Source organism: Eutrigla gurnardus (assembly GCF_963514095.1).
Source record: "Eutrigla gurnardus genome assembly, chromosome: 1".
In the NCBI taxonomy this organism is placed as follows: Eukaryota; Metazoa; Chordata; class Actinopteri; order Perciformes; family Triglidae; genus Eutrigla; species Eutrigla gurnardus.
In genome coordinates this window covers 1,518,622-1,589,380 of record NC_139915.1, presented here as the reverse complement: position 1 = coordinate 1,589,380, position 70,759 = coordinate 1,518,622, and the positions used below count along the sequence as shown (strand labels likewise).

Genomic DNA, 70,759 nt, shown 5'->3' with positions numbered 1-70,759 from the left:
GTCAGGAACAACACATAGAGATGCCAACATTTACAAATATACCAAATGTATGAGGCTGTATTTTGGGGACATTTGTATGAAATGATGTACAGAACATCCAGATGTTTCCATATAGGCAGTCCTGGGTTTGAACATTTCACTCGGTGTATGTCAACGTGTTAATATTGACCCCACCATGTATGACATCAGTCTCCTCTCTGTCTCATTCAGTGATGATGAGGAGGCAGACGGTCTACAGATCCTTATGGAAGCCCCAGAAGGCTTCAGGAACTCGGATGAAGATCGTTTCTCTGAGTCACAGGTAATAAAAAGATCATCTGACGAATGCTTTTTAAAGCAGTTGTGTGAGAATGTTTATTTCCATGTTCTCCACATGAAACTGTTCTCTTTGAAAAGGAGTCGAGCGTGGAGGACGTGCAGGATTTGTGTCAGATGGAGATGCCTGAGGAGAGTGAGGAGCGCCGCGAGGAAAAGCGAGATGAACAACATGGTGAGAGGAGTTTCCCCACAAACAAAGGCTGCGGTTGTTCATGTCATCACAGAACTGTAGGCGTGAGGAGTTAATTTTCCCTGTTTTTAATCTTTCAGGAGACGACACGTCACATGGTCAGGAGGAGCGCCCCCCCACGCCCACCCACTTAGCCACTACTGTCTTCTGATGACACAGTGGAACCATAGCGAAACTCCCATTCTGACCTATTCATGCCAACGACATCTCCTTAAGGGTGTTCCACGTACTACTCAGACAAGCAAGCTCTTGCATTACGGCCGAGTTTGTGCACATATTTGCCTAAATAAACCTCTGCGCCTCAGTAATGCTTGAACCCCCCCCAACCTAAAAAGGTCCCTTTAAGTCTTTCATTCTTTCGACTCCACCGTTTTGTTTACACTTCCATAAAATGTTCCTGTCGTGTGAAAATTCAGTGTCCGAAACATTTCAGGAGCAGCAAAAAGCAGCTTTGTTTCTGGTTTTATTACAGAGGAAATCTTCTCATTTTGTAATGGTTTTATTAGTTGAAACGGATTGATTTGTTCAATCAGAGCAACATACAATCACTGGCAGAGTTCCATTTAAAAGTATCAGTATTTGTCTTTAGGAAAAATAAATACAATATCAGTGTTATATCGGAGCTTTTGCCCAGAGCTCTTTCCACTATTAGTGAGAGGAAAAGACTTCATGAGCATGTGATGTTTGTCTGAAGATTTTCATCAACGTGCTGTAGACATGAAGTCATGTCTAAACCTGGAAAGAACCCTGAACACCAACAGGATCTCCTCACGTTCAGTGTGGGAGAGCATTAATTATTCAGAAATACACATTCAGCCTTTACAGCTACACCAGGAACGTACGTAACACGAGGACAGAATGTAAACACTTTAAAGTCTTGAGCTTCTTCTCAAACTCTCTTTGGTCCAAAATGAAAACAGTCTGCAGTGTAAAACTATATTTAAACCTGCATGTGTAGCTGCATCACACTGCCAGCCAGCATGTCTGTATAAAACGCTCAACGGATCAGTTAAAGTGTGTAAGCTAGGCTTCAGTGCAAGGAAGCCATCAGGTCTGTAACTGTGTACAAAAGCCGCCTCAAGGGGGCGCTATAGTCTTTCAGCATCCTGCTTTATGTTCTACAAAAGCCTCGACATTCAGAAAGTGCCTCAAGTGACAGATGTAAGGTTTTAAATGCCACAAAAGAAGAGATCAGGCAAAAGAAAACAGTGTTTATTTTCTGAATTATTTTAAGAGTGTACACAATAAGAGATATTTACTGTTTCATATAAAGAATTGTATATGTCTTGAAATGTTAAAATGTTTATGTTCAGAACTGTTCAAACTTTATAAAGGTGTCTTTAAAATGAATGCGTCTGTGTTGAATGAATCAGCACATCTGTAATCATTAAGACTGACTGGTTTAGGACACAAAATAAAAATAAAAAAACATTTCCTCAAGAACATTTGACTTTGAATCACCGATTAAAATGTGTTTTTATGAGCCTTCAAGAATGATGGTGTTTCTGGTGCATTTGGCTCACAGACTGAAGTCAAAGGACACTAAAGCATTGGTTTAAATAAGATACAAAGACTGGTGTTAGAATGAGTCCTAAACCCTGGAAATGAGTTCCCTCATCTTGAAATCAATGGGTTTAAAAAAATCAACGATTTGGTTAGATATCCTAAATAAGGTCTGTGGTTAACACAAACTTTACAGATTAGATTTTCAAAAAAATCAAAGATCCTAAAACTGGTGTTGATTTTTGAACAAGACATGCATATAATATCTTAAACTTGTATTTTCCACAGAGCTTATTTTCTGCAATAATCCAAAATCATACAGAAGAACCTACAGAAACCTGCACCCCTGTGCCTACGTATAAAGTTAGTTAATCTACATCTGTGTGTCGGCTCGTCTTGAGGAACGGAAATGTTTATGTCAAAAACTAACATCGACCATTTAAAAGAGGTGGAGCATTTAACTGACAAAGTGTAAAAAATCCAAACAAACTGTGCATCAAATATTGAGAACTTGCATCGCTCTTCCATTAATGCGAGTGTCACAGTGCCCTTGTGCAATTAATTTCAGAAACCTCCACTAAACTACAAATGCTTAAAATGTTGATCTAAAATAAAAAACATCAACACATCAGTGCCATTTGCACACATTGAACTCTAAAACCTCACAGATAAAACACAGCATCATACAAATGTAGACATCGACAAACATGTCTTCTCTTTGTTCTATTCCTCTGAAAATAAAACAGATGTATTTCAATATTATTATCACACAGAATGCAAAATGTGCTCAACATTCAACCTAATAAACTCTCATTTTCACGAGTGTCCTCACCTAAAAACTGAGCGGCTGCTCCGGCGACCCCCCCAGCTGCAGTAACGCGGCACTGAGTCCAGCCTTCAGCGCCGAGTAGTCGGGCTGCTCAGAGTACTGCAAAGTCATCACCTCAGTCAGGTAGGTTTGGAACACACCTGGACCAGGAAACACAGAGAAATATAGCAGACCAGGACACGAGATCACACACTTATGTGTTACACAGCAAACATTTTAACTCACTGGACACTCCCTTCTTCCCAAAGCTGTGACTTAGAAGTGCAGGAACATCCTCCATGTACCTACAATGAGAACATATTTGAGTATTTGCATTTTCTTTGTATTGTACTAACCTATTCATACAGGTGTATTTCATGCAGGCATGTGATATAATTCAGTATTTCTATGGTGAACATCCCAGTGGTGATAAACTCTCTCTCACCTCTGTTTCTGCGTGGCTACCTGGTCCGGCTGAGTGAGGGGTGTCCATGGCAACGCCCCCATGTGCCAACGCAGCATGCAGTACCCCAGAGACTGCAGGTCACTGCGTCGAGACGGAGCTAAAAGGAGAACACACAGACATGAGGACGACGTCTCTTCTTCCTCCTGAAACATCAACACCATCCTCAGACGTACAGATCACCGTGTTCTGTTGTTTTCACAGTCAAACAAACAAGGTAAATGTTAAAATAACCTTTCACAATAAATATTATCACAATCATTATCACAAGAGGAAAATAAGCAGTCGCATGTGGAGACCTGTGTGTGCAGACAGATGGACTGTGGGAGAAGTGAAGCGAGCAGCGAGGTAACTTCAGGTTTAACCCGGTGTTTTCAGCCCCCCTCTTACTGGGGTAGATCACCATGGTAACCTATGATGCACACCTGACCTGCTCAAGAGCAGTTATGTTCGAGATAAGAGCTCAACTTGTACAAAAGTACCTCCTACTGATCAATCAAAGCTTGCTGTGAGGATCGTGAGATAATATTACTCAAATAAGAAGAAGTCATAATCCAGACTGAAAGCAGCAGAGTTTAAATGCCAAACGCAGGAAGGGCAGCTGATGATAAATCAGTCTGTGTGCATAAGAATATGACAGGATTTATGTAATATTTAAGTGACTGACCTGCTCCCTTATGTGCGTCCAGGCTGATGAACTCCATGGTGCCCTCATGCAATGTTCTGCTGGCTTCGCGGTACTCAACATGTTGTCCATTTGGACAGTACCTGAAGGCATGGCAGTATCCTGCTAGGTACACCTAACACACACACACACACTCACACGTAAAGAGCGGTCGGTGTTAAACACATTCAATCATGGACACTGACAGACTGCAGTTTGTACTTTATGTTTCACCTGTGATTTCTGTCCTGGTTTGATGTAAATGTTTTCTGCGTTGATATCAGCGTGAACATATTCGTTTGAATGGATATACTGCAACACGTCTAACTGCAAGAAGAAAGGAATGTATTAAGCGAGGGGGGAATCAACGTTATTTAATGTGTTCTGGATCATTATTAAGATTCAGAATATTGTCTGAAAAACAATCTTACAAGTTTACACTCACTATTCTGCAGGCAAGCTGAAGGACGACTTTCTCAGATAGAAGCTCTGCATCTTCCTCCATGACAGACTGGAGGGACTGGCCCATGTTGGGGAAAATTAGAAACCTATGAAAAGGATAAAGAACAACTTAACAGAACACACAGTTAATGTTAAACCCTTTCATATATTGTGCACATTTCACACCTGTAGGACTCTGCATGAAGACCAAAGCCAACACAGGAAGGAATCCCCAGGAAATCCATCTTGTTTTGTTTGATCCACTTTTCCACTTGAGAGACGATAGGTTTCCATTATCATGTGTGGTAGAAAATTAAACTTCTGACACTCCAGGACAACACAATGTCTAAACAGTTCTAAACTAAATCCTCACCAGAAGCAGGTTTAACAGCTCTCTGCAGAAAGTTCTGCTCATTGAAGATTCTTCCGACTTTAGCTCCCTAAGACGAAGAAAGAGACGATAAGATGAACTTTATTGATCCTACTCAGGGAAATATACAGGAAATACATTTTCAATCAATTTGTTGATGAATATGTTAGAAAGACTGCAATTATGTAGTATTCAGAAAAATCCAAAGGTGATGAAGTGGCACGTACCAGTTTGAGGATGTGATTTGATTCCTTGGATCCTGAAATTGTTTGCAAAACTGAAAAAACACCAAAACAATATTGTTTTATTATAACAATCAGAGAAGATAGGTTAGCCATCTGTTTGCATACAGCTGGTACAAAACCTACGTTATTATAGTTAAATGGACACAAGAAACTGTAGGATACATTTTTACTCATGAGTTTATTAAACTACTTGAAATGAAAATAGAGTTAGATAAGAGGTGCCACTAAAACAACATCATTTTTCCATTTTGGTGTTTTTGTTTCGGTAGACCAGCCCAGTTGTTTTAACCGTACATTTCTTTAACTTTGCAGCATTTCTCCTGATGTCATGAATACAACCTCACCTTCATATGTGAGCTCCGTCATGCTCTGACTGAGCAGTTTCACCAGCTTCCACTTCTTGCCAGTTGTGTCCGTCACCTCTTCACCTTCCTGGAGCGGCTCCACAGCAGACGCATGCTTCGCCTTCTTCGCTTTGTTTTTTCCTGTCGCTGAAAATTCAAATGCAACCAAACAATTACATCGTATGTATGCGGGGGAGTAAAGTAGTATTACTATCCAACAAGAATATACGATGCACAGCCTTACAGTTTGTATCTCTGGGCTTAAGATTAGCTCCTGATGTCATGGATGCTTTTTATTTGGAAATGAATCCACTTCACCAGCAGACAGTGCAGAGTGACATACATGTGAGAGGAAGATGACTGGGATCAAATCAGGAACATCACAGTTACAACCAGGACGCCCCGACCTCACATCTCTTTAGATTCAATCTCTCAAGAAAAAACTTGTAATGTGGTCCCGTTTACATCTCATGCAACATGAACCTGTGCATTTCCACGTTGCCCTGAAGATTTAACCACACGTCCCCGTCAGCCTGACTGCTAACCAAATTATATTTTGTGAATCCAAGTTCACCACCTGATGTCTGAATCTGTTTGTTGTTCCTTCTCTCATAAATGAGCCACTTCAAAAAGTGCATGGGATGATTTCATTTGTTAATTAGTATGAAGATGCCATCTTTCTGTAACTTCTCCTCGTATGGGAGGCTGAACTTGACTGGTCATCTAACCTTTCACATGATAAATAAGCATGTCATGTTGTGTGGTAGATGCAAAATGTTTTGCTTACCTTTGAAAGGTGACCTGGAGATTGGTGATGAAACAGGGTAAGCGACAGCCGCAGGAGAGCCATCTACTGCTGATCCCTCTACTTTCCTGTTATCAGTCAGACTCTTTCCCGCCTCTACATGCTCAGCAGGGCTGGAGAGTCTTGCCTTTCCCCTCACTGGATATGGATCAAGTCACGATCGATATGAATGAATGACAGAAAAGAGAGACCCTGCATGTTTCATGAGGAATGATTTGTGTTTAAGCTTACCGGGTCGAGGGCTTTTTAGGACAGGGGAAGACTTTAAAGCTGGCTGTGCCCCTAAGTCGAGGTTGAGAGTGACTGTTTGCTGCTTTGATGGAGTTCCAACCAAGCCAACACCTTTATCTGTTGATACAAATCCTTGTGTATTTGTTCCAAAGAAAGGCATAACAAATATTGTATTTACACCTGCACACCCGCTTATGTTGCAGACTGATAATTTATGCTACAGCAAATTAAATAAAAACGTCAAGGAAATTCTCTCCTTCATAACAGCAAAGTAGAGCAGCTGCTCCCAGACTATTTTAATGACCTGTCATCCTGTCATCTCGGAGAGGACTAGTGGAGGGAACCACAGGTGGAGTGACATCTGTAATGCTGAATTTAACTTCTCTGTCCAGACGAAGGGAGTTACGGGTCTTTCGCAGCGCAGGACGAGTCGTAACTGGAGTTGAGGCGTTACAAGCATGGGCTGTAGAAAAAGAGGATTTGCATTTCCAAAGGTCTGAAATCACACACGGACTGAAATCTATGGATGATCCAAATACGAGATTGTCAAGATATTTACCGGTACTTGCTGTAAGATCGCAACTTGCAGCAAGGCTTGATTTAACTGCTGGTGTTGCTTCATCCCTTTTGGGTGGAGAAAGACTTAAAGAATGCGTCAAGCTCACGGGTCCAGATTCACCACCAGAACAGGGAAGCTTCTCCCCACACGACGGACAAAATCTGAAGTCAGGCTGCAACTTTGTCCCACACTGGGGGCAGAAGTGGAAAGGCATTCTGCAAGATTAAACACACGGATTATTATACATCTGTTCAGACTTAAGGTACTACACTACATCTCATGGAGAAACTTGTACACTCATTATGTGGAAGTAATTCTCTCCGCCAAGAAAATGCTCACTTATGACCAATTATCGTTGAACTTAATTAACCAAAGCATTAGTTTGTGTTAGATTTATTCAATGCTTAGTTGAAGAAATGATGCCCATTTCCACAGAGATACATTCTGGTTTACCATGACAACCTCAGCAGGACTTCATATGATATCAACTAACATCAGCTACATCAAATGTGTTCTTCTTGTTCAGTCAAAGACTGTATAAATGACAAGCTAAAGCTAAACGTCTTCCTATTCTGACAGTTTGGCAACTTAAAGCAGCAAACTGGTAAGTTAACGTTAGCTAGCAAGCGTCAGCATTAGCACTGTAGGGGAAACTCTAAGTTACAACACATTTCAGCTGAAGGTCGTGTGTTTTTACGCATGTTTGAACTGTTAATTATTTCAAGGCAAAGTCTATGAGCAGCTTATGTTAGCTAGCTAATACAGAAGCGAGTATTTACAAAATGTTTACTTTCTGTCTTCTTGCTGGGTTTGAACCTTGGCTTTTAGTCAAACTGGCGCCTGGCTAACGTTAAAATATATCATAGTATTTAGTTAAAAAGCTGACAAATTACTTCAAAAGAGTTTCTGGTACCTTTCCAAACACTACTACGCTGAGGCTGGTGATGCTTCTTCTTCACAGGAAGAACGCTCCTGTTACTTGAAGCTGTAGGGAGGTGCTGCCGCCTACTGGTCGCAGCCGAGCAAAGCACCGTATACACTTTTTGATATCCGGGTCAAGATGGCGACAGTGTTTCTTCCTCTTCGTCGAAAAAAAGTAAAAAAAAAAACAAATAAATAAATAAAAAAAGGCCATGGAAGTGTGTGGAAAAAAGGTAATGAAAAAAACAAGTATAGAAAGTCAAAAAAGTAATGAAAAAGGCATAGCATAGTATGTCGAAAAAAGTAAAAAATAAATAAATAATAAAAAAAATAATGAAAATATAACATAGTAGACATATGTAAAAAAATAATTAAAAAAGGCATAATATAGTCTTATTATATAACGTCGAAAAAAGTCTGAAAAAAGTGATAGTATCTCAAAAAAGTCATTAAAAAAGTCATAAAAAAATAATTGTATTGTATGTCGAAAAAGTCATAAAAAAAAGTCATAGTAAAGTATCTGGGAAAAAAATCTGAAAATAAGTTAGAAAAAAGTCCTTGTATAGTATGTCTTAAAAAAGTTAGAAATAAGTCATTAAAAAAATCAAAGTAATGCATCTCAAAAAAGTCTGCAATAAATCAGACAAAAAGCCAGACAAAAAGTCAGAAAAGTTCATAGTAAAGCATGTCGAAAAAAAAAATAAAATAAAATAAAAATGATGAAAAATGTATGGTATAGTGTGTTAAAATCAAGTTATGTGTATTTACACATCTTAACGGTTTGGTCCAGGTAAAAGCAGCTGCAGGCTATAAACTGGGAGATAACACTTTGACAGGAAACACGGCTCCCAGGCTCAATGTTTGGCAGACATCACTTTTTGGCAAGACATCCCAACAGGTGGTTAACAGGGAGTATGGACGGCATGAAACATTAGAAAAAGAACAGGGGAGTGATTTACAATTACAAACTAAGAAGAGTTTTAAAAATGTATAAAAAGATTAAACATCGTAAAAGGAGAGATCCATTATTTTTGATAGATCTGATCGAAGTAAAAAAGCAATAAAGCTAATTTTTGCATACTTATAAACATACTTACATAAATATTCTGTACAAAATTCTTGAGACTTTCATGTACTTGTATATGCAGTACAGAACAGACATTTTTGATTGATTATATAAAATAAGACGCTGCATCAAGGAATACATAAATAGAAATGTTTATTTTTGGACATCATTTACATATTTTGCATATGAAAACTGTATGGCACAATTGAAAATATGAAATATTTCAGTGAAGTCTTACCAATAAAATCTAATTAAATTAAAGTAATAGTTTTTCAAATTTGTGGAGTGAAACAGTGAGCAGAAAGTATTCTTGTATGCCTTAATTAAAACATCACAATCACCTGTTTTTTACAGCAAAGAGTGACATTGTATTACAAATAATGTGGATTTGTGCACAAGAAATATTATAAAATATCATTAGTATTCTAAACTGGTCTTAAAGGGTGAGCATTATGATCTTAAAGGACACCATAGATGTAAATTGAAAATCAGGCCCCATCTTAGAGCCTTATTTATAAAACCTAACCGCTCTCTAAGCTGCATCTAACACTTAAATACAGGTTATTCCATCAGAAATGTGTTTAGCTGAGGCGACAAGCCTTCGTAGATGACAGCCTAAACAACAGCCACACTGGTTAAAAACTTGGCATTTGCTGTTTGAAATCGCCCCTCTGCTCATTTCCCCTGAAGTTTGATGTTTTATTTGATAAAAGTGTATTAACTGTACGATGTCAGAGATGATCACTGTACAGGTGATGCTAATATCCATGTGTTATGGGGCAGATACGGGTATCCAGGGTCTCGCCTGAGCAAAAGCCTGTATACATTAAAACATGTATGATATAATGTAAATATGAAACTGAAGTTACAGGTGAATAATGATACAAATTGAGCAGTACAGGGGACTGAAGGTCAGCCTTACTGGTTGGTGTTACTTCTGTTAAAAAAGCTACAGTAAGAGTTGCATTTCTTTCTTTAAAATATATTAACAGCATTTTTCATTCTATTTTCTTTCATCTTTCATACACCAGGATGAACTACGGGAACAACCAGCATTCTTGCCCAGTTTTATTTGTTCCTTTTATCAAACTACTACTGGTATTTATTGGCCACAAAACATGTATTCTGACTGTAACACTGGCGAGATGGCAGTATTTAGCGAGACATTCAGTAGAGTGTCATAAACTGGGACTGCAGGTATCACATATATCTGAGATTTCAGCTCGGCATTAATTAAATGAATATCCCAAACGCCAACGTGAATTCATCATTAAAAATACCCGTTATATGAATTAAAATGAAATGCCCACATCCATAAGGCACTTATATCTCTGTACTGACTAATAATACAGCATGTGTGATGTATGAATGTATATCTGCGATGTGTTTCGTTGTGGGGCCGTGGACACACATAATATCAAGTTTCACCTACGATATGATACAATTATACTGTATATACTCCCACTTGGATGTCTCCCTATTAGTTCTCCAGCATGACAGATATGTATTGTAACTTTCGTTCATTCTAACATGCACATTTGCTCCCATCAGAGCCCTCTGAGATGTCTTGGTTGGTGACTCCATTAACTCGGACGGTCCCGTCGGGGATCCAGGACTTGTCAACACATCGTTCCATCCTCTTCATGATGAGATCCAGCAGGACGTCCACAGCCTGGTTGACATTCTGCCCATTTGCTGCACTCGTCTCAAAGTATGGGATTCTGCATGGAGGTAAATACTGGTCAAAATAAATACAGGATCACAGACTACACGGACAATACTTAGACCATAAGATAGAATATAATCTACATCAGCCTTATTCTTCAAACAGCAGTCAGCATGGGGTGAGATGTTATATTAATACTGAGGTTTATTCCTCTCTTGAAGGCATTTAAAACATTTCCTACAGTATGTGTGTTTTTAGTAAAGGTGTGTCTGATAGGGTCACAACAGGATATTTTACACATGTGCACCAATATTTGCTTTTCAAGGAGGACGGATTTAGTCTGACATTCTCCTGCACAGACTTTGGCAAACAATGCAGGCACTGCCTTCTTGACAAACAACAGAGGGAGAGGTTCATGTACAGATGGATCAAACTGAGACGTACCCATACTTCTCTGCCAGATCACGGGCCTCTTCTTCACTCACTGCTCGCTGATCCGACAGGTCACACTTGTTGCCACACAAAACGACGTCTGGACTTTCGCAGTACGCGTGAATCTGTAACTGACCTGAAAGGCACATTCAGCGATTTATTGTGTATTTAGTCATATTTGAATGCGTTATATGTTTACTTTTGAGACAAATATCAAGTAATTAATGTATTCACTTGAAAAAGGAAAGTTGAGCAAAGTAGCAGCAGTAGTTTAGGATAGAATGAAATGTACAGAGAACAACTGATTCATAATTAATTAGATTACATGTAAAATCCCACAATATTCTGGGTCTAATGGCCGAGTGTCAATACATGAACACAAAGAGTGTTTGGTCATCATTCACTTTCAGTATTTTGGTATTCAACAAGGAATGTAATGTTGTTAAATGTCCTTTGAACTTGAATCTGGTAAAACAAGTAACAAGTTGATCGGATCAGCAGTTTAATGACTAAAAGGGAACATTTAAAGAGATATATCAGAGGACATACTCATCCAGTTTCTGACGTTGAGGAAACTCTGTTCATTTGTGAGGTCAAACAGGAGAAGGAAACCCATCGCATCTCTAAAGAACGCAGTCGTCAAACTCCGAAACCTGGACAAAAAAACAACAACTCAGTGAGAAATCTAATAATTGTGAAAAAGACACATTTGAAAAACAAGACCAGGCTTGAGGTGAGGAAGTACTTCATGTACCTCTCCTGTCCAGCCGTGTCCCACAGCTGCATGTGGATCTTCTGTCCTCGACCTGAAGATCCATCTGCGTTTGTTGATTTGTATATCTGTGAAAAAGGTGAAGCAGAGACCGCTGAGCTCAAACTAACCAGATATTCTCTGATATTAAATGGTTTGAATCTGATAAACTGCTATAAAACAAAGCCTGAAGATAGTTCTCTTTACTGATCAGGTGTGTTGTGGTAACATGGCTCGTTGCTTCTGACGGCTTGAGAGAGGAATTTGTAAAGAATGTAATTAAGTGCAGTTGCTTATCTGCCTCCATTAGTAGAAGTAAAACAAGCAACACTGACCCAGCCATTCTTAATAATCAAATAACTAAATAAAGAAACTTCGCTAAAACAGATATAATAACCTGAGCTGAACAGCCAGTGTAACCGAGTGTTTTATATATCTGAAGTGTGGGAAATGTGCTGTGATCACAAACAGAGTCATATTCTTTGGAAATGAGGACCATGGTGTTTGTCTGTCAATAACTAACAATGACAACTAACTACAAAAATCCTACTCACATTCTGTATTCTGCATTATATCTATTTTAATAATGTTGCATTTCAGTAGTTTAAAAGTTCAAGCTTGAGCACCAAACAAGCTAGTAAAACCTAATTAAGATTAAATTTAGTGTTCATTCAAGTAGCATTAAGTCTTGGTACATGTTGTTGCTTAAAGCTGTATGACTGTGACCGCTGGTAACCAGTGTTACTGGTGTATTAATCTCGTTATACAGTATATTTAATAGAACCTCATGGTCATTCATGGACCAAGAGACCCAAACTGTCTGATGACTTATTTTTTTACAGTTGATTTTAAGATAATCAAAAACAGGAAGCACAGCTCCGGGTTGTTTGATGACGTTCTACAATTACATATTGTGCTTCAACAATGATGACTGGTTAGTTATTATTCACAAAAGCTTTTCACATCACAGCTGTCAAACATTAATTTGACCATTTCCTTGTAGGGTATTAATTTTCTGTACTTTTATCTATCAGAAGTGATGGAAATACTATTAATAATTAAAAGATGGTGAATGATGGACATTCATAAATGGCTGTGTATTGAATAAGCCTCTAGTATAACCGTGATGAAGCTGTTATCAGCACCAGCAGCACTAAAGAGTCAATATTGAGTAAATATGAAGACTGCTCAGCTGTTTGCCAATGGTATGAAGTGTTTGTTCTTAAGGAGGCTGCTGCCTGCCGTTCACTAACATTAGTCATTACTAGGAATTCTGTTGCAACATTCATCACTAGGCTTTTGTTGCAAGAGAGTTGCTTCATGGTGTGGGAATGCATTAAGCCTCAAATGGGCGCCCAAGGAAGTGTTACGATGGAAGTGTAAAATCCAGCTATGCTTTTACTGAAGTATTGAATGAAAGAAATACAAACCATTACAATGCTGGCGTTCATTCAAACGGGACTGAACTTACCACTCGTTTTTCTCTGAAGTCTATTCCAACTGTAGTGATAAACTTGGAGTTAAAGCTTGAGTCCGTGTATTGGTAGAGGAAGCTTGTTTTTCCCACACCAGAGTCACCGAGGGCTAGGAATTTGATGAGGTAATCATAGTCCCCATCCGACATAGTGAGCGGTTAATTTCTGAGACACACAAACAAAACAACTCAGTCAACCAATAATCACACTGTTTGTCAAAGAAATACATCTCAAATTAATATTTGTTTTTTATCCTCTTGATGACAAAGTGAAGACAATAAAATTGTCCCTTACAGTCTAGATTTCATCCAACTTAAGGACTTACTTAAAATTAGGATCAGGGAATTCTTAAAATGCTTGAAGGTCTTGACATTTAAAAAAACTCTGGCATTATTATACATTTGTTTCAATGATTAAGAAATCCCAATAAAAAAGGTAAAACAATTATTAAACAAAGTATTCATTTAGACCCAGCGGCAGACATAAATCCTTGGGTGGGTTTCTGTGAGTGGGTCCAATATAAACCGGCATCTGAATGTGTTGTTCAAGCTGAATATACAATTATACACCTCCTTATCTAAACGTAGCAAACATGTCTCTAAATGTTCACAGATCTGGTGAAGTTAATTGGTGAATTGTTAATAATGCGCGGCCCGTGCACTATATCTATTACATTCTAATAGTCTTTGGGGATGGAGGCTCATCGAGGGTGGGCTTAGGCGTCTTAGTGGGTGGGCCCGGACTACAGGACTGTATTCATTTACTAACTTATTTATTTATTAAACTTTTTGCCTCCCTTCCCAGAGGAGCATAAAGTGAACAATGGACATAACTTGTAAGAAAAATCCAGCATGCTCAATCTCAAACTTTTTCATGTCAAGAACCTCTAACATAGATGTAGATGTACAATGGGCCACAAACAGTGAATGTATAGAAGAAGTTGTGCCCTGTGCTTTTGCCTAATGTGTTAGTACATAGACCATACATAATACCACTTTAAAATCTGTTTGTCATGATTTACATTTGGAAAAAGAGATGTTAATACAGCCACGGTTCTGGCTTTACAGCATACAGCCCTTGGGTGTATTATAAAATAATAAAAATGATTCATTAAAGACAATATATCCATAATCATATGACTAGCAGGAAGGTGGCACATCTGGATATGTCATAAGACTTTGCAGGGCAGCAGTTAGTCAGAAGGAAAATAACTCTCAGCCCTCCCACCGTGGCTTCTAGAGGCAGCTGTCATAAAAGAGCCATAGTTAAACATTTTCTTTGTCCTTGGATGTTTGTGCCAAATTTGAAGAATTTTCCTCCAGGCCTTCCTGAGATACAGGAGAACCGTAAAGAGAATGCCTCTGGCCACGTCTGTCACAGGCCCGGATGCAGAACAAACAATTGAGGCCATGCAACAAAGAAACATACAAGTCCATTAAAAAAATTAGATGGCGTCATCGCATCCTTCTCCAACGGCTATTCGGTATACGGGAGGTATCTTCAAGGTGATGTGGGACTTTGCCCGGCATTTATAACTTTTAACGCTCTACTATGCACGTTACTATGAATAACATAACAATATATTATGTTATTCATAGTATAGTATGTTATGTTACGCAAATGGAAAGTTTAGATATCAGTTATATAATGTTATATATGTAATGACGCAACACCAACGCAGCGGCATTGGCTGTGATTGGTCCGCTAACTACATCCGCTGGAGACCGCTTTCCGGTTTCCACTCATAAACACCGCCATTTAAACTTTTAATAGGCTACTTTTATTGTTTGCACCTCGTTTTATTGTTTGCACCTCGTTTTATTGTTTGCACCTTGTCGCTTTTGCACAAAGAAATAAAACACCAAGTTCTGAAAAATTGTGGATGTTTAAAGCCGGAAGGTAAACAAATAGGCTATAACGAGGCTAACGACGATATACGTCAAGAGTCTCGGTCGGTCGGTCAGTCTTTACAAAAAAAATAGCGCCCGGTGTGGCATTGAATTGCATTTCGACACGTAAACCCAACGCAGAACCATCTTGGTCTCCCAGCAACTGCGTGGCCGTTGCGTGATCACTACGCGGAAGCATAACCGAGCCTTAAGGACTCCACAAACCATGGCTTGACCATCTTTTGTCTCATCACTTGACTTGCTGGGCCAAGAGAAGACCATGCCGCAAAATATGCAGTCCCTGGACTGAGAGATGAACAAGGCACTTGTGAGTTACACTGACCTTGACCCCCATGTAAACGAGGATCGATGTGGAGGTTGTTACTCCTATACAGGGGTTGTAGATGCTGCAGCCCTAAGACTGCCAACAGCACCCGTAGCAGCCTGATTCAAGTTGCCCCAAAGAGGAAAGACTATAGTAGGCACTGACTCCTGTCTGCCTGCTCTGCAGTCGAGCTGTGTGCATAGAAGCTGAATCCAGAGGTTTATCTTAGGGTCTGGGAGTCATTGGTCATGCCCTTGCATCTGCTGGGGGAGTGGAGGTAGTTCACCTTTGGGGTGATGCAAACTGCCTGATTTGGTACAATACAGAGTTTGACCATTTGTGGGATTGACCCTCCCTGGGGCTAAATGCCCCACGGCAGAATTGAAACAAAGAGTTTGAGGCCACTGTTGACATGACATCCTCTGTTTCCTCACCCGAATCCCAGGAAGCTACCTTAGGGTTTGGTGGGGAGATGGAGCCCACACCAATGCTTTAGACTTCTCTATTTATGCAGAACCAGAGCATGGAAGGTAATCGACAAACAGGCAGCCCTCAACATAACCCTGTCTCTCCTCCAGTCAATGCATGGGTCAGACGTCATGGGCTTCTCTTAGATGGCCCATAGCCAACAACCTGGGGCACAACTCATGGCCATCATCAACCTGATGCTGAGCTCCACAAGACGCACACACCAGCACCATTTCATTAGGAAATCTGAGCGTTTACTATGACAAGGCCACGGGACATGAACCAGAACCTCTGGAACACATAACACACATATGCAACCAAGCAAGTCAGTCAGGATAATCCCACCTGCTGCTAACCTGCTCACCTGAATTGCGGTGTAACCAGATATCGAAGTGAGAACTTTAGGCCCCTCAAAAGATAACTGAACCAAAACATCTTAAACATGTTGAATAAACAATATTATTTTGAGTTCCTTTGCAGAGTAAAGGTGATAAAAATGAGAGACTAATGCGGTTCTGTCAACCACAGGTCAACCCCACACTTCAAGACTGTTGTCCGTCGTCTTTCCAGTCCAACTGGTTAACTTAACAGCATGCAAATTACATTTAATGGCAGTATTAGGTATCATCTTTGTATTAATTCTGTCGTCGTGACTGGTTTCAGCTTAGAACAGAAATAAAAACAAATGCTAAAACATGTTTTTCTTTACCAGTTTTCTGATGTACAAGAGAAACATCATATACTAATATTCATGTCTAACTAATTATTCCTACAGATTAGTAGGTTGTTGTTGTACACATTTTGGAGTGAAGGTTGAATTTGTGTAGATACACATATGTATTTTCTTACACAATGAGAATGCACACTATGACAATGAAGAACTTATTGACATGGTCAACTAATTCTGGTCAAAACATGAAGAATGAACCACAGGGGGATCATAAGACCAGCACGTAGTAAAGATTCAGACACGCCTTGCATTCTTTCACTGTAACCTCCACTGAACTTTTCATCTGGAGTCATAAGCAGCTTAAGGTCTCGTGCAAAATCAAGATCCATGAAAAATCCAGTCATAAACGATGAGCACCACTGAGCCCAAGAACTAATCCAGGGTCCACATTCCTGGGCCTGTTTTAGTTTAAAATAACGTTTTATTGTACTCTTTACTGCTGATTGTTCCATCACATGATTTGCTTTGTTGTTAAGCCCTTCATAATGGTTTTTATATGCTTTAAAAATGTAATTTTTATTGCCCTCTACAGGGCAAGACAACCATCAAACACACAGTTAAAGTTGAGCTTGAAAAACGCCTTTTAAACCCTTTTTAGATCACATCCCCGGTGATATTACGCACCGTAATATAATTACATTCACATCAAAATCCGATTTTTGTTCTTCCCGGAAAACAAAATGTGACGCATGCTTTCATCAGCTAGTACCAACCAATCTAAACCAACAATATCATGGGAGGGAGGAGACCATGGAGAGGAGTTTCCTGGGGTTGGAGGCAGAAGAGTCGACCCTTGACAGGTAGAAAAGTACAGCAGCTAAATCTGCCTGATTTAGATCTATAACAAGGCAAAGCTTCTGCTGTGAAAAAGTCATTCTGACTGCTTATTATGGATTTTTCTACCCAATATACTGAACTTATTATTGATAAGCCAGGTATGAATATGAGTCAGTACTGACTTCTGTTTGAGTGAAAACAGGTCACAGAAGTGACAAAGTGGAGCAAAACCACAACGCTGACATAGATTGTGTCAGCACATTTCTGAAGATTATTATCTGATGACATCTTTTTGAGCTCCAGTTGCGAACAAGAAATAGTTGAACCTCATGTTAACAAGCAAACGTTATAAGAAAATGTTAACGCTTGTACATAAAGCTAAAGGCCAAAGACTAAAGGCCATTTCAAAGCCATATTAAACGTACCAGACTCATGAGAGCTGTGAAAAGGAAGACAGCTGTGATGGCAGATCTTCCGCTGCGTTGGGCAAGAAAACACTAAGTACGGTAGAATTTAGAAGAACAAGAAGTCTTATCCTGACGACTGACTCACATAAACAACAGACCTTTCTGAAACAACAATCCCCCCGATCTGGCAGGATCGTATGCAGGTCCATCATTCTAATTGATAAGAGCTGAACAAATATATTGGCATATTGACTGTATGAGTCTATATAGTTTATTTGTTGAACTTTGATTTGTTTGTTACATTTCACTCAATTGATACAATAAGAAGTTATGTATTAGTTTGACTGTTTTCTCCTCATCTGATATCTAGCCGATACAAAGAAACTAACACCATCTAACGCCAGTATTAGTGCATATTTGGACTCTCTTGAAAGGGATGTTTTAATCTCTACGAGGCTTACATTCTTTAATCTACTTTAATATAATGTTTTCTTCTCCTGCAGTGGGAGTTAACCCAGTGGCAGGCCAAGTACTACCAGGCATGCAGACAAGCAAACACAAAACCTGCTTTAATCATTTGTCTGGGAGGATATGGAAGACCCACCCTGGGCAGCAGCAACACGGGGAAAATCCCAATAAGCACCATAAACCCGCGAGGCTGCAGCACCATCATACTTTGGTATGGACACCGTGTATCAGTGAGACTTCCTGTATCTTTAAACTGTTCATTAAAACACATTGTAAGGATTCATCAGCAGCAGCAGACAGTGTGAGGCTCATAACAAACACTCGATTAACCGAAACTAATACCAACATGTAATGACCCTCAGCTGGTCCTCATGTGTTACCGGTCACTGGAAGTCAGGCGACCGTTAGGCAAACTTTGGATTCAGCCACGAAGACTCAACAAGACGCCAACTTCCCTGCTTCCTCTGCCAGACACACTTCAGCCAACATATGGGTCCAAACACGTCAAAACACCGTGATACGTTCATGACGTGTAATCCTGCCCGGATGACTGTCAAACAGCGTTGATCTGTAAACGTTATTGAGCAAGTTTGTGATAAAGCAGGTGTCAACATGTTTCCAAACTCCGACGGACTCTCGATGTGTTCCGGTGAGTTTGACCAACCAAAGTGGGCACGTATCCTTTTTACGAAGTCGGATAATCGAGTAAACTCAGATGTACCGGACGACTTTTTGTGTTCCTCGTTAATTTCAAGATGCGACAGACTGATAATCACTTCGGTTTCCTGAAAACGCATTTTAACGAGTCGTTACTCACCAGCCGTGGGGCGTTGCTTCGGCGCGGTGTCCTAGAAAAAGTACTTAAAAGTGACGGTTTAACACTTAAACATAAGGCGAATAAATGATGGCGTTCCACTCTCCGTCGCCTCTGCGCCGTTAGTTGACATGAGACCAGCGACGCTATCACTCAACACTTGACTTTCCGTGCCTTTTTTGAGAAACAGCTCCTCCTGACGTTTGCTCGCCAACTGAAGGGGAGACACCAGCCGTTGCTAGGCTACACCCCTGGAGGCGGGACACTACCAACGAGCTACATGCTACAGCTACATGCTACAGCTACAGCTACATGCTACTTCGTAGTTCTGCCTCATTGTTATAACTAGTGATGCATTAATGTGTTCATCATTTTAATGTTGAATCTGGTAAATGTGGGGACTGGTTTTAATTGCTTTATATACTTTGTTACTATATACATATACATATACATATACATCCATCCATCCATTTTCTACCGCTTATCCTGTATTTTAGGGTCACGGGGGGGCTGGAGCCGATCCCAGCTGTCATTGGGCGAAGGCAGGGTTCACCTGGACAGGACGCCAGTCTATCACAGGGAGACATGTAGAGACAAACAACCATTCACGCTCACATTCACACCTACGGGCAATTTAGAGTCACCAATGAACCTATCCCCATCCTGCATGTCTTTGGACTGTGGGAGGAAGCCGGAGAACCCGGAGAGAACCCACGCTTACACGGGGAGAACATGCAAACTCCACACAGAAGGAACCCGGGCCGACCCGGGAATCGAACCCAGGACCCTCTTGCTGTGAGGCGAGAGTGCTACCCACTACACCACCGTGCAGCCCCATACATATACATATATATATATATATATATATACACAAAAGGAAGTAGTTTTATATATATAAATAAAACTACATAAAACTACTTCCTTTTGTAAGCTTTGGAAATGAAAAACTGATGTATGATGGAACTTTGACACACATTTTGAAAATTCAGGATGTTAAATTACTTTATTTTGTACATTAATAATCACACAAAGAATCCCAAAGAAGTATGCATTTTCCCATGCTGGTCTTGGCTTTGGCCTCCAGCTCTGACCATCCAGCAGCCTCTTGTGTAGTTCTTCTGGCTTCTGTCTGAAGTATTTCCTGTAAGTGTTTCAGTCCGTGTCATTCTGTTTCTTTGGCACATCCTGGTTTTGTTGACCTGAGGTCTTCGGCGCTGGCTCAAAATAAGGTCCGTAGATATAAATACCACCACCAACGCCAAGCAGTGTGGCTAAGGCGATCTGTGAGAGGGGTAATCTTCTTCGAAACATGACTTCTTTAAATATGAAATCCCAATATTGTAACACAAGATGATCCTGAAAGAAGAGTAAAGTGGTGTTAGCCAAGACTCTTTATAGGCACTTTGAAGAATCTTTTCCAAATCATTCATCATTTTGCGTCTTCTCTGCTCTGTTGAATGTTACATGTTCTTGCTAAATTGTAATCATAACTTGCAGCATGGATGTTGTGAGCTACTCTACAGTGAAAGCTAACTGCTGTGTTGCTGTCTGTGCTGAGTTAATCCCTGTGGGGAAACCAGCATTGCTCAAATACTTCTAGCTTTTGGCACTTAGGCTACTAAGATAAAAGTATCTAATAAAAATGTGTGTCAATTGGGCACTAGAGGGACTGTACAGTACCTTTAGGCATATTTTATGACTTAGACTTGGAGCTTCCAATTTTTTTTATTTATTCAATATATTACATTTTGCATACAGCATGCAGGTGAAGCAACAGGTGAAACATGTGAAATGTGAATTTTGTTTAAAACTACTTCCATCTGTAAACTTTGAAAATGAAAAACAAATGTATAACCAAGCTGTCACATAATTTTGAAAATTCAGAATGTTGAATTATTAGATACTTTGTGTACATCCAGGGCCTCCACGTGTTTATGAGGTACCATGTATTATCATCTTCAAAGAAACTGGTGATTGTTTACAAAGTTAACACAAGATCATTGCGAAATACAACAGTAATATTTTCCCTGATATTTCTACTATTAAAGAAATGTATCTTATTTTGAAACGTATGACCGGACATGTAAACACTGCGCTTGCTAGCTTGACAGTTTGCTAACCACTTAGCTGGTTCACAACTCAAACATGAGCATTTTGCTGGTTTACAGGCGATTTTCTAACATTCAAAACTCACCGAGGAAGCAGTTTTTCGCCGCGTCTGCAACCAAAAATACAGACAGACAGAAGGACACGGAGGTAAAATAAGATTATACAAGAACACCAACGAGACTTGTGTGCAAAAGTCAAATATTCTTCTTCTACTTAGAATCCTGGCAGAAATGCTGCGGTACGTCTTTCTTCTTCTTTTGTTTCTCGAAGCGGTTTGCATCCAAAACGTTGCATTACCGCCCTCTACTGGGTTGATTCATGCATTACCAATCTCCTCATGTAATGAAGGGGGGAGTCTTCCCTCCCCGTATTCCGTCCCCCAATACAATTAGAGACAACGCGTTTAAACACGGTCACTAGTAGGTGAAAAACAACTGATTATTAAACACATTTAACGTATTTTCACAAGCGACCATATTCGTGTTTTTCCAATTCTCACTGGGTCCGGACTAAACCCTCTACACTAATTCCCACCAGATCCAAAAACTTTCTTCCAGAATGAACAACTATTTCTCTCAGCACAGTTTTTAATCTCTATGGACAGAAAGTTAAGTTAAGTTATTCTTCTTACTACTCCTTTTCGGACATGTTAAAATGTTTAAATATTTTGTGTTTTATTACTGGTAAAAAAAAAAAAAAAAAATGTTACTCTGATTGTTATTATTCTTGTTTGTTGTTTGTTTGTTTTTGTTTTATGTTGTTATTTCTTTCACATGTTCGAAATAAAAATAAATAAATAAAATAAAGTCTCAGAAGTCGTTTGTAGTGTAGAGCTTTTACTTTGAAGTCAGCAAACAACGTTCCGCCGGAAGTATGAATGAGTGCGGAAGCACAGCCAAAAGTGGAGCCCGTTGCGCTCTGTTTACGCCAACTGTTCAAGTTAATATGAATTAGTAGTCGTTTAGTTGACGATGTAAACGTGCTGTTGGTTAAATAAACTGAAATATGACGCAGGTTGTTCAGCCGGAACACTTCGACGGATATCTCACGTTCATTTAATACATTTAAAGTTCGTAGTGTTTTAAGAGTTCACGCAGCTTAGAGTTTGTCTGACAGGTGACAGGTGTATCTGGTCCGGACAGGTGTTGTTGTTGACGGCAGACAAGCCCAGAGGGAAAATGTCCAGATGGAGAAAATCCGTCCACGCTTGAAATTTGGAAATAAAGTCGAAGATGTGAAACTACGGAAACGCAAATCCCAGCTGTACTCAAAGGAAGACGAGAGTTCTCTCAACGCCGGTGGGTTGATTCTCTTTAAAACACCAAACCACTGTGTGCTGTGACGATGAAAACAAAAAAAAAAGGTGATGTCACTAATATGAAGTGATTTATCTCCGACGTCACAGGTGAGCTGAGAACCAGAGTCGTCGTGTTTTCTGTGGCGTTCAGGCTCATCAACTGCTTCCTGGTTCAAACCAGCTTCGTCCCCGATGAGTACTGGCAGTCTCTGGAGGTTTCCCATCGCATGGTCTTCAAATATCCTTTAACATCATCATCTGCAACCATGTGACTGGACTGGTGTTAATTATCATCATAGAGAATTAGTTAAACCAGAGGAAAAAGTTCACAGGAGTCCCAAAGATCAGATATTCTAAAAGTTATGTCTCTTTACTTTTCACATCACTACCTTGAAGAAAGAAATCTTTATTTAATCATTCACAAAAAAAATAAAACGTTGACTATAATCTGTCAGAGATCACATAAAAAGAAACGCCTCAGATTGGACACCTTTATGTTCTATTCTTATTATTTTATTTCATGCGGTTCCAACCTTAACAGTGTGACTTATGGGTATCTGACCTGGGAATGGAAGGAGGGAATACGAGGATTCACCTACCCGCTCTTCTTTGCTTTCATATACAAGATATTACACTTCCTAAACTACGACTCAGTCTATCTCCTGGCAAGTTCACACGTTTTCTACCCCAGACGACTTTTATATCTGAAATGTATTCCTTATAGTCACTTTGTTTCACTCATCCTGGTCTGGTTGGTTCTGCAGATATGGCTTCCACGAATAATCCAAGCACTCCTCGCTGCGTTTGCAGATATAAAATTCTTCTTCCTCATCCGAACATTGGAAAGTAGTGAAGTTGCAAAATGGACAGTAAGGAGTTCAGCTGTAATACTGAGTGATTCACTGCAGTTCATCCTCCAAACATCTTTTTATTTTCCTATTTCTAGTGGCCTAAATACACGACAGCTTCTTCTTGTTTTGGTCTCTAGTTCTTCTGCCACATGTGCTCGTGGTTCTCATGGTACTGCTGCACCAGGACCCTGACCAACAGCATGGAGACCACCATCACCTGTCTGGCTCTTTTTTACTTCCCCCTCCCTGGATCCAAAACACACAACAGGTCTCGACTTATTACACCTGTTCTCATGTTTAATTATCTCTAAAATAGATTATTTAAAGACACATTGTTGTTGTTTTTCCAGTAAAATATACTTGACCCTGGTCGCCCTCGCCGTCATCGTTCGACCGACGGCCCTGATTGTCTGGTTTCCTCTGGTGATGTACCATTTCTGGCTGGACGATAACAAACTGAGGCTCATCACTCATACCTTAATTCCCATCGGGTTTGTATTTTTAATCTCCCGTCAACTATATCTCGTCATCACGCCTTTATTACATAATTATTTTCTTTCCTCTTTTCCAGAACTTTGGCTGTTGTGATTTCAACAGTGATCGACTGTATATTTTATGAAAAGGTGAAACATCAAATCAATCATGCGGTTTTTTAGATTTAGTAAGTATTGCTTGTAAAATCCAGTGTAACAGTAGCTCTCTCTGCTTCTCAGTGGACCATGGTGCAGTTCAACTTCCTGAAGTTGAACGTCTTCCACGGTGTGGCCGGTTTCTATGGCTCTCATCCCTGGCACTGGTACTTCACTCAGGGCTTCGCTGTTGTGATCGGTCCTCACCTTCCACTCTTTCTTCACGGGTGCAGCATCGCCTTCAAAAGATACAAAGTCCTGTTGGGAGCGATCATCTGGACAATCCTGGTCTACAGGTAAAATGTGTTCACATTCATCAAACTTAATCACGCTTAAAACCGCTCGAGAGCCAAGAGTGATGCTTCTTACTACATGAGAAATCACGTATAATAACCAATCAGGAACAAGGATTTACCCTACAGATGCTATAAAGGTATCGTTCCACAGCTTTAAATCCAAACTTTGACCCGGTTGAATATCGGTCAGCGATGCTGTATTTCTGCTCGGCAGACAAACTGAATCTAAATCCTCTCCTTCAGCTTGCTTTCTCACAAGGAGTTCAGATTCATCTACCCAGTGCTGCCTTTCTGTATGATCTTCTGTGGTAAGTCTCACATTTGATATCTAACACAGCTTTGTGGCCATGAGCCGACAGTCAGATGTCTCTACATCTTCTGCTACAGGGATATCTTTGGCTAACTTGAAAGCGTGGCGGCGATCTGCTGCGTTGACCCTGTTAGTGAGCAACCTGGTTGCAGCTCTGTACACCGGGCTGATCCACCAGCGAGGCACTCTGGACCTCATGAGCCAGCTCCAGACTCTATGTGACCCCGGCAGCGCCTCCACCCCTCTGCAGCCAGACGTCCTCTTCCTCATGCCCTGCCACTCGACACCTTTCTACAGGTTTGGATGGGAGAGACAGCATGAAGTCAATCGTCATAACTGAAACAAAATGAAATAATATTTAATTACTGGTGCAAATTCCTGATTGTTTTTCAATCTTACTATGAAGAATATAAACATGTTGTCCGTTGTTTATCTAGCTAATATGCCTTATTTATTGATGCGTACGTGATGTCTTTATTTAAAGCTGCATACAAATGTTTCCTACATGCAAAATAAATGTAAATACATGATTTACATACAGAAATAGCTGCTCAAAGATTAAATATGGCTGAGGTCCATCTCTGAACATAGATTTGCATAGACTACGCTAGCTTCCTACGTTATGTTAATGTGTTAGTCTGACTGTTCTCTCTTCGTAGCCACGTCCACTGCCCGATGAAGATGAGGTTTCTGGAGTGTCCTCCAGACCTCAGAGGGGAGGGTCACGTCGACGAAGCAGACCGGTTCTACGACGATCCCCTTCACTGGCTCAGAACTTCATTTCCATACAAATCTTCCCTACCGACCCATCTGGTTTTGTTTGATGTTTTGGAGAAGGTGAGATATGAACCAATGATTGTTATCCACGTCTTCATCAAAATGTATGTGTGATACGACGCCTGTGTGTTTTTTGTTGCAGGATATCTCTGCGTTTTTGCAGGGGAATATGTTTGTGAGGACAGCAGAGATATTTCACACTCACTTTCCAGAGGGAAGAGTTGGAGGAAGCATCTTTATTTATGAAAGGCACTGACAAACACTGGAACAATGGCGAGTGTCTGCCCTGAAAGAGAACGTCACATGGTTTGACTTGCTGCTGAAATAAATATATTAAACTCAAATGTTACTTTGATATACGAATTGTCAGATGGGTTAAATGTATAACACCAAATGTCTCTTCACAACTACGCACACGTCTTTCCAACACACGGAAATACAACAAACACAACTTGCAGGTCCAGTCAAAACGAGCTGGAGGCGGAATGTTAGAAAACGGCATCTCAACTCAGAAAGCAAATCACAACCTTTTCACACAAACCCGTCTTTGTAGCAGCAAATTAAAACTACATGGCTTTATACAAAACATCCAAAACTGTAGCATGTCTATGTTTTCCATATCTTTGTAAAAAAGAAATTCAATATTGCTTTTCTCAATCATTTTATGTGCATTTTTTAAAATAAGTGCTAGGGTTGACTGCTGATGAAATCTTCATCAGGTCAATAATTAACAGGCCAAAAGTTAAGACTCATCTTCATATTTGTAAAATGTTAATCAGATATGCCACATCTTTCACTCAAACATAACTTCACTAACGCAAACACAGCTCCAAGATGTTCAGTAGCATTAAAAGGTTACCTTAACTTACAAAATGCATCTAAATGCAACCCAAAAGAAAATGTGCAACTAGAATATATATTCTCAGTATTTGGGATCAAACGGCATTGGGCCCAGTTCTATTTTGACGTCAGCCATGTGTCTGTCCGTGTTTCTTCCTGATTGGCTGTATTTGCGTTCGCCGTGTGGTCGAGATCGGGCTCTTTGCTGCTTTCGTTGCTGATGCTTCGCCCTCGACTCTTTGGAGTCCGTGTCTGATCTTTCAAACGGCCCGCTGTGTGGTTCAAACACAGAACATACATGAATACGAGTGTTACACGCTTTTGACTAATAATAACAATCTTTTAAATTGGTCTAGTGTTAAAATCGCTCGTCTTGTCTATGAAAATGTTTGATTACACTGCAGCCCTCAACTTTATATGACTGTGATGAAAAACACATCAATGCTGGTACTAATAGACGTTTCTTGATATTAAATTGAATTCCAGGGAAAATATTAGGTTGTGAAGAGCAGTAAAATAAAGGGAGCATCATTTACGTGGACTGCTGCTTGTGAGGAAAGACACTTTGTGACTTACTTTGGGCCGTAGCGTTTCCTGTCAGACTCGTCAAAGATGTGCCGGTAGACAAAGTCAACGAGATCTCTGAACACTTCCCCGTTAAGGCCGTGATACTCTGACTCGTGCAAGTCAGTCAGATGGTTTTCCACTATGCTCAGGAAATCGGTGAACAGCATCCGATCGTGAATGAACACTCCGTTGTGGAAGAAGTCGCTGACGAACAACTGCAGCTCTTTCCAGTGTTGGAAGTGGTCGACTTCCTGCTGCACGTAGCTCTTCAGCAGCTTGTGAAACTCGTCTGCTCTGATCGGCTCCATGGCTTTGTTGAAGAGACTCATGGACTCCTGGTGGGCACAGTTGAAAACGCCAGAGCATCCTTTCAAGTTGCGCTTGTGGGCCTCGTGACCTGGATCCTCGTGGACTTTGTCTCCTGGTTTCCGAGTGTTGCGGTTGCTCTGAAAGGAATCGTCAGATTGCCGTTTGTGTGATCTGTGCTTCCACGTCTCTCTCGTGTTCTTCTCGCGTCTCTTGTCATAAAACCCTCTGGCTTTGTTGATGAAGGTCGAAGCTGAATCCTTGAAGTGTCGGAAAGTTGACTTGACGGAATCTGAAAACTTCCTCAGGTTCTCCTTCACAGCTTCTTTTGCTTTCTTTATCTGCTCTTTGTGGTGATGGACAAATTCCTTGGTGGAGTTCTTCACAGCATCAAATGTCTCTTTCACTTTCCCCGTCACGCCATCCTTTGTTCTTTTCACTCTGGGCTCTGTGTCTCCTTTCGCTCGGTTTTCTTTAGTTTCCACATAGAGCCTCTCAAACAGGTCTGAGCGTTGCTGCTCGAAGCTCAGTCTCTTCTCCAGCTCCATCAGACGTGCTTGGTGCTCCTCCGCCTCTGAACCAGCTTCCTTCCCAGCTCTGGGGAAGCGACTCTTCAGCACGTTTAACTCTCTCCTCAGCTCATCTGTAACTATTCTCTCCTTGTCAAGCTTCTTCCTCAGTGTCTGCGTTTCAGCCCTCATGTCTTCCCTCTGACCGTTGAAGCTTTGGATCACATTTTTCTCCTCCTCCAGCTGGTCTTTCAGCGTCTGGATTTCTGACAGCAGCGAGTCGGTACTGGCTCCCATCGCCTCCCGATCTCTGCTCTTAGAGCGAAGGATTCTCAGCTCCTCCTGTAGGGTGGAGAGGGATTTTTCTTCATGTTCCAGGGAGGTTTTCAGCAACTGGTTCTCAGCTGTCAGCCTCTGCTGCTGAGACACAATGTAAGTCCTCTCCTCAGTCTTCTGTTTCAGCAATATTTCAAGGTCATCTCTCTGGGCCTTCATGGAAAAGAAGGCAAACAACGAACAAACAAAAGAGGGAAAGTTATGGCTTTTAAAGTGGTGATTACGCGAGTCTTAATGCTTCTGTTTTGACTTGTAACATTTCCTTTATTTGTTACCAAAGACTTCCAAGTTACCTGAATATGTAACTGTTTGATTTTGAGCTCCTGGTTCTCTTGCTTTATTTTTTCAATCCCTTCCGTGAGCAAAGACACAACTTCTTCATCATCCAGGTAATTGAAGCCAAAGTCACCCCTCTTGACCTTTGCAGGAAAAAGAAGAACACGTTATGGTTAAATTTGTCTTTATACAGGTCGTGGTTGTTGAAGGTGATCAGAATGAACTCAATATATGAATCATCTGGATCAGGTAAAATAAGATTCACGCATCTTTTTTGTGGCAAAAATCAGTCCAAAGATCTACACATACTTGGCGACTGGTAATATTTTGGTCTGGTGTAATGCAATGAAATAAAACACCACCTTCTTTATTAGTTCTTTATGTGTTGACCAACTCTGTGGTAGATTTTAAGGCTTTATTTGTCCACTTTGTTTACATACATAGCAAGTAAGCTGTAATAGTTATCTTATAATATGTTATCCTACACAAAACTAAAAACTGCAGCCTCAGGATTAACCAGAGTTGAACCAACACCTCTCTGACATCGTGGTAATTAAAAATATATCACTTAAAAATGATTTATTTATTATGAGACTGGTGTTTTATTGATCAATCATCACATTCATCATCTAAGAAGTATTTTTAAGTGTTACACACAAAATAAGTCACAAAAGTCATGAAACAGAATGAGTTCATGATTATTGTGAGGAATGAGCTTTTGGTTGTGGCCCGTGATGTCACTGACCTGGTTGGTAAAAGCTTGTTCTCCAAAATGTTGTTGAATCAGATCCATCACAACATCCAGGTCATCCACTCGGATTTTATCAACTGGTTTTTGCATCTCTAGTATCTGGACTGAACCTGTAACACAAACAGATTATCCACATATTACACATTTATTCAACATTAACAAGCATGTCTACATCACAGGTGATGAAGAAGCAAGTTAGGAGGAACAAAAGTGGGACAACTTCTCACCAAAGATACAAAGATATCTCTTGAACTGAAAAGCAAACTATGCAGCTGTGGAAAATTAATTTCAGACAGGCTAACAGATAATCAGCAAACAAGCACAACGTCACCAAAACCACTTTAATTCATTTGGAAACCGGTCACAGATGAGGATTTCCAGTAGAGTAGAGTACTGGAAATCCTCTGGCAATACACAATATATACATACATTTCTGCCAACTGGAAAATAAATGAGTCATATATTTAAAATATTATCTTGCAGTACTACAAAGCATCTCACCATAGAAGTGTCCAAAGCCCATACTAATGGCTATGACGAGGGCCACCAGGATACAGCTGTTCAGGATGGTTTTGCCTTGCATTCGGACCTCCAGACCTTTAACTTCTGCCTCGTTCTCCTGCTTCTGTTCTTTGACCTCCTCCTCCTCTTCCTCCTCCTCCTCCTCATCTTCCCCCTCACTCGGGCCAGACTCCAGCATTTCCTCCTCAGGCTCTGTGGCGACGCTCGTTGTATTCTTCCTCAACTTTCTTCTGCGGACGACGGCAGCGGTGCTTCGTCCGGCCTCGTCTTCACTGCTGCTCGAGTTCGACAGCGTCGGCTGCTGCACTGGGCAAACTACAGCAAAAATACACACAGTTATGACTCCGCTGATTTTATGGTGGAAGGAAATTAAATTAACACAGAATCATGGTTAATCGTGCAATGAACACTTTGCTGTTTAAGATCAACAGTCAAATGAACAGGTTCACATCACTCGCATGCAATTAATTGTGCAGCACATAAACCCCGTAACTTAAAATGTGTTGTTTTTACACTTTGGTTTTTGTATGGATTAAACAAATTAAAAAATTAAAGGTCACTATGGCAGCATACAGTGTTCTGTCCACAGTTCTTTGACTGACCGGATTTCACCATAGTTTTAATATAACTACGTTAATGATTTTAATTACACTTGGATTCTAAAAAGGTAGTCAGACCTACAAACCACACGTGGTGTTTATGAGAAGCGAAGCAGGCTCACACCATTAAACAGTTTATGATTAAATGATTAGTTGTGTGCATTCCTGAGTGAGCATAGCATCATATTAGATTCACTCCAGTTTCAATCAGGCCACCTGGAGAAGAGTGGCCTCCAGGGAGCCGGCGTCTCAGATGGTAGCCTAAGTTCACAAGACTCTGTGGAAGTTTCCAGTGACTCAACATCAAACCTGCTTTGAGGGAGAAAGGATTTGTGTTTCTAATTTCTCGATGTTGAGTCTGTGAATTTTAAAAAGCTGGATAAAGAAAGAGTCGGACAGTTCAGTGTGTGTGTTCGTTGTCCTACCAGCCTCTGCTGCAGTGAAGGCGTACTGGCTGCTGCAGGAGGTTCCCATGTAAGACTTCTCATTGGCTGCCGCCTCCTCTTCCACCTCAGTGTTCTCGTCCTCCTTCAAGTCTCCAAGAGTCACGATGTCCGAGTGGTCGCTGGAGGACAACAGAGCTCCATGCTGTTTCCCTTTGGTGTTGTGTCCGGCCTGAGGAAGATACAATATAGTGAGGATGGAAGGCAAATGGAGCAGCCACTGGATTATTTAAACACTATTATTATTATTATTATTATTATTATTATTATTATTATTATTATTATTATTAGTTTCTTCACCTCTGAAGCACACAGTGTCTCCTCTATGGTTTCTTCTTCCAGAGTTTCATCTAGTGACTCAGCAACCTTCTCTTCGACACAGTGAGCTGAAAATATAATGAATGCAAATTCAATTAAATGTGTGAATTACACTTGTTATGATGACAAAGTAGCATTCTACTGGGATGGCTCCCGCTGCGACCCTTAAAAAGGATAAATCGGTGATCAATGGATGGATTATACTAATATGTGCAGCAAAGATATGTTACAGCAATAACAGTTATAACTAAAGCTGCAATCAAGTATTTTAATTATTGATAAATATGATGATTTCTTTCTTGATTAATTGTTTTGTCTTTAAAATGTAAGAAAAATAAAAGGACGATCACAATTCCATGTTGACAAATTCAAATTGTTTTGTTCAAACAATAGTGCAAAAATTCTGTTTATTGTCACACAAGAATAATCAGCAAATAATCACATTTGAGAAACTGAAAACAATATTTCTTTCTCTTTGTGCTTAAAAAAATATCTGACATAAATTAATCCGTTATATGATAGTTAAACATAACAACAACAATAAACAGCTCAACAAACATAAATAATCAAACGGAGCCCAATTCCTAAATAAAAGATCATTTAAAAACGCAAGTTGATCAAATCTGAGTTTTAAAGGTTCCCTATATGATATACGGAGCATTAATATAGCATAATTTAACAATTTGTAACTATGTAAAGCTATAGTGGAGAAATGTCTACCTGACCAGAGAATGAAGTCATGTTTGTGATTTACTTTTTATTCTTATGTCATACTTACGACATCATTCACAGTTAATATTATTGATATTGACTATTGTTTAATCTCAAGAAGAAAAAACTTATCTGAGAATATTTACCATGAGATGCAGAAGCCTGTTTATCCTGTAGCTCTGCTTCCTCCAGTAGGGGGCGCTCCAACAGTTCAGCATCCACAGTAGCCTCCGATCCCAATGTCTCAATATCTGAGCCCTGTGAACACAATATGCATACATTAAAACTGAACGTAATGGAAGAAATGTATATTTATGTATTCAGATTTAGAACTCCTGCATCATTTGATAAATAAATAATAATAAATAATTCAGACAATGGATGCAGACATACAGTATTCAGTAAGAGAGTCTACACTAAGTAGTTCTATGTACGTTTATTTATAGTGTTGACTAGGGTTGGGTACCGAACCCTGTACTTTTACCGGTACCGACCGAAACACGTCGGTATTACCGGGTATTGGTTCACGTAAAATCCAACGGTGCCAAATTTCGGTACTTTCACGTACATCCGGAGCAGAATGCACCAGCTGATATGCCTGAGTGTAACGTTATGTCCAACTCGAAACAGAAAGCAATTATGACCAATTTAGTGCTCCATTTACATGTAAATGTGTGTGTCTTGTGCCAGGAGGAGGCATACATCATAAATCAGAATAATATTCCTTAAAATGACTTAAATAATGGTGAACATTGACATATGGAACGCACCCACTGCTCTGAATCACGACTGGATCATGAATCATCATGACAACGCGATTGCTGCGGCGACAGAAACTAGCAGCACACCGGCAGCTAGCAACATGGAGTCATCGCCGGCATCTCCAGGTAGGTTAACTCTGTAATGTAGGTATTTGGATCGGTTGTTGGTAGAAGTGTGCAAAGTTGAATAACTGGTTAACGGTTGTAATGTTATTATCACCACCCTTTGGTTATTCCAAAATGTATAGAATCAGCAGCGTAGAATCATAACATGGCATAGCAACTAGCATAGAAGCTAGGCTATCCTATTACGGTGAAGTTCTGCTAACTTTAACGTTCAGTATTGGGGGTCGTTAACTAATCTACAAAAAGTAGGTTAGAGCTTAAATAAATTAAAGACCCTTAAAAGCTGTTTATTGACTTCTGTTCTGTGGACTGTGTTCGAGTTAACGTGAGTTGCCTAACGGTATGATGATGTTACGAAACTGTAACTTTCGTATCTTTGTATCTTTGTATCTTTGTGTACAGGCTTCCTCCACACCCTCAGAGCGGGTGTTCTCTACGGCTGGGGACACAGTGAGTGTGGAGCGGGCAAGGCTACAACCTGAAAAGAGTAGATATGCTGGTCTTTCTGAAAAAGAATTACACCGCTTAGAATTGCGTAGTAGTAGCAGCAGCGCTAGTTTTTTTTAGCTTGTTTGAGCTTGACTCTGTGTGTGTGTGTGTGTTTTTAAAAAAATGTTTACTGCCCCTACTCTGTGCGTTCATAATGTTTTATATGTTTAGGGGGGTAATACAATGTTCACATGGCTGTGTGTGTGTGTGTGTGTGTGTGTGTGTTTTTTTTAAATGTTTACCGTCCATACTGTTCGTGTGTTTATAATGTTTTATATGTTTAGGGGGGTAATACAGTGGGGTTTTGTGTGTTTTGGGTGTTTGCATTCTGTTTAATAAAATGTTTAAACTGAGAAGTTGTGAGTTTTTTTTAACTGTAATCAAATGTTGTAGTCGTTAAAACCAGTCGTTACAGTTCAGTTACAGTAAGGTACCGAAAAAAGCATCGTTGGATACCGAGACCGAACACTAGGCACCGGCACCGGTACCGATATCGGTTCAAATGTGAAAGGTACCCAACCCTAGTGTTGACTAGCAACTGCAACACATTAAGTGGAAATTGTGTTTAATTGCACAACGCCGGCATGTTTGTGTGTAAAAATAGTCTTCATTGCTCAAACCTTGGCTTGGATTTTTTTTTAACAAAAGAGTATTTTTACATACAAGTTGCTGCAGTTCATTCTAGAGAATTGTCCCATTTAATGTGATTTTTTTCTTGTGGTAATGTTTATCACCAGTTTGTGATGTATTATCAGTGTACTATTTCTTTGATGTATTTGATTACAATCAAATGAACACTTAGATGATCATGTCCATGTGTCCAATGTCCATTTTCTTTCACAGAAATTAACCTTAATTTGAGTTTTTTTTTATTTAACACAGTAATAAGTCCCTCTCTCTTTGTTGCCATCTAAAATTAAAAAAAACAAAACAATAATACAACATCTGAGAATAGCTGGGATTAGGAACTATGAAAAAGGATTCATACCTCATTACTGATAATGGTCCAGCCACAGGACGACTCTGCATCACTTGACGTCTCTGACATTTCTGTCAGTTGTCAGCAACATACAGGGATCTAGTAGAGAAAGGGGGTTAAATACTGGGGACAGCATATTGTAGTAAAAAATATAAGGTAGTGAAAATAGTGTCAACTTTCATGTACGTATTAATTTGATGAACATGGATGGGTTGATCCTGCCTGTCAACAAATAACGACACTAACATCAACTCCTGAATCAGGTGTTACTACATATCTGACTGAGCAGAAACCTGACTCCAAGCAGCATGCAACTGTTTCACCATCCTACTTGGAGTATTACTAGTATTACTAGGACTGGGAAGTACCCTTCACCGGATGCTAATTTGGGTCTGTTGTGTGCCACTTTATCCATCTATAGAGATACGTGTTACATTTACTATGAGTATCTGGTTGTTTTTTAACATTTTTTATTAAATTAATTTAATTCAATGTAACAGTTCAACACTGCTGTTAAGGATGGCTACATTCATTCACCATTTCTCTTTATTTTTTATAGCAGGTCATGAACTTGAGAATTAATTTCCAAATAATAATAACAAAAAAAAAAAAAAAAAAAAACGATAATACACAAATACATATTACCCCTGTATGGTCTTCACTTTTGGGACCCTCTGGTATCCCTCAGATCAAATGGACCCGGGACATATTTGGGGTAATAAATACAATTCTAATACAAAATTTTACTTCATAAACCCATGATTTGTATTGTGTCTGTGTGTGTGCCTGTGTTTTTTTTTTTCTGTGTGTCTGTGTATGTGGGTCAAATTGACCTGAAGACATAGGATGTAAATGTGTGGGGTAAAGTAGCATGTGTGCTAAATATATTATTTTACATGTTCAGCACATAAAATAAGCTAAGGCCATTGAGTTTCAGGTAGAACAAATGTATACTTGTACCATTTTTCTTCTTTTAAAAATTTGAAACGGGTCAATTTGACCCGAACACCATACAAATAATGTAAACAGCGACCTCACTCGATAAACAGCGACCTCTATCGGTGACAACCCGCAATAGCAGCTAACAAAATAAGGCAGTTCCTGCGGCCCGACCATGAAAACAGACGTTTAGAGTCAACGACGGTTCACAGCCGTCAACTTCAGCTAACACTAGCCGATAACGTTGGATAAATGCCGACATTTACCGGTCGGTTAACTAACTTACTGGCTGGTTGTTGCCGCCACTTATCTCAGCATCGTCGGAACATAACACGACAATGACCGTAGTGACAACACTCGGTATCTTTGGCAGCTATTTAACACCGCTAGCCGTTTAAAGGCTAATAACTCGACTTTACTCACTGCTGTGTCGTTCTCCAGGCCGAGGGAGCTGTTTACAGGGACATCCGGAGTTGTTGCAGTATGCCCCAACCCAGGTTATCCGTTAGCAACGCTGCAAACTCACTGTAGACGGGAAATGCAGTCTTAAAGTGGGACAGGTGTACACGCAGCGCAAGGCCTTCACCGACGCCTTGGAACTACATTTCCCAGGGGTCAGCGCGGTGGCCAAACTGGTTCAACAAGAGTGGAAACACGTTTTGCGGTTGCGACAAAACATAAACAAGGAAACGTGACAATGCAGAAACAGGCCCAAAATCCGTCAGGACGGAGAGACGAGCTGTTTTTGTAGTCGTGTAGCGCGGGCAGACATTTTAACACGTAAATCGCTAATGCTGAAAAAGTTGGACAGTCCGCGGGAAAGCACGTGGTCCTCGTTGTTATGGGCTGCTGGCGGGTTTCGTCGGCTCTCAGCCAATAGAAGATGTTGTTGACTAATAAAAAAGTTGCTCGAGGAGTAGGCGTTATTGTGCAAGCTGTGAAGACTCACTCGTGATAGATTACCACACCCTTTAAGGAATTAATTAACACTGCAACATATTCATGACAACACCACAGACACACAGAGTATGGATGTTATTGTGTTGGGGTTAACCATAGATATAAAACATGTAAAAAAATATAATAATAACTGTAGCTATGCCTGATTTTCTGTCCCTCTACAGCACGAGAACGCTGATTGATTAATTAGTCGCTTATGTTTATGTGTTTAAATAATAATGTAACATAACTTCCGAATGGCTCAGTAATCCTATAATCTGCTGTAGACATGTCATACCACTAGAGGTCACTGTTGTCAAGATTATGTTGTGTGTTTTTGTGTGTATGTTAATTACTAAAGAGTATAAAGTGCGTGTATGCACTATAAGCATTATATATATATATATATATATATATATATATATATATATATATATATATATATATATATATATATATATATATATATATATATACACACATACATAAAAACTAATTTACTCTAAACGTACACATTTGAGCTACTTTTCACATTAAAAAAACATATGATGAGAAAATACACTGCTGATTTATCCATAATTAAAATGATTATTAATTGCAGCCCCATACAAAAGTTAAAATTAGCCCAAACTTAATGATTGCTAATTAACAAACAGCATGCTGTACTATTTCAATCATGCCACTTAAATGAATGTGTATATACCTCTACAGTGCCTTGAAAAAGTATTCATACCCCTTGAACTTTTTCACATTTTGTCACTCTACAACCACAAACTTAAATGTATTTTATTGAGATTTTATGTGATAGACCAACACAAAGTAACACATAATTGTGAAGTGGAACGAAAATGATACATGGTTTACAAAAATTTAAGCAAATAAAAATCTGAAAAGTGTGGTGTGCATTTGTATTAAGCCCCCCTGTGTCAATACTTTGTAGAGCCACCTTTCGCTGCAATTACAGCTGCAAGTCTTTTGGGGTATGTCTCTACCAGCTTTGCACATCTAGAGACTGAAATTTTTGCCCATTCTTCTTTGCAAAATAGCTCAAGCTCAACCAGATTGGATGGAGAGCGTCTGTGAACAGAAACTATCAAGTCTTGCCACAGATGCTCAATGGGATTTAGGTCTGGACTTTGACCGGGCCATTCTAACACATGAATATTCTTTGTTTTAAACCATTCCATTGTAGCTCTGGCTGTATGTTTAGGGTCATTGTCTTGCTGGAAGGTGAATCTCCTTCCCAGTCTCAAGTCTTTTGCAGCCTCCAACAGGTTTTCTTCCAGGATTGCCCTGTATTTAGCTCCATCCATCCTCCCATCAACTCTGACCAGCTTCCCTGTCCCTGCTGAAGAAAAGCATCCCCACAGCATGAGGCTGCCACCACCATGTTTCACAGTGGATGGTGTGTTCAGGGTGATGAGCAGTGTTACTTTTCCGCCACACATAGCGCTTTGCATTCAGGCCAAAAAGTTCAACTTTGGTCTCGTCTGACCAGAGCACCTTCTTCCACATGTTTGCTGTGTCCCCAACATGGCTTGTGGCGGGACTTCTTATGTCTGTTTTTTAACAATGGCTTTCTTCTTGCTACTCTTCCATAAAGGCCAGATTTGTGGAGTACACAACTTATAGTTGTCCTGTGGACAGATTCTCCCACCTGAGCTGTGGATTTCTGCAACTCCTCCAGAGTGACCATGGGCCTCTTGGCAGCTTCTCTCACCAGTGCTCTCCTCGCTCAGTCTGTCAGTTTAGGTGGACGGCCATGTCTTGGTAGGTTAGCAGTTGTGGCATACTTCTTCCATTTTTGGATGATGGATTGAACAGTGCTCCTTGAGATGTTCAAAGCTTTGGATATTTTTTTATAACCTAACCCTGCTTTAAACTTCTCCACAACTTTTTCCCTGACCTGTCTGGTGAGTTCCTTGGTCTTCATGAAGCTCTTTGTTGACTAGTGTTCTCTAACAAAGCACTGAGGCCTTCACAGAACAGTTGTATTTAGACCGATACTAAATTACACACAGGTGGACTCTATGAACTAATTAGGTGACTTCTGAAGGCAACTGATTGCACTGCATTTTATTTAGGGGTATCAGAGTAGAGGGGGCTGAATACAAATGCACACCACACTTTTCAGATTTTTATTTGCTTACATTTTTGTAAATCATGTATCATTTTCATTCCACTTCACAATTATGTGTTACTTTGTGTTGGTCTATCACATAAAATCTCAATAAAATACATTTAAGTTTGTGGTTGTAGAGTGACAAAATGTGAAAAAGTTCAAGGGGTATGAATACTTTTTCAAGGCACTGTATATTTACAAATTGGTCTCCTGTCTGGAAAACCACCAAGCAAAGGAACCATTTGGAGTGTGCAAAAAAAATGACAACAACAAAAGTTGCAATTTTTATACTTTTATTTAAATTGAGAATCAGACTTTTTCATAATTAAACACTGTCTAAAATATCTGTACTAAACATTTTTTTGGCAAAAACCAAGTGATTTCGCTGACAATGACAAACTCACAAAATATAACAAAACATGAACACAATATATCAGTAAAACAAAATTACAAAAAGGTACATTCAATTTGGAAGAGATCTGCTTCGTCTCTGAGGAGCAGCAGCTGTGGGTTCCCCTGAGTTTGACTGTAAATAACCCACAGTGCTCAACCTCACATTATTTAAAATCAACAGTACTGCAAAAACGGAAAACGAGACTCTGTGTCTTTAAATTCACACGCTCAGACAGGAACATGATTCCAACATAACACCGTTCATGAGATGGAAGACCAACATCCTGCATCGCTTGTTTGATGATCTTGATCTCTTCAGACATAATTTAACTGCATCTTTCACAAGAATATGAAAAATAAAGACCTGAGGTAGCTTTATGTACCTGTATAACTACAAAGGCTCAATTCAGAACCTGCATGACTCCAGCTGTTGTGTGCGTCATTGATTTGTGTAATTGATGTATCAAATCACAGCTTCACAACATCACACTTATCACAAAAATGCCGTTTTCAGATTCTGGATTGAGCCCTTAAAGCTCTAATAATACAGGATATATGAATACATTATGGTTCAAGTTCAAATGTGTATCCTTCTTTTACTTTGCAAAGGAGGCGGCAGGATACACAACTCCTGTATAAAATCTATTTTGTCTCGAAAAACAGTAGATCAAAATGGAAAACTTGATTTAGTGGAAATAAATGATGATTAAGAAACACAGCTTCCATCCTGCTTTCTGGTACTGCAACACATTATACAGTTATAACATGAGATATTCACGCAAAGATAGGATGCTTTTAAATGGAGCTCTATCAATATGCCAATATGCAATGGTGACCTTTTATAAAAGAAATCTTTGGTTTACATTGTTTGCTGATTGTGTCATTCTGCCTCCTGAGCAATCTTTCCCAATGATTGAATCCTCTGCAGAATCCTCTGATTAAAAATACAGACATGTGAAAACATGTGTGCACCCACTGACCTTTCTACAGTATTATATTTACTTTAAACCGTCTCTATAAAGACATGTATTTATTGTTCAAAGCGTAGTACGTCCCACGTGAGGAACTCTTCCAAATAAAAACTTTAAATTATTCAGCTGCTAAATCAATGGGTGCACATTTTCACACGACTGCACTGTTGCAACACAGACAATATAACATACTGTATTTAATAATTTCACCTACACTGTACAGACATCTGATTGCAACAGCTTTCGAGGAACTCCGCGACAGGATAATTTGGTTTCCATGCATAAAATTGATTATTAATTGTCACTCCATCACCATTAAGTGCCCGTTTATCCTGCTGGCACTTCTTCAAAGTTTTAACCCACAACTCCCTTTGCTCTTTCTGTCGCAGGTCAAGGCCACTAATGTGCAAGGCTTTAAGGAGCTCAACTGATCTCAAAGGCTACGTTTCATCTTTGGTCGAACAGGTTATTTCACATTCCTCAGTAACCTTCTGCCGGAGATTAATTGAGAGACTAAAATAAACTTAGGTAGCAAACAACTCTTTGGGTAATAGCGCCACAGTCACCGCTGCACATTGGCTGATAATACAAAACTACTTGGCAGACAAGTGCTAATCTTTATCTACTCTACAGCAAAACAAAATACTACTTGGAACAGAGGTAACTACAGTGTGTACTCAGTAGTACATTATCTTCTAACAAAAATATAGTTTCATGGTGTTCATTCAATTCTTCACTTTCATCTCTGATTAAACGCTTCCAACAATCACTCTTCACGTGTTGCATCCTCCCTCAGAAACGTTAGGCTTTGGTTTCCACGTCTGAGGGATGCTTTCCCACTTTAAGGCCAATTATAAAGCTTTTCTGTACCGACACGCCACTGCAAGCACTTCTGGTGTGAATCTTTACATGAATAAAAAGGAAGAAGTTGATCAACAAAAAGAGTCTGTTGTAAAAAAGGACCTGAGGAAGAACTACAGAGGGGGTTTCCATCTGTGGAGAGGGCAGCACAACATGAGATACATTCATTCTATTAGGCAATTACACAGTTTAGTACGGAGAAGATACCCTGTCAGTGCAGCACGTAACACTACTTTTTCAAAGGTACTAAACTTTGTTCCCTGAATTTAGGAAAACAATAAGACAATAACATAAATTCTTAATAGAGGTAGTATAAAACAGGAATAGCAAGGGCAGCTGCACACTGACATACAAAACAAAAGCAGGCTTTCATTATTTTTTCATAGCATTACTCAATAATGGACAAAATGAAAAAAAAACTGGCTCAGTTCCTCAGCAACATCTGAGGAGATAAATAACAAGCTGTGTGTTTTCCATCCTTCAGTCCACACAACAGGTGGAGTGAGAGGAGCGAGCTGCAGCGCCCTTACCATCCAGCAAAATCAGGACACGTAAGAGAAAACCACAAAATGGGACGACAATAGGAAGTCATCAGGAAGTATCACATGTAATGAACCTGAAGCAGTCCATCACATAACGTAGGTAAAAGAAGTTATTAAATATACAGCAGAAGTTCACCCGGGGGTAAACTGAGGTAGATAATCAGTGAAAAGGACTCACACTTCCCTTTCGCTCCAGTGATAAACTCTTAAATAAGGTTAGAAATGTCACTTTTCTTGTATCACATTCTTGGAAGTCGTTTTAAACATTCATGGTGGGTGAGATTTTTTCAAAAACATACACACACAAATAAGGAGAAAATAAAAAAAAGGGCATTCACTGAATGAAAAGAAAGAAGTAACAGAAATCAAACGATCCCTCCATGCCAACGTTAGTAAAGTGTAAAAGGCATTTGTCGGCTTTCTGTTCCTTGTGTGTTGGACCGGGATAGAGGTTAAGAAAGGTCTCTCTCCTTGTTTCTTTACACCTCTCTCTCATACGAGCATTCAGACTTACGGTACACTTACAACAGGAAGTAACTGCAGGAGGTTTACGTGGAAGACTTTCAGTTATTTGTCTTAGCCAGAAACACAATACAACTCTTGAGTGGTTGTTTCCCCGCCTCCGACACGTTTGTTCTGTTTGTTCTGAGTGTCACCACAGCTTCCTGTTGCTGTCGGTGACGGCTGTATAGTTAAACGATGAGTTTGGAAATACAGTGGAGTAGAGTAGACAAGAGTTGGGTAATAAAAATGAAACCACTCTTCAATATTTTGTGAGTGAAAATGAACAAAAAAAATATGAAGCTGAAGTAAACAGAGATTTCTATGATGTGATCTGTTCAGCTGTTTTCCTTCTGCAAGTGTACTATTGCCTTCACACCCTCACACACACACACCCTCACACACACACACACACACACACCCTCACACACACACACACACACACACACACACACACACACACACAGTCTCACAAACACTCAGCCACACACTTGGAGAGAAAGTGCAGACTGAGAACTGCTCTGCTCTTCACGATGACAGCATCCGTTCTCGTCGGCCTCCGTTAACTTCAGCTCAGTCTGACTGTCATCCTTCAGCTCGTCGGACTCCTCGGCGGCGTCGCTGCAGTCCGAGCCCCCGCCGTCCTCCGCTGTCAAAGATGGAGGGCGGCTGCTGGTGCCAGACGACAGGTTGGTTATCTCCGTCTCATCGTGAGAGTAGCGGCCTGAGTCGCCGGTTTCGTGGCTTTCCTCACTGTTGGAGGAGCCCTCCGAGTCACCGGCACGCCAGAGCAGAGCTTTCATGGTGGTGGGCTGGTCTGGAGACATCGACAGCTCCTCTTCATAGGTCAGCACTGTGGTTCCAAGCTGGTATGAGGCTGAGCTGTGTCTCATATTCTACAGCACAGAGAAAATGTTCAGTCTTTAATCCAGCTTCTACAAAACCATATTTCTACTTATTACTCACGGAATGTGTTTCCCTTCTGCTTTATTTGTTTGTTAGAGTATCAAGACATTTAAAAACCTCAACATCCTCCTGACATCCTGCATGGTTCTTACTTGGACTGTATTTATGATTACCAAATAAGAAAAGAACATCTGAGAATACACTTTGAATATAAAAAAGCACTCCCAAGTTTAAGCTAGGAGGCATTCTTTGCCTGGGAATTAGTACTATTTTGCTCAATTCAGGCTGAAAACTATCTCCAGCAATCAGCACCAATCAAATATGTCTGTTCAAGTTTAGGTCTGCATTTAAACAATATATATAACCAGATATTTGGCAGCCTGAGGCTCACCTGAGGACGAGACAGTCTGTTGTAATTTACAAACGCTGGATTTATTTGTTACCAAAAGTTATTCAGTCATTCTGAACGTACCTGCAGTGATCTGCTGTCCTTTTTCCCATTACTGCTGAAGGAGAACCACGTCTCTTTCTTCTGAGTGCTGGGCTGGACGGGGCCAAGAGCATTGACCAGGAGAGTTGTTCCACCCTACAAGTGAAAACAGTATATATTATAGAAGTATATTTTGGAAGTGATGCTCTTGCAGCTACATTTCATATTTTGTTTTGATAACATCAGGTTCCTACAGTAATTAGGATCCTTATTATAATTACAATCTTGTGTTTCTCAGATTTAAAAAAATATTTAACACATTTTCAAAAAATGTCCAGGCCCAATGAACAGCATCCCAAAGTTACTTCAGGATTTGAACGTTGTGTACCTTGGCATCGATGAAATGGTTCTGACTGATGATAGGCCCGCTCACATCAGCATTCTCAGCTTGTCTCTCAGAGTCCTGATGTCCCGTAGCAGATGTGCTAATTACTCCTCTCTGCGTTTTACCAGCTAAAAATTTCCTGGAGGCAAACAAGCATGATGTCACTACAGACTCGAGGAAACTGGGCGTTTGCCGTTAAACAGTATGTACTGGTAGCTGTTTGTACGTGCTCGGACATACGACGTACCTGTTTTTGCCTCTGCAGACGATGATGAAAGCACAGATGATGATGCAGATGAGAGCGATGCAGACTCCCACAGTGATTCCTGTCATTGACTTCTGATCCAGGTGGTAGAAGCCATCTGAGAAGTCTGTGAAGGATGAAGGCAACATAGCCATAGTATTAATCACATGACGCACCACAGTCTGAAAATATTTATGACAGGAAGACCCCAAACAGTCGGAAAGAAGTGATGTAACTGACCCGAGGATTGTGTGGAGCCACGAGAGAGCCAGGGATCACGACCAGAGGAGAAATCTGCTCGGAGTGTCAGCTCCACTGCGTGAGAAAACGGCCCGTCACCCACGTTGTTGGATGCAGAAACTTTCACAAAGTAAATCTGCCCCGGCTCCAGGTTCTCCAGCAGCGCCATGGTGATGGTTCCTGTTGGTGAAATCAAAGCAAAGGGAAGGAAGTGAATACGTTTTGAGTTTCCAGATATATTTAAGCACACCGACATAAGAGATAATCTTGAATAAACATGTCATTGTTTTACTGTTACTCCAATATGTTACGGTTGAGATGCACGCACATCTCTAACTTTTTCAGTCAGCTGACCTGAAGAACAGGACTCTGGGATGCAGTGAAAGACAAACATAAAATCAGTCCTTATAGCTGAGAGGTGCTATGTGAGAGAGGAGCAGGAGGTCAGGGGGTCAGGGCTACACACATTCCCTTATCCGGTACCACCCAGTCTACACACCACCAGGGTCCCTTCAGAGACTACAGGGGGATGGGTGTTCAGTTTGAGGGGGGAGGGGCTGAGCTGGAGGGGCTTTGTGAATGGCTTCACTTTTGACCCTTCACCGGGGGCAAAGGGGAATAGTGTGTGTCTTTTTTGTGTGTTTCCTGAGGTCATCTACCCTGAAAAACACCTCACAAACCAGATGCAATGACAGCTTTATAACGCCTGTGACGGTGTGGAAGGGTTGCTTTACAAAGAGTTCTCATTTGCAAAAATATTGCATGAAAACTCTCCTTTTACAGTTTATATCTCTGTGAACTTCTCCATTAAAGTAATGTATGTTAATTCCCACTGATGACAAACTATTATTGTCTCATTCTAACTATAAAACAATGGGTTTTCTTTAGACATAATTATGGACGGTGATGTCAAACACACTTTAAAGTAACTGTGCTTTAGAGCAGGGAGCAGCTGCACAGCTACACAGTACATAAAGTCTGTACTTTGATTATTTCAGTAAGTTTGTCCGTGATGAAAACAAATTAAATACACCGTCTGATAGGGATGACACTACAGCAGCACCGAAGACATATAAACTCTAAACATCGAGTGGCTTATTTCTGCGTATTCTCATTGAGAATATGACTTTAAAGCTGCATTCATCTGTATTTTGTTGATGGATCAATTACAAACAGTGATTAATAGTCACAAAGAGAGAACTAAAGGCATTAAACACAGCTTCGGTTTGCAGAAAGTGCATCACTGAGACATACTTTGTCTGTTTTTATAAATAGAATCGGTTCAAATAGTCTTTTTGTGAAAAGGGTCAATACGAAGTCTTTGTTGTAATCGCATTAAACCTCCAAACTGGTCTTTTATCAATAAGACAAAAGCAGTGAGCTCAATCTGTCCCGGATCGCAGCGAACAGAGACAAGCCTGGAGGATGAAATGAGTTACTGATTTCCAATGGACCGTTTGTGTGGGACTTTATCTCCAGTCTACGACTTACCTTCTCTTTGCAGGACTTGCCATTCCCCAGCGATCCAGGCATTCCTGGAGGTGTACAGGACGGTGTAATGAGTCACAGCTACGTTGGATTCATCAGGGGGTTTCCACGAAACCAGCGCCGTATCCGCTTCAATCAGAGTCACTTTCACATTGGAAGGAGGTTGAGTGGGAGCTGATGGGGCGGAGGAAAGATAAAATATATTATACAGCAACAGCAATATCACACTGTTGATAAAATGTTTGATAACTGTTCACCTACCATCAGGGAAAGTGTTCTGATAGACCACGGGGCTCCAGGGGCTGGACAGCTGGTCAATGTGAAGGCGAATGGCAAATTCATACTTGGTGTTGGGCTCCAGATCTTGCACTAAGAGGCTCTGCTCGCTCCTACACAAGAAACACAGAATAAAGGTTTTTAAAGAGCATATTCATTCAATACATACACGTCTTTTTGCCTGGAGATATCATCCAAATGAGTTCAATCGCTGAGGTTTGGGGATATTAATTCTGTAGATCACTAACAAAATACACGCCAAAAACATACATTCAATATATTTAAAAGCTACGTGACTTTGATGATGTAGTTCCTCATATTAATCCACGTCATCAAGTTTTACTGTGTTCGTGAACTGCTTCTTTAATAAAGGCTGTTGCCCAGCAGGTGGTGATATAGAGCTGTGGTGGCAGATTTGGTGATAGTAAACATTCCCCAACTATGGTGAGGTCGGCAACGGGACATGATGTTGGAATTGGAAGCATGCTGGTTTCGTATTCGAGCAGGCTTTGATTGAATGCAGGTAAACAGTCCGTGTGGAGAGCAAAAACAGCAGCAACACATCGACCAAAATGTAATCTCAGAACCCACCGGCAACTGATTTACCTTTGTATTAGTTTACAATTGGCTTGTAAACTTGCTATGTGTGAAACAACACATCATTTCTCAACTCTCTCAAGTTGCTCATCGAACTGTTTACAACGAGCTGGGCAAGGAAAAGGAAGTCTTCCACTGGCTGCACCGGAAACCCCAGAAATACAGCTCCTTGCCCCAAAAGGTTTATCCGTCATCAGACCAATAGCTGCTGGATTCAAAGGCTGTCATCCAGTAAGATTCACAAAACCCGCAGTCGCATGTGGTTTACATGAAACACTCTCCAAACAGGAAACCATCAAATCATAGTACAAAGCCCCCACACATGTATTAATCCTGCATTGATCAATAGTGTAGCTCCACACAATGATTGAAACTGCCAGTTGTATTATGAAGAAGTCCTTACGTCTGCAAGTAGAGCACCAGGGAGGCGTTCTGCAGGCCGACTGGGTTGCAGCGGACGGTGTAGTTGACCACCTGGCTGGAGGTGAAGGCCGGTCGGCCCCATTGCAGGAACACAGTGGTGGAACTGTTAGTCCTGGTGTAGACGTTGTGTGGAGGAGGTGGAGGAGGCACCAGGCGATCTCTAACAGCTGAGAAGAATAACGTTTATTTAATGGTCAAATACAAGCAACACATCATGCTTCAGAGTCGGAGACATACAAACATGTCATTGTGGAACTTACAGACACATCCAGGGGTGCTGACGGTCTGGTCTGCCTGGTAGCCATCTCCAATAAAGTTATAAGCCAGAAGCTTCACGTGGTACTTCTTCCTTGGGTCTACATTAAGAAAAAACATCACATCAAAGACAAAAAAAGATCAGGTCTGGACTAATATATACATGTGTAGTCTGGATTTATTCTCATCAACACTCCATTATTCACCAAGGACCCGTTACATGAGTCCTACAGCTAACAGGAAGCAGGAGGCATACATGAAAGAGTCCTGGACTGTGTGGGTGTGGGGTCAGTAAGGTCTGCTGGTTTGATGGTGTGGTGGGAACCAGAGGTGAGGCAGTGCAACAGATGTTCAGTCACGTAAGTCCTTTGGTCAGTTTCTGCAGCACAGATGAGCTCCACTATCCATCACCCTGTCACCCCAGGTCTTTTGACAAAATAAGAAGGCCCTTTCTCAGACCTGCTGGTCCGTGGTCAGTGGCCACTCCTATTCAGGTCCAGAATCTGGGGGTCAAATCGACGGACAAAATCCCCTGGGAAGGACGTTGCTGACGGTCAACAGCAGTTGCAGGCCTCAGTGACCCTGAAGACCCAGCGCTGAACAAAAGCCATCTGACCAAATGTCCCTTTTACCCCCAAAAAGAATAATGTTCATGGGCTGATTTCAATGTTGCATACAGTATTGATAGTGTGAGTCATATCTAACACAACAGTAAATAAATGCACACTGATCCTCACCCTCTTTGATTAATGTTTCTCCAATACAAGGTCACAGTTTGGTGGGAAGATGAACATCACTTTTGCAATACTATGAATGCTTCACAAATGATGATAAAAGCATTGTCTAATCTAAGATCTTTGAGATCTGTTGGAACTTTTAAATGAGTAAGAATGGGAGCACCTTCCATAAATTAAAGTACATTTATATATAAATACATATATAAACATACACATGCATATTTTGCTCAACTAAACTAAATAATCTTGACTCTATTCCTATTATTACATACCCGTCTATCCTGGAGAAAAAACACTACTATTGCTTTATGAGACTTTTTTAGGGGTTCTTGAGAAGAGGCCAAAGGAGATGAATTTGCGTCCATGGAGGTTAAAGAAGTTTCGGAGGGGTGGAGTCAAGCTAACTGCACCCCCCCCCCCCCCCCCCCCACAGCCCTAAGGAGTTTCAGTGGAGCCAGACCAGGGCCAGCAGGTCAGGCTGAGATTAAACTCTAAAAGAATCTGAGGTCACGGCTGTGGAATATGAGATGAGCCTCTTTTCTGCTTAAAGATGTTCCCTGAACAAAATGATATGGGCTTTTGCAATGACAAATATAAGAATTAAAGAAAATGTTAACATACTTATTAACAATATGAACTGCTTCGTGGATTTCTAGAAGAATTCCCTGCACCGCGTCAAGGAGACTGATCTGGAGATATATTTATTTTTCCTGTTGCAAGAGATAATGAAGACTTTTTGTACAATGACCAGCTTTTCATCCAGAGTTTTCTGCCTCAGTGTCCACTGCTAAAGAGGAGCAGGCACATAGTATGCACCTCTACCCAGCCCCACAATACAATGGGCCTGTCGTAATTATGCACGAGAGTAGCTCTGTGAGGGGGGAAGCTGTGACATCTGGGCCACGACCTTTGACATGGAATCTGGGCAAGCTAAATCCTGCAAAAGGAGGGGTGACCGGGCTCCCTCTGAGGGGGGAGGGTCAAGCAGAGGAAGTCCGTGGAAAAACAGCGAAACATGAAGAGTCCAAATAAAATGCCACTTAATAGGTGATGACAGTGTCCTGATAAGAGTAAACTATTTACTCATAATAGACCTGAAAACTGAAGCTCTCGCCTTTAAATGTTATATGATCTGACCAAATAAATATACACTCAACCATAGATTAAAAGAAGAAGCTGTTACTCATCTAATTTATTATGCTTTTCTAAGATACCGATTAAGGCTGCAACTCACATTTATTTCCATTATCGGTTCATACCATACATTCTCACAGTTAATGGTTTGTCCCACTAGCAGTCCAAAACCCAATGACATTCAGTGTAAAGTGACATAAAAAAGACTGAAATTATTAATCCACTATTAATGAATGAATGAATCTACTAATTGTTTCAGCTCTACCTGATATAGCAGCAGGTAGAGCTGTATAACATTGTTATTGTATTCTTAGAGTGTCTTGAGTGAAGACATTTTCCTGTCCTTCCCACTGGGATAAACCTCACGTGGCTTAACTCCCATAAATTATGTTGTTGGTATTAAAGGGCATATTTGAGCCATTTGTGGTCAGCCTTTTTTACAGCCAAAATGCAGATCCTGTTGGCCCCTCAGGTTTTTGTTCTGCCCTCCGAAAGGCCCCCCAGGCCGCAGCAAGCCAGGCCTGAACAGGGGCCGTAAATGTCAACTCCTGCATGAACCCTCACACCACTATCTATCATCTCTCTCTGTCTCCTCCCCCTCTCTTTTACTCACACAAATCAACATGGATGCATACTGACACACACACACACACACACACACACACACACACACACACACACACACACACACACACACACACAAAACAATTACCTTTTAAATTGTTGATCAGAAATCCAAAGTTTTTACACTAAGCATGCTTTGCTTTGAAACACAGCCTGCAGCTATGAGATAAATGGACAGTCGTGCTGCCCGGTGCCAACAGGTATGAGAGGTATTTAAGCCTCGACCACGAATACATGTTCTTATCCTGAGCCAAGGAGAGAATACACATGCGATGAAAGGTCACATTGACTTGCCATTTATACCCAACCGGAGCCTCTCACACACATTCCTGTCTCTCAGGGTGTGCTTCCAATCGTCTGGATCAGTCATAAGTGATAATTCAGAGCATGTCCTTCTGCAGCTGTACACAGAGCTGCATCTGCAGCATCCAGCCACAGCTGTCAGTTCACAAATCAATTCTATTGGCAATATGGGATGGGAAATCCCATTTACAGTTGTGACCAACGCTCCAAACCTTCCATTTCTTTGGTTATTTTCTGTTCATTTCTGAAGTAAATTACTTTTAACTCGTCTGGTTTCACATTTCTGTTGCAGCCTTTGAGCTGGGCTGTAACACTGTACAAGGAGATTTAATTTGCAAGGCAATTATTGACTGGGAATAATTATATAGTCAGCATTTTGTCGTCTCAAGGACACAAATCTTAAGAAATACTTCAACATGCAGCTACAAACATTTGTAAATAATAAAAAACGTAAATGTATAATATGAACTAATTAGTTCCTGTTCATTTACAAATTTCACTGTTACAATACAACGGAAATTTGAATAAACCAAAGGTCCATTCAGATCATGTGCTCATTTGTGAGTAAGTATTGACATTTGATCATTAACAATAAAATGGTTAAAATTGGTCAATTAATTACACTCAAAGGTTTTGCTTCACTTCATCTGTTATAATCAGCAATTTCAGTGTTTTATTGTTGCTAATGCTAATGCTAGTAAACTTTAGATACAGAAGTAGAGATGCGACTGGTCGATTATCACCTGATTGGCCGATCAGTCTCATATTTCAGTTTTTTTGCCAGTCACATCATACATATAGGTGCTGTATGATAGTTTTATATTGACAGTTACATCATACATATAGGTGCTGTATGATAGTTTTATATTGACAGTTACATCATACATATAGGTGCTGTATGATAGTTTTATATTGACAGTTACATCATACATATAGGTGCTGTATGATAGTTTTATAGTGACAGTTACATCATCTATATATAGGTGCTGTATGATAGATTAATATTGACAGTTACATCATACATATAGGTGCTGTATGATAGTTTTATATTGACAGTTACATCATACATATAGGTGCCGTATGATAGATTTATATTGACAGTTACATCACACATGCTCAACATGTTTTCATTGTGACTGAAGAAGACATCAAGTCTGAAATAAGCTCTATCTCTTTACATACAGTAGATGTGGCTTTACATTACTGACTATTCTCTATTTGTGCTACAACAGAAGTACATTTTAACTATTTAGCTAAGAGTTATATCAGGATCTATTAAGATCTAGTCTATGTTTCTAAATATGACTGTGTTAAAGAAGAGGGAAGCAATAATAAATTGGTGGGAAGTTGGATTCTTCACAGCACAGCGGGGTTTACTCTGATGCAGGATGTGTTGCCACACAGGGGTCAGATGCTTATGCACAGTGCTGCAGTGCTAATGAGAATGCATGAGAAAGAAATCTCAGAACTGCAAGATACTGAGCTCACAAGAGATGCTCATTGTTTGGCCCACAGCTCGGTTGGTGAAAGGATGCATTTCCTTTAAGTCTCGGCTAATAAACTATCTTTGTGGCTCTCAAAACCAAACACAATGAGAGTCTTTGATGTGGATGCTCCTCCAGCAATGCTGCTCAAAGCAGTCATAAAACACATAATAAATCTGCCTCCCAAAGCGTCGCTTCAAAACACAGACCTGCAAAGGTCCTTTATCAGAGAGGGAAGATAAATGATTATTTTTATTCTGCTGAAGCTCTATTTGTGATGTTTGTAATGTGGTTGATTATCAGCTGCTTCCTCTTCCTCCTGAACATTTATTCAACATTCAGAGCAATCTGATGAACGAAGAGAGAGCAAATCTGCAGATCTCCCCATATTAAACACACTAATACAACCAATATGACCATAAAATAACATGAAATACATTTAATTCATAAAAAGAAAAACAATTTGACTGAATTAAGTGGATTTTTATCAAACTGGGATCCCAGGTGTAACTTTATATTTAGCTAAGTTAGTTTATTAATTCATGTAATTTGATCAGTATTAGTGTTCATTATTAATAATAATCAATATCATCAGTGGAAACAAGAGCCGGTTGGTTTCATAGTCAGTGTTTTGTAGGATTAACCGTAGTGTTTGAAGTAAATATCTAACTAACTAAACGCCTGCAGCAGCTAAAGTTAACACCTAAAGTAATTTATAGTGCCTCCTCGTATTTTTTTCTTTCTGATCCTGTTCAAGCACTGAGCTTCCTGATTTACAAGTCAGCTGCTTACCACCTGGTTGACCCCTCTAGCCACAGATGGTCAGTTGTCCAATGCGCTGGCCTGAGCCCCCTCTCCTCTCTCAAACAAAAAAAAAAAGCCAAAATGAATCTGACCTAAAGGCCAAAAGAGCTGCGATACGTCTCAAACACCATCCAGCAGCTGCTGGAAAGGCCCACACAATGAAATCCTGCACAGAGGGTGGGAGGATGTGTGGATCTGTTCTCTCCTCAACACGCAATGATGCTTCAGACAATTAATCATTCATAAACTTAGAAAAACTATAGATCCTTGATGCTACTACCAGTTTTAACCACAACAAACCATTTCAGTTAAGCTTTTGTGAGCTTATTTAATTGACCGTCAGTACGGGAAAGTCTTTCACTCATGTCAAATATTCCTGTGTTGCTATATTTACTGTATTATATACTGTACTGTAACAGCCTAGTGACCCACAATAATGACTAACATATGAAATGTTAGGCCAATTTAGGAAAAAGACAGCAAAAATACACCTTTTTCACATCACAACCAGCAGTGTTGATGGGGATGTTTACTTTAAAGAACTAATGATCACTAATAATTACATCATCCACTGTAAAGGGAGCTTCCAATGTAAATATGAAGCTTCGGTGTGGTGTTGGTGCTCACAGGAAAACCATGGAAACACTGTATAACGTCCTGCATACAAGGTGGACTCACCGAGGCCTCCAATGGTGTATCTATTATCCAAGGCACGCAGCTGAACCGGGGCCCTCTCCGGCTGGCTCTCCTCATGGTAGAAGAGTCTGTAGCCCTGAACGCTGGCTGAGTTCCTGGGGGCCAGCTGCCAGCGGGCCAAGATAGTGGTGCAGTTTGAAGGCTCCAAATGCAGCTCGGGAGCCATAGGAACTAGAAATAGAGTCAGAAAAACATTTATATTTAGATAACGATAATCTGAGATGGATGACAACCCTTCAGGTAAAAGTCCATGTGGATCAATAGAAGAAGCACTGCTTTATGGCCATCGTTTTGTCATGTCTGTCTTATGACTGGAGCTTCTCAGAAAACAGAAAACTGGAAGCTACTGTTTATGTCAGCAGGACGTTTTCTTTGAAAAGTGAAACTACCACCTGATGCTTAACCAGCTGTTTCACACTCAAAGCAGACCAGAGACAACCACACCAGCAGTCAGGGAGCCATTTCACACGTTGCTTTTTAGGAATGAGGGGAATGAAGTTTGCCAGTAGAAGACTCCTGGTCTGAGTTTAAACTGGAGACAGAGGGCTTTAGAGATGGACAGGAAAACCAAATCCTTCCTTCCCCCGCCTCAAAGCCTCAGATGTGGCTCACAACAGCCATATACTCTTTCCCACCCAAAGGCCTGAGTCGCTCCCTTTATGACCCATGACTGAATCCCTCCCAATGTTACTGACAGTGCAGGGCAAAGGTCACAGAGTAACAAATGCAAAACCTTAACAAGATTATTAGACCACGCTCTTCTAGACTCTGTCAAGAAGAGAGAGGTTCAGTGAGAATTCAGCTTTCTCTCTGATTTAGAAATTCTGAAAATCGCTAAAATCGCTTTTAATAAATGATGAAAGCAACCCTTCCGAATGTTGTACCTCGAGCACTGGATGCCTTGGGAGTGCGGTGGGAAGTCCAGACCGACTGCTCGCCCCACCCAACGCTTGTGGCAGCAACAATACGCAGGAGGTAGATGGTGTCCGGCTGCAGCTTTTCCAGGAGATGCTGGGTCTTGTTTCCAGGCAGCTCGACCTGTGAGACTGTATTTTCAGCACTGGTCCGATAGGACAGACGGTAGGCAGAGACTCGTCCACGGCTCAGCTTGTCTGGAAGAGGCTGCCAAGACACTTGGATGTCAATGGGACTGCGGCTGGTGAGGCTGAGCTCGGGGGCGCGGAGCGGAACTGTGGACCAACAGGACAGGGAGGTTCAAACAGACAGAAGCTGAACTCTTTGCAGTTTGTCTTTAATAATAATAATAAAAAAAATAGGAGAACCTTAGGAATGGGTTCAGTTACTATGACTTGTTCCAAACATACAAGATGGATTTATTTTAATAACCATATAAATTAATTGGCCTCCACACCAGCTGCTTCAATTAAGATTTGAATCATGAACTTAAAATAAATATGAACTAGAGAAATCTATCATAATCATTTTGATCATTTCAATGGACTGGACCTGCATTTATATAGCGCTTTTCTAGCTAACTAGCTACTCACGGCGCTTCACACACTACATTCAGTCACTTTAACCTGTTCACATACACATTCATACACTGATGGCAGAGGAGCCGCCTGCTCATCAGGATCTAACTCATTCACACACATTCACACGGAGGAGCCGGGACTCGAACCACCGATGAGGAAGACTCGCTCTCTATTACATCATACTGATGTGACCCTCACTATGTGTTTCCTCACCATCCTCCAGCGTGTGTTGGAACACGTTGTCAGACATGCGGCTGGCTCCCATGGGCATGTAGGCCACCACATAGAAGGTGTAGTTGCGAGCTGGCTCCAGGTCGTCAATAATGAAGCGGGTCGTGTCGTTTCCAATGACAACTTGATATTCCTCGTTGTTCAATCCTGGACAAAGGACAAAGAGTTTTATATCAAAATAAAATAAATCAATAGACCTTCTGGAGTTCTCTCAGTTTTTTCTCTGTTTTTTTGTTAAGAAAATCATTTTTTGCATCTCAATTTTTCAATTTTATTTAGATAAATTACAGATTACAAAATTAAAAAATATGTATACAAAGCAGGAGCCCGTCATTATATACAGCCTGCAAAATGGTGTAGTATAATATAAATACAAGACATACATTTCTGTGTGTATGTTTTCATAATTATATATGTGGGTTTTTTCATGGAGTATAAAAAAACTAAATTAGACACTGGACCAATCAGATCACCTTATTTTGTAATAAAACCTCACAGATCAAATACAATTTTACCTCAAGTGCCAAATATTTTTCATGCATAATCATGTCATTATAAAATATTGTACCATACAGTCTTTACTTCCTGCAGCAGGTTTGTTTTTTAACATTCATCTCCAGGTTCACTTCCACTAGTTTTTCTAACGACCTATTAGGTATTTAATTAGAACAGATTAAAAGTCACAAAGAAGGTGTATTTGTGTCCTGGTGAAACAAATACCTGCTCTGATTTCTGACTTGGTAAACAAGGTACTTGAGGAGTAAAAAAATAGCTTCCTATATAGCCTGAATGCCTCAGTAAGCCTCGCTGACAAGTGTCTTCCTGTCCGATTCACAACCTTCCATAGAAAACACACTTTTGGACACTCAGTCACACGGGCTAATTAGTTGTGCCTTTCATTAGAGCCTCTATTTAGTGCTGGGCTTCTTTCTCTGCAACCTCAGGTACAGAGCACACTGATACTCTGTCAATGTCAGCCATTCTGGGCGACTGGAGCCAAGGAGGTTTGTGTCACTTAATCGAAATCAAGAGCAGAAAATCCCTCACAGATGCCCGTTATTCACGAATAAACCAGAGAGAATTTGTTCAACTTGATCTTTTCATGTAGACGTCCTTATCCCCAACAAAATCCAGCAGGTGTTCCTTTCTCTCTTGTTGAATTCTGAACATTTCACCTCCCCAAAGGAAAGGAGTGGCATTATAATTAAGCCCAGTGCTTGAATGAACACACTGATTTTTTTTAAACTGATTGTTTGAATGTGACTCTTGTTGCCAACAGAAGGAGTTCCCAGGAAAGCTAAAAAGGCCTTTCTGCTGCCACATTACAACCCCCGTGCTTTATGTGAATGGTTATCTGTGAGGCTGCATTTTATCAGGCTAAAGGAAGGGAACCTGCATCTTGAAACTCCAAGGGGTCTACAGAGGACTATTCAAGACTTGACTTTGTCATGAAAAAGCAGCTTATTGTACTTTTTTCTGCCCACCAACATAGCATTAACGACACAGAGTCAGCTCCCACAATATACGCTCTGGACAGGAAGTGATACGTTGAAGATTACAAGTTTGAAAATAAAGTTAAAGAAGAAATGAAGACTGTTCTCACTCCTCGTCTCTGCATGCTAGCACATACATACACCCATGGGGTCTCGAGGCTACAGTAGCTGCAGCAAGCATAACATAGCCAAGTCTCTGACTGAACTGTCATGTTTTAAAAAGGAGTGTTAATGGACAACATGGGATAAAAAGACAATATCACTCATTCTGCTGCATCTGCCACTAACCTGAAATATCTAAATATGTTAACCTTCCACTAGAGACAACAGAAAATCTGATCCCTGTTATCTCTCTTTAAGTTTACAAAACACTCACCTTCAGCCTTCATGTAGTGCACGGAGTAAGCGATGACTTTATCTGAGTTGTACTGAGGCCTCTCCCAAGCCAGAAGGATGGCGGAGCTGGACACGGTTTCAGCTTGGATGTTCCTGGGAGCACTGGGCCGATCCTCAGACATCACCACAATGAGCCTCGCAATGGAGAGAACCGAGCCCTGCTCGTTCTCCGCCTGGCACTGATAGATGGCATCATCCTCAGGGATGATCTGGTTGATGACCAGTTTGCTACGTGACACAGATACACACAGATAAGGAGTATGCACACACATGGCTTCATCCTGAGGCTTCTGAACCAGGGTGTCATCATTCTATAATTAACTTTAACAAGCACTGACGTTTGAATAAGGAATGGGAGCAAATTATATGCAAACCAACTAAAAACCCAATTTGCACCGCTGTAAATTATTCAGTTTCCTTTCAACCGTAGTTACAGTAGTGAATTATGTATTTATATTAGCCAACAGAGACGAGTGTTTCTTGGTACAGTTAAAGGAGTTAGGGTTCCTGTTTTCTATGAAAAGAGGAATTTACCTGTTGTACATCTTGATTCGTCCATTGGAGTGAACTTTCTCTCCATTCTTGAACCAAGTGATCTGAGGCGTTGGAACTCCTTCAGCCTGACACACGAAGCGGGCGGTGCCGGCACGTGGACGGGTCAGGCTCTCCGGCCACTCGACAAAGGAAGGAGGTGCTGTAGAAGTAGAACACCAATGAGAAAAAGATTAGAATCAAAACCAGAATCAAAACCAAATCCAAACATATAAAGCCAAACTATGGTATATCCTTACCTAACACAGTGATATTGGCTGAAGTGACCGTATAGTTTCGTGTGCCAGGAGTGGTGGCTCTGCACATATAGACTCCTCCATGTTGGGGCTTGATGTCTGTGATGATGAGGTTGCCGTTTCCCAACACTTTGGTGTTGTAAACATCAATAGACTTGCTGTCCGCTCGGCTCCAGGAAATGATGGGTCGGGGATGGCCTGTGGCCATGCACTCCAGGATGGCATTCTGGTGCAGCGACACTGAAATATTCTGTGGGCCGGCGATGATGCGTGGCCTCTGGGGAAGCGGGGGTCTCGGAGCTGCATAGAGGCAGGAAGAAGGCTTTAGTGCATGTGATGTGGTGAGATCGTAGAGTTGAGCGAATAAATAAGCCTTTTAACAAACTATTGACGAGTCTACAAATGCTCAGCACAAACAGTTACTTTACTCTCATAAAATAATAAAGATTATTAATAAAAAGGTCCACTTTGTGATGGATATTGTACTACTAAACTGCATGTTGATGCCCTTTAACATAGATAAAGAGAGCAGGCTGACCCACCTGGGGTGACAGTGAGGGAGGCCTCCGTGCTTCGGCGGCGGCTGGCGATGTTGGTGGTGATGCAGCGGTAATTCCCATTATCTGCCCGCTGAACCCCATGGATCTGAAGGACACCACTGGGCAGGACTGTGATTCTGGCAGAAATATGAAACAGCATTTAATACTTACAATATGGAGCGATGACACATTAAACCTAAGACTATATTTCATGTCTCGCTTTATAAAAGTAATCTAAAAACAACAGAGTACATACCTTTCAGTGGCGAGGGGTAATGTGACCCGATTGAACTCCCAGGTGATGATGGAAGGAGGGTGTGCACTGATTTTGCAAGAAAACCTGGCGACTGAGCCTTCAGTCACCACTATGGACGCTGGCTGGATTGTAAAAGCAGAGATACCTGCAGCAAAACAGAGCAACAAGAGATGTTTATTCCTTTTATCTCAGTGTGTCAAGATGAGATGGATATATAGCGTCTCCCCGTATTAGTAATCTAACACATTTAGCAACTTCCCTTCAGCTTCACACAAAACTCATTTATCTTGTATATATATATACAAGATAACTTTGTCATGTTCACCATACATGGTGTTTCTAAGTCAAAGGAAACTATTTTCTTTTGAGGTCTTTCTTCTTTCAAGGATTCAAGGATTCAAGGAGTTTAATTGTCATTGTATTACACTCTCCAGCAGCAGTTCAGTCTAATCTAAAATAGGACAAGATAAGAACATGACAAATAAGACAGGAATGAATCAAATCTAGTGAATACAAATATACAAATATACATACAGTCATTATTATGTAGATTAAAAAATGATATCAGCAGTTAAAGTGCACAGATTTAGAGGCCACAGCTACTCCACAGTACTAATTACATGTAAACACACACACACACACACACACACACACGCGCACACACACACACAGTTCATAAAGTCCTTAAAGCTTTGCTACTAAGTTTGTTAAACCACTATTAATATAAATGATATCACTTTTTAAACGCTATGATAATCATAAAGTGTGTGGATGAATTAATGTTATTATCTATTTCTGAATCTCTTCCTTCCCAAAGATATTGATGTATTTCCGACATCCATCCATCTTAGTGCAGGTCAGACAGCTTAATGCGTATTACCTAAAGCTACAGGCCTGCTGAGTGCTGCTAGGAGGTGATGACTGGAGTGGAAGCTCCATCCTGCGCGGATAGGGTTTCCCTGAAACTGAGCTGTGGTCAGCCACCAGCTGACCAGCAAGGAAATGAGGCCCAACATAAATTACAATAAGGCATGGTGAACCAAACAGCCAGAGTCTTCTTCTTATAATGATTTAATGCTGTTTTAGCCCTACTTGTTAATGAATGCTCTTTCTGACAGTGGTTCCTCCTGGGCCGTAAAAGTCCCCATGCATCATCCCCCTCTGTGCTCAAAAGGCTGCAGAAGCCTGAGGTCAATCATTTGTTAAAGTAAATCAATGGCACTGCCGTTTGTGATAGAGAGCTGATCAGAAAACAGTGAGCATCACAGCATGGCGCGCTAATGTGTTATTTGTTATCAGGAATATAGAAAATAATAAAAAAGTAGAACTTCTACCAAATTACAGTGCATTTACATTGCAGTCGATCTGTTTCAAGATGAAATACTGCCTGTTTTAAGGATGAAACTATCATCTATCAAGTAATAGATAAGACAAACACACGGTGATGCTCTTTAACCTCCGTGCAGAGCTTCAGAGCCTTCAGACCTCAGCAAAGAAAAACAGAAAGGAGCAACAAGCACAGCATCAAGTTGAAGCTACATTTTTCAACCACTGAGTGCAAAGAACAAAAAATATACAAATTGGTTTTATTCTGCCTCTAGAACCCCCAGATACATGACCTTAAGATGGATAAATGTCAAGCTAATTAAATATTTCCAATTTGTGTAACTAAACATGAAACAATATAACACTTTGTTTTACATAATATCCCATTAGTAAATGTCTGACTTGCAAATGTCCAACAATAATGATCCTTATGAGTTTATTTTTGTACACATGCGACACCGTCCCCTGCTAACCTCTGCTTACGAGAACAGCCTACAGGGAATCCCTCCACTGCCGTAAACACACTGTAGTGTCCATGAGGGCCGTGATGGATAGCAGCGTGGAAGCTGTGTTGCCAGGTGTTGTGGTGCTAATTCTGACTGCCAAAAACAACATTCAGTGAATTATGACTTTCACAAAACTGACAGCGCCTTCCCTCCAAAGCAGGCTGACATTTGTGGAGGAAGGAGCGCCTCATCAATCAATGCAACATGACTTTATTTATTCATTCATGGTTTACTGGCTAGGAACAAATACAGTATGTACTGAGAACAGCTATCCAATGCCAGTATCGGCAAGTATCTGAACACAAACTCTGCCTCCTCCACCTCAGCACATTTACACCACCTGCACATGTAAATTAGCAGTATGGAAATAAAGTGACAGCTCTTGCAGAAACATTACAGATTATATTCACATTATGAGTCCCAATCATAATGCCGGCCAAGTTCGCCATAAACGTCAATAAATAACTAAATTATTCACCTGACAAACTTCCATTTTCAAATGATATCCCAAGAAGGTGAACATCACTGATTGGCACAATCATTTTGGAAGATATACGCTTTTAATACGTTATGCTGATGATTATGATGATGATTATGATGGTGGATGCACTGTTTCTGTTAGGATTACGTAAATGGAAGAATTGGGAGGGAACGAGTACCCAAGTTGATTTGGGATGTATATAAAAGGTAATTGTGCTAACAGTACTTGAAGTTACATGACCTAATTTTAGGTATGCAAATGAGACCCAGGATCCATCCAGTCATCCATGGACATGGTCTACCGCGGGTGAAGGCAGGATACACCTGGACAGGTAACCAGTCCATCACAGGGCCGACATGTAGAGACAGACAACCATTCACACCTACAGGAGTCATCAGTGAACCCGTCCTGCATGTCTTTGGACTGTGGGAGGAACCCGGAGAACCCGGAGAACCCGGAGAGAACCCACGCTCACACGGGGAGAACATGCAAACTCCACACAGAAGGAACCCGAACCCGACCCGGGAATCAAACCCGGGACCCTCATGCTGTGAGGAGACAGTGCTACCCACTACACCACCGTGCAGCCCCGACCCAGGATCCCATCTCCATTATCTGTTGCGGAGGAGCTGGAGCTGATCCTAGCGGATATTAGGATTAGCACTCTGGACATGTTGCCAGTCCATCACGGGGCTGACACCATTTACATTCACACCTGTATTTTGATCATTAATTATCCTAACATGCATGTCTTTGGAATGTGGAAGGCAGGAAGGTTCAAACCCCCTCTTGCTGCGAGGCGACGATGCTTACCGCTACACCATGCAGCCCCACACAGCCACATTTAATGGAATTAGTCCTGAGCTGTTGCCCCACTTAGCCCCGCTGTGATTGTTTGATGTGAAGACAGAAACAGGGAGAGACATTCAACCCCCCTTCACAGGTACAACCACTCCCACGCCGCGGTGTCGACGCAGGCAAAAATTCCATTAATGTGCTGAAGTGATATGACTGCAGGGCATGAGAGATGAGCTGCACTGATCCTCCGCCTCTCTACTTTGCCTTTTAGTCAAATAATGCTGGATTGACAAACAGCGGGATGATAATTGATTATTGATAAACTACTAAGACAAGGAGGAAAATCTATAAGCTCTAAGGTTTGTCGAGCATTGGCCAGAGCACTCCCGGCCGAAAACGGGATGCTGACCTTCTGCTTTGAGCGATGTTTGCCATGGGGCATCTAATGTGCAGATGAAATAATCAATGCAAACATGTCAATCTGTTTGGGATTCACTTTAACTTTCTGCATTTAGTACTAACTATTTCTCCGTGTTAATTATACTAAATGAAATGTTTTACTTTCACTGTGAGTGTGCCTCATTTCCTTACACTTACACCAACTAGAAGAAGAAGGAATTCCTCCACCTATTACCCAAAAGCATGAAGAAACAGTTTAGACTTCCCAGTAATCTCACCTCTGACCTCCAGAAATCCTGGCTAGCACCGACCTCAGAGCCCAACGTGACCACCCCAAACCTACACTCACTGCAAACCGCCTCGAAATCACTTCATTCTCAAGGGGGGACATTTTTAAATGCTGTTTTGTAATATTATTTTCTGCTGTAACGATGATATATACTAGTTACTATAACTACAACAAATAAAACAATACATTTTGTTGAATCACAACTAACTGCATGCTTATAAACTCAAAGTAACAGGGCAGTCCGGAGGTCAATAGCTAAAGATAAAGATATAAAAAGTATATTACAGGACGTTCTCCATATAGTCCAAGCCTGAGAACTATAGCTTCCCATTAGCTTGCAACAGATGGGCCTGCTGATGCCAGCAGATCAACAAACGGAAGGTCAGTGGACAGGTCGGACCCAAACAAAGATTCCCTTACAAATACCAGGAATTAGTTCAGCCCTCTCTCCTCTGGTTACTGTGGTCAGCTTCTCAGCCAGGCCACAGCACACCATAGTCTACCTGTGTGTGAGCTACCATAGTGGTGGACAACAAAGCACATTTTACACATCTTATATAAGGCAATATGTGCTTTATAGTTCTCTTATTCAGATAAGGAAACACCCAAATAGGTCCCAGTTATACTAAAGTGGCAGGAAAAGATATCAAGAAACTGCCAAACAAGGGAAAGTTTTAGAAAACGCAAACCCAGAAAATATTATGGGATAAACTAAATTATTGATCATTTAAAGAAACAATCGAAGAAAACAGCCCCATCCAAAGCAGTCTAATTTAAACTTTCTAATAAATGTAAACGACGTCATCGACAGTATTAACTTTAATCTGGTTTTAACATTGTGGATGACAAACCTAACCCCTAACCCCCAGATTCCACTCCTTTAGGGGAGACATCAGCTGCTTCTGATCCTGCAGACTGCATGCTAAATCAATGGCTGTCAGCATCTGGAGACCCATGAAAAACATGATTTGAATCAGTAAAACAACCATGAAACGTTTTAGATGTGACTGGAGTGCATTCACCAAAATAAGTTCACTTTACATTCACTCATTCCACAACTCTTAAAGTTGAAAAACACTGCAATTCCATGTGATGGATGGATGTGAGTGATGCGTCCTTTATAATGTTCAGTGACCCCACTGAACATTAATAAAAAAGGCTCTTAGAAAAAAAGAGGGCTGATAAGCAAGAAGAATGGAGAGCTGAGAAAGCCCACAAATCAATCACAAGCTGGCCGGGAGATGTGCTGCTGCTTCACACAGGCTGCAGGACAGGAGAGTGACCACTGGCCTGAAGAAAAGGACTATTCCCATGAGCAGCGTGACCTCTGAAAGCACCGGGCGGCCGGTGGGGGAGCGGTGTTGGAAGGAGTATTCCTCCCCTCCTCCAACCCTTTATCTCTTCTACAAAGTTTTCCAATCACTCAACAGCAACCTCCACTCACCACACACAGTGTCTTCATTGTCTTTAATCTCCATATCATAACATAGAGCTGAAGAATCAATGTGTAAATAGCAACGTTTTTAACAAGTTTTATACTTTGTCGTATTATAAAAATAACAGACGTGTTATCAAACAAGGCGAGTGAGAGAAAGATGAAAACAGAAGTAGAGCCGCTGACTGACTGATACAACTAGATGAGCATCCCGTATTGTTGTAGGAGAGATTTAAGTCCTGTGCTCTGTCTCACTGCCCTTCATCTATTGAACAATTCAAAGAAACCTTTGACCTCTGGGCATGCCTTTGAGGGGAACCATGGTAAACGTTCGTGTCCAGCAGAGGAGAAAAACAAGGTTCCAAGCTGAGAAGTCTCACGTCAGGTCATTTCATTCCTTCACACCAAAGCTCACACTGTGCAAGGTTTGCTATTGTCTTATTGGGGTTTCCAAATACTCAGAATCATTCCTTAGCAACTTGAAGTAATGCTGTGGTGGTCTGAGTATGGACGCACCATTCAAGGAAAATAAACTTTCTACATGAAGAGTGGCAGCTCCTTCAAATAACTCCTTTAAACTGAACTGAACTCAGCTTTAAATGATATAAGATATAGAACATCTGTATCTGTGAAAGTTACCTTAAACTAAACTAAAACTGTAATCTATGCCATTACAATGCACATGTACACTTATTCTGCTGGAGATAAAAACGTTGGATCAATACATCCCTTCAACAGATTTTGGATGACAAACGGCAAATTAGACTAAATTACTTTTTCATTCCCCAACCAATAACATTCACCTTACCTAACCTTACTATTATATCATCATGTTAGCAACAAAAACAAGGCACTTTCTGTGTGTAATGTCAAGTTAAAATCACTTTGACCAAATTGCTGTACAGTTAAAATAGATAATAAAAACAATTGATCGCATATGAGTGATCAGGTCGGAACATTCAGGTCATAGAAACAGAGCCATGCTGTTTAATGAGGCTTTCCAACCTGATTCATCAATTAAAATGTACATTTAAACTCAATCAATGTTAAAATGAATGTAATGAGTTTGTCAGTAACGTGAACAGGTCCAGCTGTTGTGTTCACTGATATCAGGACAAACAAACGCCTGCAAAGAAACCCTTTTCTTTTCTTCGGGGGGGCAACGTGGACAAAAACTCTTTCACCAGAGAAGTGGAGCAGAAAACAACTGTGTGCAGAGCCTCCAGCCCCGGCTGACCTTGTAAGACCCGCAATAAAGTCTGGTCATTTAGACACTCGGGGTAAAGCTGTGGGACTGGGGAAACAGCAATTCACAATTGTGTGTGTGTGCGTTTGTGTGGGCACACCTCTCGCTCCAACCCCCACCGCTACCTCGGTGTCCTTCAACTGAGCATTTCTCAGGTATGTGCAAATTTTATGAGCTTCCAGATAGACCCTCAAGCAGGTCTAAGTGCCATTTTAAACAAACTAGTAAAGCTTACTGGCAGCCTTTATCACCTCTTAACTTCAAACTATGAAGCAAGTCAATCAGTCAATTAATTCATAAACTATAAATATGTTTTAAAGTACCAGAAAATGGGATATCTACTAGAGAACAATTTCAGAATAATTCATGTCAACTGGCTGAAGAAACTCACACACCATTGTTATGTAACTCAAGCTAACTGCACACCATTAAAACAAAGTTCATTAACAATCATTCCAAAATGAAATGTTATCAAGCTCATATTAATCAATGAATTAATCAAATTCTTAAATGTATTATCTGTTTAAAGAAAATCAGCAACTCAATAACAGCGTCTCTCAACTACTTCAAACAGAAAGAGGAGTAAAAAAAAAGAGATAAAAAATAATCTTCCACTACGGAATTACATGGAAATAAGAATTACAATCCCAGAACAAAAAATGCGAGGCAGCCATTTTCTGCCTCATTATATATTCACTATAAAATGTCAAAAATGCATGTTTTAGGGAACGGGAATGGGAATGCATTGCAGGGGGGTAACATGGTTTACATTCTGCAAAAAGTGGCACATGAGATGTCCTAAAAGACCGACTCAGCCTGAAGCTTCCATTAGTCCAACTCAGCCTGAAGCTCCCCCCCCTTTAAAACACAAAGCCAACTCACACACCACTGGAGGAAAAAGCATTCTAAAAGAACAATTCCTCAAGCGATCAGGGTGCAATAACATGAAAGCCCCAGCCTGTGAATAGGGGTCATCTGCTCTTTAGCATCGGAGAGTCGGTATCCTGGACAGCTACTAACCTTTCAAATCCGCTGCCCTTCATTAACATACCAATGGGCATATTCCCTTTCCTACACAGCTTTTCTCTCACTAACTTTGAAGACTTTGTCCCTCTTCCTCCAACGCTTCCACCAACGCTGCATCAGATGCAACGCTGAGCAACAAAAGACAACAAATAAACAAACAGTCATGTGTTCACATTTAAATCTCCTTGGATGATTCATGGAGGGTTATTTGAATCTCACCCAATCACTAGTCAATGGTAGCAAACGGCCAGAAAACAAGACATGTTGTCCATCGCCCACATGTCACATCCTCAACCCTGTTATGTTTCCTGGTGACGGCAGCGTGATACTCACTTGCGATTGTAAGCCGGGCTTTCTGGCTCAGGATTGCACCGTACTTGTTGTGAGCAAGGCACTGATAGAGCCCTTCATCTGATTTGTCTCCTCTTCTGCTCTCCACCTCTGAAATATAAAGGGAGCCATTCGAGAGCAGGTACACCCGTTCGTTCTCCGTCACTTTTACTCCGTTTTTGAGCCATCGGACGTCGATGGGTGACTCTCCCTGCGCCTGACAGTCCAAAATAGCAGCTTCCCTCCGCATGATGGTGACATCATGGGGCTCCTTGATGAAAAATAACTCACTAAAGCAGAAGACACCTGTAAGAGGAGGAAAGAAAAGCATGTATGTGAAGGTGGTTAGCATGGGACCAGCACTAAAAGCAGTAAAACAACTCTTATTGGAGGCTCAGTATCCTCTGGATGGGGATCAGATGGAAGTATGACACTAATTACAACGCCCTACTCAGGCAAAACATCCCATCTGACAGGCTTGTGGTCTACTGTCCTGTACAGTCATCACATATAGCTTTCTTTATCACTTTAATCAAATTACGAATAGCTCACAAAGTCACCAGCTGAAGGTGAAACTGTTGATCCTATTAGTCCCTCTAGCTTACACGGAAACCTCTTATTGAACTCTCAGCTTTACAGAATGTTTCATTAATGTGACCTTTGTGGACAGAAAGGACATATTTTCAGTCTTTCTAATTCAATAAATCCACAGAATATATTACACCTGCATCCAATTCAAAGCAACAACATAATAACCTGCAACATTTTATCCCAAGGAAAAAAAGGGAGCATCATGAAGCATCATCATCACATCTCCCACACCATATCTGTGATATAACATGTATTGATTTCATATGGGCAAATTAATATTTAATACTTAATAGCATTTCTTTATATGTATCTGTAGTTAAGAACGGTAGTGAATGGTTGTAATTTAGCTGTAACGTTAAACAGCAGTCAGAGCTGAGTTTGGTAGATTAACACACATTAACCATGAACTACTTTCTAATTAGCATGCATATTAGTAGCATATATAGTTTTCAATTAATAATTTCCTAATCACTGCTTATTGATAGTGAGTTAGGGAGTTGGTTTAAACCACTTAATAAGAATAAGATAATAAGACACTAGTTCATGGTTAATATCCTGAGTTTAGCCACTGCTGAAAAACAATTAAATAATAATTAACTCTTTAATATAACGTGACATCAAATCGAATAACAGCAGACATGAGAAGAAGTTTGAAGGTTAAACGCCAGTTGAATTAAACTTTAAGCGTAGTGAGCTTCCCGTTCAGCGCCGGTCGAGTTAAACATGTAACTCCAGGTAATTTTCACACTAAACATACTGAGAACGCTCCTTACCTGAGAGTGGCAGAAAGACGAGAAAAACCAGCATCCGCTGATAAAAGGTCCGTTTGAGCCGCGCCATTTAACTACATGAATGCTCCGTTCATGCTAGCTGCTCTCTCATGTTTCCTCCACATGAACCGCACCGCTACTGAGGAGGAGCAGGAGCAGGAGCAGGAGGAGGAGGAGGACTGGGGTCGACCCTTTACTCTCTAGGATGGACATCCAACACTAATTAATCACGTCGGTGGATCTGAAGCTTTTAGTCCAGCGACACCTAGCGGTAACTGCAGGTAACAGTTCACATAAGAGCACCTTAGCATGCTGGCCTACTCTTCTGACCAGACCCAACACAGCGTTACAGTTAAGGCTACTAATAATAATAATGATGATGATAATACTCCAAAAAACAAAAGATAGATAGATAGATAGATGGATAGATGGATAGATAGATAGATAGATGGATAGATAGATAGATAGATAGATAGATAGATAGATAGATAGATAGATAGATAGATAGATAGATAGATAGATGGATAGATGGATAGATAGATAGATAGATAGATAGATAGATAGATAGATAGATAGATAGATAGATAGATAGATAGAACATAGAACACTCTACAACATAACATAAATAGAAAACAAGATAACTTTGCACCTCTGTCATTATGTTAATATAAAATATAATGTATTTGATATATATCATGTATTTCAATGTACTACTTCACTACTTGATACTTTTGGCATAATGTGTCATATCTCTCTCATATTGAATGTAAAACGCCTGATTTATTTACTGTAATAAAACAGATGGACAAGACCGTTAAATTATGCTTAATCTGCACATTACAAATCTCTGATTAATCCATGAACACAAATACTTTGAATCAGAAATATAAGGTCTTCCTGAAGACCTGGAGCTCCAGGGCAGCTGCCCAATCCAGGTCCTAATCCAGTCCTGATAAATGACACTAAATGGTGATAGTTTGGTTGTGTTCTTATCTCTAGATGTTAATTATATAAAGATGATGTGTACTAAGAAAATATATAAACTACATAAGTAATAGTAAGAACTTGGAGGAGAGGTACTGCACGTCTCTGATGTGTTGAATGAAGTACGTTTTTATAATGTATTTTAATAGTTAAAATTGAATTGATTAAAGTCTCGTTTCATTCAAGGGCAATAATGCAAAAACATGAAATGCTTTGTATCGTATCAATACCTCTAGAATCAGATCACTGTTTTCTTGTATAGTGCGGGCCTAACACCAATAGGGTTAATGTTTTCTACATCCTCATCAATACAAGTGAACATGTATTGATGAGAGCAGATCTATCAGTATCGGAGACCAACTGCACACCAAATGGTCTCTACAGACTAAAAAAAAATGTTAATGGAAATGAATTTGTCCCTTTGAACTGGGTCCTGCAATTAAGGAGAAGCATTGATAGGAAGAGGACAGCAGCTGTGTCAATGTCGATATTGATCCAATGTCCATCACTTATTGTGGAGTGATCAAACCCTCCCTTCCTCCCCCTTCCTCCCACGGTCCTACCGGTCCTCCCGGTCCTCCCACGGTCCTCCCACACCCTCTGTGAACCTTTTTGAGCAGCAGGACTGCAGCCCAGCTGGGATGTTCAGTCAATCAGAAAACAAAACACAAACTCTTCAAATAAAGAGGTATGCAAAAATGTTTGTGATAACTAACTGGGCCACTGTTGCAAATGTTTAAAAAATATATTTGCAGTGATGTTTATAGGATATTATAAATGCTATTTATGAACTTGGAAAATACATTTTGAAATATGGAGGATATTTGTTGTTCAAACTGCTTCAGTGAACGACATCTTAGTGTTGCTTTCCCCGAAAGAAATTCAGTAAAAAGGCGATAAAAGGGTGAAGAAATCAATGTAATCAAAGACTTTTTCCCAAACAGAAACCTAAATTAGTTGCAATATGGTAACTAAGGTGTACATATAACATGTCAGATAACAAATGACTGTTTCATCTGACTTCTTCCAACACGTTTTGAGAAGGACATCCTCTTATACACTGTATAACCTATTCTCTTGTTATGTTTCCCTGTAAAGTACTTTATTACATAACCAAATCATCCTGCAGATGGGCAGCTCTCTTACATAACGTGAGAAAGTGAGAACCTCCATGGTCAGCCAGGCTCTCCCAAGGGTGTTTAATTAATCAAGAATTCAGCTTCGGCAGCTGCCAATATGGGAGAGTTTGTGGGTGGAGCCTCGGTCAGCCTGATGTGAGCTCGGGTCAAGCTCTGCGGCCGGATCAATGGAGTAAAAGTCATTATCAGGTTATGAATGTTGGTAAGGTCGTAGGTAAAGGGGAGTGAGCTCTCCCAGGGTGTGCTACCATTGGCCGAGGCCTGCCCTTCCTGCTGCCACTCATGCCCATCCCCACTGACCCCAAGAAGTGTCCAAAAGGCCGGCCTGAATCGTGTTTGCCCTTTCCACTGACCCCTGTGGAGGGGAGGGGGCTTTTAGTGCCACAACAGGGGGGGTTGTGGAGAAGTTAGGACTTTGGCTGGTTTAATGAGTCGCATAAAAGCCTCCAATCACAGAGATGAGTCCTCTACACAGACCCTGCTCTTATTAATAAGGAACACTACTTGTGAACATGAAGAAAACTGGATAAAGTCTACTTTAAAAAGAGCATACAGACGTTTACTGAATGGTTTATAACACACTACGTTACCAGAAGTGCTTCAAATAAAAAAAAATATAGCAAAAAAGAAAGATATGAACACACTGAATATTGGTTTTCATAGTTCTTTATTTTTCAAATATATTTATATTCAATTTGGTGTGCTATAGATCATCAAATTGGGATTTAACAGCTACAGGTCGTTCCACCCTTTAAACTGTTGTAAATATGTTGCATGTATGTTGTTGTGTTAATGCACTTATTGGTGTTATAATTAGTTTCTATAATAAGAAAATGTGATACATCAGAAATTAAGTGTTGCTCTATTCATAATTCTTCAGTAGACGATATATAACAGTACTTCCATTTAGATTAAAACATCAATAAACAATCATATTCTATAATACATTACAAACAAAGGCCTCTGTATTTAACTTTAAATATACGTGAAAGAAGAGAATGTGCTTATTTTTAGCAATGTTCACATGTAAACATTTAAACACATGTGCAATTGAAGCATATGATCATTTCCATAGAGCAAGAGCGATTTAAGCAGTCTGCAGGTGACAGATTGGCAAAGACAGAAGTAAGACTCATCGATATTAACAAAGTGCTTCACTGTATAAAAGCATAAAGTATAAAATTGTGTTGTCAGAGACAAGAACCAGCCCACGATATCTTCTTTTATCAACGACCTGTAAACATGGCAGGTAGTGTAAACACATGTTTTACCACTCAGAAAATGCTAAAACTACTGCTGAAGTACTTTTCCTACAAAGGTATAAACAAGTGGTTACTCATTTTGAAAACAGACAATCTGTACAATCAATCGACAAAGCAGTTTTTAAAGTTGTACTCTTAAAAATAGAGTACCATGCTGCAATTAGACACCCATAATGAGTTGAGGAAAAACAAAATGATATCACTCATCGACAAAAGAAAATAAAAACGACTGTATGCAAATGTGTGATAAGGTCAGTCTGCCAGGTCATGTTCCTGTGAGCCACTGGCCGGTAATATTACGTGTATATAGATTTGTTTACTCCTCTAATACACAAACAGTTAAACTTGAGTGGATGCTGATCATAATAGAAAATGATGTATTCACGTAGAGCCGCGCCAATAATTATTATTTGCCAATTTTCATGACTTTCACGACGTGAACTGTTTTAACAATAAATGCTTCATCATTTAATTTGAACGTACAGTATATTTATGTGATAACGGAAAAATACTAAAAAATACGGCGATATTCGATGATCTCATGTCAATATGTACAATTATGCATAGAATTTCAGCACAATCTAACACTGCATGTTGTCAGATACAAACTACAGTATAATTAGTTTAGCACTTTTACTGGTCCTGGTATTTGTACACGACTACTATAACAACTAAATGATACACTTTCCAAAATGTTTCGCTCAATCTGGTATATAACTTGCACATTTCCTGCTACCAATGCTTTTGAGGTG

The 70,759-nt window shown here is 40.4% G+C and overlaps 7 protein-coding genes across 17 annotated transcripts in view; 2 read left to right on the top strand and 5 right to left on the bottom strand.

The window, feature by feature from the left end:
* The window catches only part of LOC311015249 (rho family-interacting cell polarization regulator 2-like), a 9,834-nt gene extending 7,976 nt beyond the window's left edge, over window positions 1-1,858 (top strand). For all 3 annotated transcript variants that reach the window (XM_084012377.1, XM_084012376.1, XM_084012378.1), the window contains 3 exons: window positions 211-301; window positions 397-490; window positions 589-1,858. In XM_084012377.1, coding sequence (XP_083868503.1) covers window positions 211-301; window positions 397-490; window positions 589-659 — 256 coding nt within the window. In that variant the 3' untranslated portion in view covers window positions 660-1,858. The remainder of the gene's footprint in view (window positions 1-210; window positions 302-396; window positions 491-588) is intronic.
* Window positions 1,700-7,916, bottom strand: vrk3 (VRK serine/threonine kinase 3). Of its 6 annotated transcripts, none has more exons than XM_084012653.1 (15): window positions 6,942-7,168; window positions 6,687-6,845; window positions 6,383-6,499; window positions 6,134-6,289; window positions 5,347-5,493; window positions 4,985-5,034; window positions 4,761-4,827; window positions 4,574-4,658; window positions 4,392-4,494; window positions 4,181-4,273; window positions 3,950-4,082; window positions 3,265-3,382; window positions 3,066-3,124; window positions 2,844-2,980; window positions 1,700-2,742 (listed from the first exon to the last, which is right to left on the bottom strand). In XM_084012653.1, exons 1-14 carry the CDS (start codon window positions 7,153-7,155, stop codon window positions 2,844-2,846), a joined length of 1,638 nt encoding a protein of 545 aa, XP_083868779.1. In that variant the 5' UTR covers window positions 7,156-7,168; the 3' UTR covers window positions 1,700-2,742. The 6 variants fall into 6 exon arrangements, with proteins under 6 accessions (XP_083868779.1, XP_083868777.1, XP_083868778.1 ...); XM_084012651.1 differs by lacking the exon at window positions 1,700-2,742 and adding an exon at window positions 7,855-7,916 and having other exon boundaries at window positions 2,785-2,980; window positions 6,942-7,156; XM_084012652.1 differs by lacking the exon at window positions 1,700-2,742 and adding an exon at window positions 7,732-7,870 and having other exon boundaries at window positions 2,785-2,980; window positions 6,942-7,156.
* A 1,148-nt stretch (window positions 7,917-9,064) lies between these two features.
* Window positions 9,065-19,335, bottom strand: rab27a (RAB27A, member RAS oncogene family). The gene is made up of 6 exons (XM_084023056.1): window positions 19,134-19,335; window positions 13,249-13,417; window positions 11,781-11,866; window positions 11,576-11,679; window positions 11,039-11,162; window positions 9,065-10,649 (listed from the first exon to the last, which is right to left on the bottom strand). The coding sequence occupies exons 2-6, from the start codon at window positions 13,399-13,401 to the stop codon at window positions 10,454-10,456; spliced, it is 663 nt and encodes a 220-aa protein (XP_083879182.1). The 5' UTR covers window positions 13,402-13,417; window positions 19,134-19,335; the 3' UTR covers window positions 9,065-10,453.
* A 2,793-nt stretch (window positions 19,336-22,128) lies between these two features.
* Window positions 22,129-25,678, top strand: pigb (phosphatidylinositol glycan anchor biosynthesis, class B). The gene is made up of 12 exons (XM_084011718.1): window positions 22,129-22,537; window positions 22,645-22,774; window positions 23,084-23,201; window positions 23,301-23,405; window positions 23,525-23,655; window positions 23,738-23,878; window positions 23,959-24,010; window positions 24,101-24,312; window positions 24,556-24,620; window positions 24,700-24,919; window positions 25,282-25,459; window positions 25,542-25,678. The coding sequence occupies exons 1-12, from the start codon at window positions 22,426-22,428 to the stop codon at window positions 25,653-25,655; spliced, it is 1,578 nt and encodes a 525-aa protein (XP_083867844.1). The 5' UTR covers window positions 22,129-22,425; the 3' UTR covers window positions 25,656-25,678.
* Window positions 25,605-35,449, bottom strand: ccpg1 (cell cycle progression 1). Of its 3 annotated transcripts, none has more exons than XM_084011421.1 (11): window positions 35,295-35,449; window positions 33,942-34,031; window positions 31,724-31,835; window positions 30,849-30,934; window positions 30,531-30,720; window positions 30,322-30,417; window positions 29,486-29,821; window positions 28,979-29,094; window positions 28,251-28,376; window positions 26,816-28,110; window positions 25,605-26,511 (listed from the first exon to the last, which is right to left on the bottom strand). In XM_084011421.1, exons 2-11 carry the CDS (start codon window positions 33,999-34,001, stop codon window positions 26,322-26,324), a joined length of 2,607 nt encoding a protein of 868 aa, XP_083867547.1. In that variant the 5' UTR covers window positions 34,002-34,031; window positions 35,295-35,449; the 3' UTR covers window positions 25,605-26,321. The 3 variants fall into 3 exon arrangements, with proteins under 3 accessions (XP_083867547.1, XP_083867548.1, XP_083867549.1); XM_084011422.1 differs by lacking the exon at window positions 35,295-35,449 and adding an exon at window positions 34,578-34,629; XM_084011423.1 differs by lacking the exon at window positions 30,322-30,417 and having other exon boundaries at window positions 35,295-35,448.
* A 6,230-nt stretch (window positions 35,450-41,679) lies between these two features.
* Window positions 41,680-65,613, bottom strand: prtga (protogenin homolog a (Gallus gallus); the record flags this gene model as incomplete). The annotated part of the gene is made up of 18 exons (XM_084005444.1): window positions 41,680-42,096; window positions 42,579-42,692; window positions 42,925-43,060; window positions 43,169-43,292; window positions 43,406-43,585; window positions 44,897-45,067; window positions 45,155-45,282; window positions 46,170-46,356; window positions 46,450-46,545; window positions 52,209-52,397; window positions 53,111-53,416; window positions 53,936-54,100; window positions 55,823-56,070; window positions 56,377-56,536; window positions 56,634-56,930; window positions 57,173-57,306; window positions 57,426-57,570; window positions 65,265-65,613. The coding sequence occupies 18 exons, from the start codon at window positions 65,611-65,613 to the stop codon at window positions 41,680-41,682; spliced, it is 3,546 nt and encodes a 1,181-aa protein (XP_083861570.1).
* Window positions 65,614-70,185: 4,572 nt separating this feature from the next.
* Window positions 70,186-70,759, bottom strand: part of nedd4a (NEDD4 E3 ubiquitin protein ligase a) — a 24,827-nt gene continuing 24,253 nt past the window's right edge. For both annotated transcript variants that reach the window (XM_084018425.1, XM_084018424.1), the window contains exon 29: window positions 70,186-70,759. This exon is cut by the window's right edge and continues 703 nt beyond it. The gene's annotated coding sequence lies outside the window, so the exon portion shown is untranslated.

Excerpts from the sequence above, each read along its gene's own strand:
- pigb (XM_084011718.1), top strand. The coding sequence starts at position 22,426 with ATGGAGAAAATCCGTCCACGCTTGAAATTTGGAAATAAAGTCGAAGAT. Across the intron at positions 24,011-24,100 it reads ACTGTATATTTTATGAAAAG|TGGACCATGGTGCAGTTCAA; the intron begins GTGAAACATCAA and ends TCTGCTTCTCAG. Across the intron at positions 24,313-24,555 it reads TGGACAATCCTGGTCTACAG|CTTGCTTTCTCACAAGGAGT; the intron begins GTAAAATGTGTT and ends CCTCTCCTTCAG.
- vrk3 (XM_084012651.1), bottom strand. The coding sequence starts at position 7,155 with ATGCCTTTCCACTTCTGCCCCCAGTGTGGGACAAAGTTGCAGCCTGAC. Across the intron at positions 6,500-6,686 it reads CCGAGATGACAGGATGACAG|ATAAAGGTGTTGGCTTGGTT; the intron begins GTCATTAAAATA and ends TTGTATCAACAG. Across the intron at positions 4,495-4,573 it reads CTTCATGCAGAGTCCTACAG|GTTTCTAATTTTCCCCAACA; the intron begins GTGTGAAATGTG and ends TCCTTTTCATAG.
- ccpg1 (XM_084011421.1), bottom strand. The coding sequence starts at position 34,001 with ATGTCAGAGACGTCAAGTGATGCAGAGTCGTCCTGTGGCTGGACCATT. Across the intron at positions 30,721-30,848 it reads AGACACTGTGTGCTTCAGAG|GCCGGACACAACACCAAAGG; the intron begins GTGAAGAAACTA and ends TATCTTCCTCAG. Across the intron at positions 28,111-28,250 it reads TCAAACAGTTACATATTCAG|GCCCAGAGAGATGACCTTGA; the intron begins GTAACTTGGAAG and ends TTTTCCATGAAG.
- rab27a (XM_084023056.1), bottom strand. The coding sequence starts at position 13,401 with ATGTCGGATGGGGACTATGATTACCTCATCAAATTCCTAGCCCTCGGT. Across the intron at positions 11,867-13,248 it reads ACTTCAGAGAAAAACGAGTG|ATATACAAATCAACAAACGC; the intron begins GTAAGTTCAGTC and ends CCTTTTTCACAG. Across the intron at positions 11,163-11,575 it reads CAACGTCAGAAACTGGATGA|GTCAGTTACAGATTCACGCG; the intron begins GTATGTCCTCTG and ends TGTGCCTTTCAG.